This window comes from Lagenorhynchus albirostris, chromosome 5 (genome assembly GCF_949774975.1).
Source record: "Lagenorhynchus albirostris chromosome 5, mLagAlb1.1, whole genome shotgun sequence".
Classification (NCBI taxonomy): domain Eukaryota; kingdom Metazoa; phylum Chordata; class Mammalia; order Artiodactyla; family Delphinidae; genus Lagenorhynchus; species Lagenorhynchus albirostris.
In genome coordinates this window covers 108,166,265-108,238,353 of record NC_083099.1, presented here as the reverse complement: position 1 = coordinate 108,238,353, position 72,089 = coordinate 108,166,265, and the positions used below count along the sequence as shown (strand labels likewise).

The following is a 72,089-nucleotide window of genomic DNA, read 5'->3' as shown; positions in this document are numbered from 1 at the left end:
CTGAAAGTGTTAAAAAATTCATGTACTTTATTAAAAGCATTAGTGTCTTCATTAGAAACTTTTCTGCTGCATAAATTTGGCTAAAGTGTGTGAATTTAATGCTTTTAAATAACCAGTTCACATGTGTTAATGTATTGGTATCTTTTCCCACAATTTTCATTACATTCTCTTTTCTATATTTGTATTTAATTCACCCACTCAGAAAACTGTATGTTACCAACAATTACTCCTTGAGTATCCCAACTGAAACACTATGGATAAGAAATTTTTGAAGATCTAAACTCCCATGCATACTGGTTTAAATATTCAGCAACACAGTTTTACTGAAGAGAATAAACATATAAAAATTAAACATCAATGTCAAATACCTGTGCTTCAAAACAGGTTTCTTTCAACTGTCACACTTAATTAGACAGTGAGTAAGACAGCTTGAATAACCAGGTTGAAACCTTTTAAATAATGTTAACCCCGGAATGCCAGTGAAGACACTGATTGCTGTACATTAATGAAACCTTTGATTCTCCTACCAAATAACAATCTATTTTTCTTTTTCTTCCTAAACTTAATCTTATGGATAGACTGGAAAAGCAGGTGTAAATAGTATACATCTTGTCACGAATGCCTCTCTGTATGAAGGAAAAGTATTAGCCAGCCCATCGATTTCAAAAGTCTTATTTTCTGTTGTGCTGAAGTCTCTTAAAAAAAGAAAAGAAAAAGAAAGAAAGAAAAAAAGAATGAAAAAGAAATTGATGAAGTCCATCAGGAAAATGTATTTTACACTAGAGGATAAGAATAAAACCTTGAAACTAATCACTATGCCTTCTTGTGTGAGCCCAGAGAAAAGAAATACTTGAGGAACAGAATATATAGATTGCTTCCACAAGGAAAAACCTACTGATTTTTTAAAGTACTGATTCAAAAATTGCTGTGATTTTAGCCCAATCTCAATTACACTGCCATAAATTGATGCCCAGCATCATTATGCCATTTTCTTCCTTAAGTCTACTCATAGTAGTAGCAATAGTGAATAGAGGAGAGTTTCAAAAATTACTATTTGCTACACAGTGTATAGCAAATTGTCTTGACTGTAGATTTTATGTCACAGGATAAATAAAATAAAAACTATTATATGTCCTGAAATCTCACACAAAAACAGTAAATACATTTACTTTAATTTCATTCATTGCAATGGTTTTCCCAACAGTTTTGGAAATGTATTGCATATGTGTATATATTTTGTATATACATACATAAACACACGTATTTAATTATATTGCACATTGTATGTTTGACTAGCACTCAAGAACCTTTACTACCAGCCTTTCAGTACATTAAGACATGGAAAGCAACATATTACAGAACTTAGACTTCCTTGAAGCTAGAGTTATAGATTCAATTTAGATTCCACCAATAAGAGGAACTTATTAAAGCTGTGGATGGTGAGTTGAGGCACAGATCATTTTCCTGCTGCAGTTACTGCCAGCCAGGAAGCTCATGGTGATATAAATATTGGGGGCTGCCCACAATGCTCCAAAGTCTAGATTCCACCTTCAAGAGAATCTTGAGGCAGTTGAGGCAGAAGCCATCAGTTTCACAAGTGGGGACAGCTGAGGAGGCAGAAAAAGAAGTAGTATCTTCTCCTCTGGATTAAAATTAAGGCATTAGTAGAGAAATCAGCTGATAGCCTTATGGGGGTTCCCATGTAACTAACTCTTTGTTTTTATCTTGCTCCTTTAGAATCCTGTCTTCATTTTACCTTTTGGCATTTTAATTATAATTTGACAGTCTCTTTGGCAAGTGGTGCTGGGAAAGCTGGACAACCTCATGTAAATCAATGAAGTTAGAACACTCCCTCACATCATCCACAAAAATAAACTCAAAATGGCTTAAAGACTTAAACATAAGACAGGACACCATAAAACTCTTAGAAGAGCACATAGGCAAAACTCTCTGACATAAATCGTACTGTTTTATTAAGTCAGTCTCCCAAGGCAATAGAGATAAAAGCAAAAATAAACAAATGAGACCTAATCAAACATAAGCTTTTGCACAGCAAAGGAAACCATAAAGAAAACAAAAGGACAATGTACGGACTGGGAGAAAATATTTGCAAATTATGCGACGAACAAGGGCTTAATTTCCAAAATATTCAAACAGCTCATACAACTCAATAATAAAAGAAAAGCAAACAACCCAACAACCCAATCAAAAATGGGCGGAAGACCTAAATAGACATTTCTCCAAAGAAGACACAGAGATGGCCAAAGGGCACATGAAAAGATGGTAACACTGCTGATTATCAGTGAAATGCAAATTAAAACTACAATGAGGTATCACCAGATACCAATGAGGTATCTCACAGCAGTCAGATGGCCATCATCAAAAAGTCTACAAATAATAAAAGCTGGAGAGGGCGTGGAGAAAAGGGGAATGCTTCTACACTGTTAGTGGGAATGTAAATTGGTGCAGCCACTATGGAAATCTGAATCACTTTGCTGTACACCAGAAACTAACATAACATTGTAAATCAACTATACTTCAATAAAAATTTAAAACATTTAAAAACAATAGAGAAGTCTAAAAAAATTAAATAAATAAAATTAAGGTATTGGTATGTATTTGAAATCACTAATCCATTGGCAACCATTTGACTTTTTTTTCTCCAGACTTTCCAATAATTTGCAAGCAGGCAATGCGTTACATTAAATCAGTTCCTTCTTTGAAAAAGTAAAATGTTTCCTGTTGCCTGAACCATTATCTTGAATGAAATCACAAATAGGGAATAGTGAAATTCTCCCAAGACCGGCTTTGGAAGACTGTGTGAAATCTTCCATTAACGTCATCTCAATACTACACTACCTTCTTTCCACTGTGTGCTTGAAAAATATCTTTCTTCTACATGGATTATTAAAATAAGAGGAGAAAAAATACTATTCTGAGCATGAAATTGACACACATCAGTAGTAAAAGCTTTGAAACATCAGTGGAACAGGTAGAGTATGGGGAGTGAAGACTTTAAAGTTGAGAGTGTTTCCATTTTGCAGAGACAAAGATTTAATTAATCACTGAATCTCTTGTTCTTTTGTTTTGAAAAATCATGAAATTGGACAGTACTTGGATATTTTGTTTTCCCAGAATCCAATTCTATGGATACTTGTCCTTCCTTGATTTGACAATATTTTAAGCCCATGTGGATAATGTATGCCTGAAGCCCTGATTTCAATGCCTGGGTAATGCATCTTTGACCCTGGCATAAATATTCAGGGAGGAGTTTCATTATCTTGGCCACCAGTATGGTTCAAGTGTCCCTCTAATCAGAGCCCTTCCTTTGATTAGAATCTATAACATCTCTTTACTGGTATCAAAGGCTATAAAACCTAGTAAATTTTGAACTCCCAGGACTACAATGTATCCATGTGGAGAGACTAAGTCTATGAATTAAGCCATGCCAAGATGAGCAAAGCAAAGAGTAAGAGAAAAAGAGACAGTCCTGAAAACATTGTTTGAATCCCTAGATCTAGGTATGCTAAGAGGGAATTTACACTGTATATTTTGTATGTAAACTTTCAATTTGTTTTTAGCTTAGGCTTAAACTAGGACTTGCAATATTGAAACTCGGTTGGTCCTAAAATAGATACATTCATTGGGTAAAAATTCTGAAGCCACTGTAAATAAATGGTTTAGGGTGTAAAACTAAGTGTTCTGTTTAATAATACATATGTCTGAGTTTTTTGCAGAGTTTTATAAACGTTATTGCTTCTCTAGGAAAGGCTTATTTTTTAAAGCTATCAATTTAATCTGGTTTTCCTCTGGAAAATATTGCTTGGGCTTAGAAAGTTTGTGTGTAGTTTTGAGCCAGTTTTGCTCATTGGGAAATTATGAGCAGAGTTCAAAGAACCAGTCAGAATGCAGCCTGTGTTTATTTTTAGTGAGAGGAGTCTGAGAGCAAAAACTGGAACTCCAGGTAGAGAGGACATAATATACAGTGCCACCATTGGCAAAAGCTGGTCTGTTCAAAATGGGGAGAGAGAAATTCATCATGAAGCTATCCAAAGTTATTAATGTTACTCTCAGAACAGTTATATCTAACAGAAATTATATTACACTATACTATCAATCTGTTTTAATTTCTCTAAATGATTTGTAAAGTCTCGTTACATGTTGAGGCTTTGTCTTTCCCATGATTGAAGTAAAATATGAGAGAGTTCTGGGAGGATAAGCAGGAATGCAATGGAACTATAAACATAATGAGAGATACCAAAAATTCCCAGTAACCAAAACCATGTTGAGTGAGCTCACAGGGAGAGTAAAGACATTACACTAGATTCAGAACTCAGCCTGAGACAACAGATAATAATCAGGGTTTGTGGGTAGATTATTTTTTACTCCTCTGAATATCACAGGAATATTTTTGAGGAGAGGAACTTAACAAAATGACTTCCTAAAATAAAAATAGAGGCCACTACACTTTTACAAGACAGGTGAATTTTAAAATTTTGATAAAACCAAATGTTGACAAGGATTCAGAGAAACTGGATCACTCATACATTGCTAGTGAGAGTATATAATTGCACAGTCAGTCTAATACAGTGTGCAGTATCTTATACAACTAAACATGAAACTATCATAGGACTCAGTAATTGCACCCTTGGGCATTATTTTGCAGAGAATTTATGTTCACACAAAAACCTGCGTACAATTATTCATAGTAGCTTTACTTGTAATAGCCTAAAACTGGAATCAGATATATGTCCTTCAATGGGATCATTAAACAAACTATGGTACATACATCCAGTCTATGGAATACTACTCAGCAATAAATAAAACAAACTTTTGATATATTCAAAAAGTTGGATGAATATACAGAGAATTATACTGAATGAAAAATGTCATTCTCAAAAGGTTATATACAGTATGATTCCATTTTATAGCATTTTTGAAACCTCAAATATTAAAAATATAGGCTAGATTAGTGGTTGCCAGGGGTTAGGAACTGAGTGAGGATTAGGGAACTGTACGTTGTCCTTATAGTACCCCCTAAGAGGGTACTAAGGTGTTGGAACTACTCAATATCTTGACTGTGGTGGTGGATATACAACCTACACAGGAAGATAAAACTGTGCAGAACATAGACACCCACACAAAGCATAAAGATAAAACTGGAAAATTTTGAAAAAGATGGAATATATCAATATCAATATTCTCCTTGTGATACTACACTATCATTGTGCAAAATGCTACCATTGGGAAAAACAAAGTGTGTAAGAAATCTTTTGTATTATATCTTACAACTCCATATGAATAAACAGTTATCTCAAAAACAATGTCAACTAAAAAAACAAAAACAAAAAACCTATTTGGATCCTTAAAAAGAAAAACAGGGCTTCCCTGGTGGCACAGTGGTTGAGAGTCCGCCTGCCAATGCAGGGGACACGGGTTCGTGCCCCGGTCCGGGAAGATCCCACATGCCATGGAGCGGCTAGGCCCGTGAGCCATGGCCACTGAGCCTGCGCGTCTGGAGCCTGTGCTCTGCAATGGGAGAGGCCACAACAGTGAGAGGCCCGCGTACCGCAAAAAAAAAGAAATACAGATAGGGGCTTGTGTTTGTCATATATGTAGTGACGGGAATGAAACTTCATTGTAAAATTATACGCAGGTAAAGCTTTAAATACTAGAAATAAATTTGTAAGTCATTTTTAATCCTTTCTGGAACAAAAGAGCCTCTGACTTAAATAGAGCAGCTCATGACTTAAATAAATAAATTTTATTAAATCATACATCTTGTGATGTGTATTTACTTTTTTCCCCTAAGATTCTAAGCTTTTCCACTTCTGTTTTCAGGTAATTTCTTTAAAGAGGCCTATTTCATAACTAATAAATCAGAAGAATAACTTGGATCTTTATATTTCTGGATCAATCACACACTATCAGAAACAGGCTAAATAACTGTTCTCACTTATTTGAAAAAATCCAATTAGCTGTTACTGTAAAAAAAAAAATGTGCTACTAATTCAGCATATTTGTATTAAGAATGTTAAATTACTATGGTAAAATTTGGAGAACTCTCTTTTGAATCTTTTTAATTATCCAAGACTACTTTATAGAATAACAGAACAAAGAATGAAAGAAAACTCATTTTTTTCCTTCTATTCCTTTCTGAGTTCCTTTTAATCTACTCTTTTCTCATTTTTTTCTTATTTTTCTTAAATATCTTTTAAAAATCAAAACTAAATTCAAAATATTCATATCAACTACTGCATTTTATGTTTTCTTAAATAATATCAATTGCACTTTCACCTTCTCCATGAATCCTTCTCTGATCATCTCGGTTAAAAGTAATACTTTCTTGCTTGGAATCTTTATAGTTTATAATGCCAAATATCTTGTTTGGTACTAAAATTAAACATCTTTTATTATTAATCTTATATGTAGTATCTGCCCTTAGGACAGGAATTAGGTCTAATTATTACTTAGTTTCTTTAATTCACCACATTACCCACTGATTTCTATTTAATAGGAGCGCACTAAATAAATGTTGACCGATATTGGACCAAAATTCACATCTAAAAATATATGAAATCAAAACACATACTTTCCTAAATAAAAAGCATATGAATATGTACATCACCTTCACACTGTTCTACACACATATCAGATCTTTATGCTTAATATAAATAATCCATCTCCAGGCCACAAGGGCACAATTAATGAATATGCTCTGTAAACAGCACCCCAACTGGGGATTGAACTTTCCACATGGGCTATCAGAAATCTCTTTTCCTTCTCCAAAACTTCTGGAAGTAGATCGTACACTCTACATTTCAGGAGCATCAAGGATACTTTCTTTTCCTAAAGTATACTCAAAAAGAGAAATATGGAAGAGAAAGGGAAATACTGTTCACAATGCTGTGTCTCAAGCTGAAAGAAATGGGGAATGATTTTGCATAGAGACCAATGTTTAAATTGTGACTAAGCTTTATTTTTTTTTTACTTTTTTATTTTTTTGCGGTACGTGGGGCTCTCACTGTTGTGGCCTCTCGTTGCGGAGCACAGGCTCCGGACGCGCAGGCTCAGCGGCCATGGCTCACGGGCCCAGCCGCTCCGCGGCATGTGGGATCTTCCCAGACCGGGGCACGAACCCGTGTCCCCTGCATCGGCAGACGGACTCCCAACCACTGCGCCACCAGGGAAGCCCGTGACTAAGCTTTAAATGGTAGTGGCATTACAAACTAAAAGGACTTCTTGTGTATGATTCTGAGAAATATGAAGCAATATATATGATTTCCTCAGCAGAATGTCTACTTGATGTGTTTCAAACAACTGCCTTTTATCAGAAATGTTGATGCTCAGAACTTTAGTGAGTTTGGGACTGCCTATATTAAATTCCTAGCAGAGTTTCATAATTAAAGATATGTAGAACTAGACAAAGGCCCGAATAAATTTTAAAATATGACTACATGTTTTTAAAATAGTAATGCCAGCTATACAGTGTTTCAGAAAAGAGCAACACCTACTAAGGAGAGTCTTCATTTTGACTTTCAAGTCTTACAGAGCATGGTAATCACATACTTTACTATCCACTGAAGCTTCAGTGAGGGTCAGTGGGGTAGAATTTTAGTTAAATATTCAGAGAGAGAGAAGAAAAAAAAAACTACCATATGTCTCAGGATTTATATATCTCAAGGGATACCTGGGGTTGAAGTCTAAGACAACATGTTTCACTGGGAATCTGAAAATCTGAAGACATTGGAGAGGGAGAAAAGTAGATAGAGAGAAACTATTCATTCTTTTGGAATTATTAGTGCTTTCTAGAAAGATCTTGATCATTTTTTAACATCTTTATTGGAGTATAATTGCTTTACAATGTTGTGTTATTTTCTGCTGTATAACAAAGTGAATCAGCTATATGTATACATATATCCCCGTATCTCCTCCCTCTTGCATCTCCCTCCCACCCTCCCTATTCCACCCCTCTAGGTTGTCACAAAGCACCGAGCTGATCTCCCTGTGCTATGCGGCTGCTTCCCACTAGCTATCTATTTTACATTTGGTAGTATATGTCTATGCCACTCTCTCACTTCGTCTCAGATTACCCTTCCCCCTCCCTGTCTTGATCATTTCTTAATGTCTCCCTCAGGTATGATTCCATGCAATTCCTCTGACTTCTTAAAGCCTCCTTCTGAACTGTCAGACACATTAATTTCCTCTTTAAAATCTATTTTTAGCATTCACTTTTATTTAGTCATGTCAGTTTTGTCCCTTGAACCCCAAAGTTCTTGGAGGGGGTCTCTAATCCATGACAGTATAAAATGGAGTGAATGCCAGATAAGTCCCTCCTGGGTAAGTCACCTATTTTCACATGTTTATTGCCTTGTATGCTTTATTAGATCAAATCAGTTTATGAAATGTTTCACACTGATGCCCCTCAATAAATGTTTAGTCTGATCATCCCTGGCACCAAAATTAATTAAAGGGGCTTTGTAAGAACTGTTTGCAAAATGTTTTGACATGCTCAGATGATAGTTGTATAAAATGTATCACACTGATTTTTATTACCTGTTTAAAAATTTATATGGTAGCTATCACTTTAGAACTTAGAAACTTTGACAAGGATACTATGTTTAGCAATAGAATAAAATAGACTGGAAGAAAAAGCATTCTATTTCCTAGGTCACCCCATACTCAGGGATAAGAAATTCTATGCAGCTAGGTAAATGTGGATTAAAAGATGACTCGGAATTTATTTTTAATAGTAACACTCTTGTCCCTTATCCTTCTGTTTTTGTTTTCTTTTTTTACTCATCTTTACTCTCTACTTCCCCCCATTTTTTTTTACAATTACACTCAATGTCACCAATTCACTTTGTTCTGACTCATACAACATCTCTGCCACCTCTTCCTTGGTCCATCACTCTGATATTCATGTTCCTCTCTGAATCATGTCAGCTGTCCTCTCTCTTTCTGAAACATACATTCTATTCTCCTGTTATACTTCCACATACCTGCTATTGCTTTTTTCACACATAATTATTGGGTGGGGGATTTATTTCAACTTAGAACATGATGATTTGAAGAATGAGGGTCTGTTCCATTTGATAAGTGTACACATGGGCAGAAATTTCAGTGATCATGGAATATTTTCTGTAGATTTTCTAAAGACTATTCTAAGAAAAGTAATATATTCCAAGAATAGATAAGTACTGTCTTTCTTCCGTAGGAATATAACTCAGAGAAGACAAAAGGGCAAAAGTAAGCATAGCATAGTAATTCTGTTTTACATCAGTAAGCTTACCACAAATAATGAGCTCCATAAAATTTGGTTTTCTTTTCCATACACACTTATTGATTTTTTTTTAATTTTATGGAATACTAAATTATTTTCCTGCGATCAGCACAGCAATCTCAGGGGCTTCTAAGAAAAGTAATTTTTACTATTAGAGCACCTTCAATGACTTGATAAAATGACAAGATGTTCTCAAAGCCTTCTCAGAAACTAAATATTTTGAGATGATTTACATATCCTGTTTAGGCAGCATATGAAAAGCAAGAAATTAAATTGACTCCATTGACTTTATTTTCTAATGGCATGGATTATTCACCCTATAAAGTACTACAAAGCAAAAAGCTTGAATAATATGTGTGTGTGTGTGTGTGTGTGTGTGTGTGTGTGTGTGTGTGTGTGTGTGTGTCTGCCGGAGATATCCTATTTTGACTTGATGATCATCTGTCCATATTCTATAGAGTATCATAAAAAATTTAAAATACTCTGGTGATTTATCCTACGTCAGTGAAACAACATTTATTTAGTTTATTGAAGATGAGTCTGCCCATATCTTAATATGCAACATGTTTCTGTCATATAAAAAAGTCATCAAAATTTATACTTAGGGTGATAAAGCCAGAACACAGAGAAAATTTTCTTTAAAAAGCCTCAACTTGATCCAAAAAGCATCCTGTTTGTATCTCTTCCTAGAAACTTGGAGGGAAGAAAAAGATGTCTGGTGTAACACATTTGCTAATGGTTGAAGAATTAAGCAAAGATTTCAGATACTGATGTAAAAATTATCTCAATAGTTGAATTTGCTTTCTAGTTCATGTTCCATTGAAGACTATCATTTGTCCTTAACATGTTGAAAATTTATATAATTTCTTTCCAAGGTATGATCAGATATGGTCAATTTTGAATTTGTTTCTCCAATGAGATTAGTAATAAACAACACAACCCCTTCAAAGTAAATTTATTTATGAAACATAAGCCAAGCATTTTACACTAATTCTTGTCCACAGTTGTGATAATAACTATTACTGTCTTAGTTTTGATAAAGATTAGGAGTACTGCATGAGTCTATATCAATCTATATTACAGAATAAGTTTAAGGTAATTATGAAACCACTAGGGACAAATTAACTATCAACACCTTAGTTGTGGCTGCAAAGAAAAGAGTAACTTTAGTTCTTTGTTTTAACTCTAGCATATATAGAAATGGATTTATGTTTCACCACTGGAGTTGCTAAAAAAAGCCCATATGAAGAAATTCATTCAGCCCCAGACTAACCCATACTAAAAAGCTGTGATTTATTAACACTTGACTTCAAGGTGAATTTTCACAAACTTTTTAAATAAACTTCTTAAAATATAGTATGTTTGCATTAGAAATTTGAATTAATTTTTATTTCTATTTTAGGAAAATAAAAGTGCTTGAACTTGAACTTTTCATTAATATCAGACACTATTTTATTATCATGAGATAGTTGTTACACAAAATTAAGCAATCAATTCATATGATATGAGTGATAACATCTATCCTGTACTAGATGATAAAAATCATTGAAGAATGAAGTCAATGATTCTTAAAACAGCAATTTACAGGTTTCTAAATTGCTCAGTGTATGGTGCTGTTTTTATTTTAATTTGTTTCTGCATCTCCAAAAGATGTGATAGCAATTAAATTGCACCCACACATAAAATCATGTAAGTAGAGGTTAGAGCTGTATTGTGCACTGAAGGAACTCTGTATTTTTTTACAAACTATTGACAGAGAAATCATATTTGCATGCCATGAATTCTGCATTCCAATCCATTTGTACCCACATATTTTGAAATTTTAGTTCCCCCTGTTCAGTAATACTTTGCTTGAACCCAAGAAGCCAAAGGAGGCAAAATATCCATGTCTTTTAAAAAATTGTAATTGAACAATGATAACACCCTGAGCCTTCTACCAAATTATCAAGAGTTTATCAGCCACACTGTCAATAACTACATTGTGTTCACTTTACCAGTTTCTGCACTTCAGAATGAAAGGCACTTCTTCGTGCTAAAGTGAGTTAGGGATTATATTCTGTAAGAACCACTATGGGTGATGGAAGTCTAAGTGATCTCCTACTGCTGGCCTTGGACCGTGAAGCAGCTGAGAATACTAATAGCAACAAAGCAAGAGCAGTTTTTGCTAGTTTAAGATCATGCCAGTCTCTTCTGATGTAAACAGGAATTTGATGGATGCAATGATCTGTCTGCTCTCTACAAGCAGCACATAAAACTTATTTTAAATTGTTTATACTTTTAGATTTCATCTGAAATGCAGGATGGGCTGTGACTGAATTGAAGATAATATTGGAATATGACTTGGAGGAACACAACTAGCACACAGCTTCTTTTCTCCCTGTGTCTTTTTGCTTTCTATCTGTTACCATCCCCACAGAATTTACTGGAAGCAAAAGAAAATTTTAAAAGAGAAAAATGAAAAGAAAAAAATGATGCTCAGGGACGACCTACTGCTTCAAATCAGGGATGAAGGGAGAATATAGCAGTTTGGGTTGTAGAAGCAGCATTTAGGGCCCCAACACAACTTATTTTCACACCATATTCTATCAGTATGTACATGTCTGGGATGTGCAGTACCTTGCAGCAAGTGACTCTTCCACAGAGAAAAACTGTTTCTGATTCTCTCTTCTGTGGAGGCTCCCTCTCTAGAATTCACAAAATGCATTCTTGTTTCCCAGACTTAGCATTTATTTCTCTTCTGTTTTGCTATTGAATAATAGTTATGTATGGTTTGGCCTAGAAATGGCACCCCTGGAGTGAATTGTTGTATCAGTAACTAATGTGAAAAGCTGATTTGAAGATTTCCCTGTATCAAATGCTCGTTTCATGGCATTATCACAAAGCATTTCTTCCAGCATCAGAAGAACAGATGATTGACATTTCTAGAGACTGAAGTGGTGAAATTGTTGTAAGGAAAGGTAAGAACTGGTCAATAAAACAATAAGTATTTCTCACTAATGCCTTCACATCTGTTTTATTAGCCAACCTGGCACCAGCTGAAAGCATCATGCCCACGTGGCAACTGCCAAATATCAGGGACATAGCTTATCAGGGCCAAAACATGGGGCACAGTAATTTTAACAATCAGATTTGCCTCAGTGATAACCAAACCAATGTATATATGGAACTGCAGCTTTTTCTTTTTCCCTTTACAAAAGTGGAAAATCTCCTTTGAGAAATAACTCCTCCTTACCTCTCTTTTGTATGACCGATCACCCACTCATTGATGTATGGTTACCTCCACTGCTCTAAACCCTATTCTCTCAAACCCAATGCTCTCTCTCCATCTTATGAGCTCTTCCATTCCCAAGCCATGTTCTGGATCTTGACTTGCCAACCTACCCAGTAGAAAAATCTCATTTCCAGTAGTCTTCCATTGGGAATGCTCTGATGGACCATTTAAATTATTAATGACAGATAAGTCTTAATGTGTTGTTCCTTCAAAGAACAAATATCCTATCTCAAAATAATAAAAAGGAAGAAAATAAAGATGCCGTATTTTAAGGCATATATTTTCTTTTATGCCCCTCAAATGTCACCACACCCTAAAGGAAGTGTGTTCTTCTCTCATTTGAAATAGCCCTCCCAAGAGGACTTTCTTAAAAGGAGTCTATGGCAGTAACATGCATCCCAAGGGGATAAGGACAATTCCCCTGGGGGCCTATATTGTATTCTCTTAAGAATTAAGGTATTTCATCTTTGCTTCTGGTAGAAGGAGATACATTATATCAGGATGACAGATATCTGCTTAAATTGAATTCTTTCTCTAGTGTAAGGCTGAATGTCAAAAAAATTGCTTATAAGAGTGAATAGTACTGATTCAAACAAAAGCTGTTGTTTAATTATATGCCTTTTTCCAGAATCCCCATTGGGATCATTTCTAGCAACTGCTATCTTTATGTGGTAGTGCAAAGAGATACCCATAAGATCACAGACTTATAGATAGACCTTTTTTAAAGCCCAGGTATTTCTCAATTAATCCTGATATATTAGCCTAATGTTAGATGATGGTGATGGTGGATGACAGATATCTACAACTTGTGTGTCGCCTCTGCATACCACATCAGAGATACTCCTTAAAACAAATCTCACTGAGATAGAGACTCATCAATACAAAAATCAGTTTAATGCATGCCGTGAAAATGTTGTTCTCCCTCACTCCTAGGCACTGCTAAAAATGATACCAATATAGTTATAACCATAAACATAATATCTTATATTTGCATAGTTTTAGAGTTTTCAAAGAGGTTAAGTATTTATTATCTTATTTGATCCTCACAACTCCATGGCAGTTAAAAAACTGAATATATAAAGGTTAATGGGTTATATAATGGCATAAGTTTTGTAGAGCTAGTAAATTAGAGCATATTCTTAGCCTGAAAAATGTATCTTTGGGTTATAATTTAGCATTTTGTGGCACTTCTTATAGTCTCTTTCTTAGTATATGAAGAGAGATAAAAATATATAAATTTCAGGGCTTCCCTGGCGGCACAGTGGTTGAGAGTCCGCCTGCCGATGCAGGTGACATGGGTTCATGCCCCAGTCCGGGAGGATCCCACATGCCGCGGAGCGGCTGGGCCTGTGAGCCATGGCCGCTGAGCCTGCGCGTCCGGAGCCTGTGCTCCACAATGGGAGAGGCCACAACAGTGAGAGGTCCGCGTACCGCAAAAAAAAAAAAAAAAAAAAAAAAATATATATATATATATATATATATATAAAAATTTCATACTTGGTAAGCAAAACTAGGTCTAGAACCCAGATTTTCTGATTCCTTACTCAAGTACTCATTAGGCTCTCTATGTGCTTCATGCCAAGATACTCCAACTCTTAATTAAAATGAACAGTCCCCAGCATCAATTCGACATACAAAGTTGCCAATATGCCACTCTTTGATATGTGTGCCAAAACGTATCAATGACTGCAGATTTGAACATGTGGCCTCTTGAATTATCATAAAGTATTCATGGAGCTCTCACAAAGTTCAATGGCATTGTCTTAGGCCCTACTGAGGAAAGTGCACTTTTCCCTGCTAGGAATATTTCATAAAAATTGGTGACCATGGTAATACCATTGGTAATAATTACCATTGGTAATAATTACAATATTTCCAGTTTTCATTAACATTGTATCTGTAATGGGAATAGGAGACTGTTAAGGCTAAAATCCGAAGGAGATAGTGAAGAAAACAGTGTATTATTTACTATATTTCTCAAATTAGATTCCTTCTTTATTATAATTTGTACTACATGAAGAATTCTAGCCATTTAGTTTTTTCCCCATAACCTAACACTGCTTTCTAAAACTATTCTCTCTGAAGAAATAAACATAATTTTCTAAATAACATCTATAATTTGTACAGATATTGAATAGTTCCACCCAAATTACTTATATTTATGCTTATGTTTAATATAAAGTTTGATGCTGGAAGTGAGGTATTATTGTAACAATTTTATAGATGAAGACTGAGGAATTAGAGAACTTGACCAACTCCCAAAAGCTAGATAATATAATGACAGAGAAAATCTTGAAAAATCAAGTCAATTCAAAAATTCATGTTTTCAAAAGGGTTTTGGAGGTTTTACAGTATTTGAGCACATCTAGTGCTGACTTGAGATAATCCTTCCACTAGTAGAAAGCTACTATAACTGAGAAATGTAAAACCAAGTGTCAGGCATGTCTAGTAACAAAATTAGAAAAACTACAGACATTGCTTATTGCTTTTTTTTTTTTTTTTCGTCTTACTCCCAAAGAAATGTGCACTGGATGATAATTATGCTTTTGGGCATATCTTCCAAGAAGTAAATTGGCAATCTACTTCATGATGGGTTCTGTTAAAGAAACAAAAACATTGATGGAGACAAAACTTCAGTATGGGTTCATCTAACTTCACTGGATACTTTGCATGTTTTCAGAAGTTCGTGTAACTAAAGGATTTGTTTTTACTTCAACACAGATTTCAAATCAATGGTCAGGTTTGTTTTTATCCCCTAACATGTATTAAGTAAAGTTTTATCATAAATTATTTTTATGAAAACTGAAAGTAGGAGAATAATCCTCTTCCTATTCCTTATCAACTAGAGAACAGTCACATGGCCTATGCTCTGCCAATCATTTAGAGATTATCCATGACAACAGTGGCACTGGGATGGATGATGAGAATTCAGGAACAAACAAATCCAACAACAAGGCAACAAATAACAAATATCTGGTGGGGTTATTGCAATGGCAGAACATTAAGAAACACATTGTTGTAGCAGAATTTGGTTGATTTTTGCTCCTTGGTCCCTGCTAAAGTCTGTTATCACAAACAAATGATTGCTTCTGACATAAATTAATTTTTAGTTCAATGAAGTTACCTTCAGTAATTTGTTTATACTTTGCAATTGAGGTTTCTGAAAAATTAAGGGCCAGATGATAAAAAAAATGGTGTGCATATGCACACATGCTTACTTTTATGTTTTGATATTATTTCACTGTCTAAAGCACACACAATAGGTGGTGAGAAATTTGTTTAGATTCATTCATTGTTCAATTGTAAAATATGTTTCCAGTGTGTCCTTGTTAATGCTGTTTTGGTTGAAAAGAATGGAAAACAATTTGAGTTAGCTGTTTTTGAACAGATCTGCAAAACAAAGGATTATCTTTGGGTAGAAGGAAAGACACTTATTCCACTGAAATAAGAAAATGGGAAGTAAGAGTGGGGATAGACGTATTTATTTTTGAAAGTCAGAGGCAGATACCTAAGGGTGTTGATGATGCTGTGGCCCTTTATCTCATAGGGAATTCTTGATTGATAAGACAGAGCATTTGTGCTCTGGGCCTCTGCTTCTCTGCTTTGAACGTTAGAGACATGATATGTGAAAAATGTCAAAGATCCCTGCTTTTACAGGAATAATGGAAAGTGTGACTTTGCTATTGTAGGGTAACATGACAAGCTTGATTATCTCCCTTTTTCTCTTGAGTCATCAATTTCTCTTCTTTTCCTGAATCATTCTCATCAGGAAAGAAACATGCAATACTATACCCATTTTATTTATTTTTTTTAGAATTGGCAAAAATCTTTTATTTATAAATATTGGTAGCTAGAGGTAAATTTGATGGTCAGGAATAATGGTGTTTTAAAGGGTTTTTTTTTTGTTTGTTTATTTTCACAGCTTTATTGAGGTATAGTTGACATACAATTAACTGCACATATTTAAATGTAGACGCCTCAGAAGGCCTAACTCCTGAAAACAGTGCTTGAGGATTTTGTTTGACCTTAGTGTCATCATCCTGTACTCCAACGGTCAAAACTGAGATCTAATGTAGAAAAGCTAAAGCATATAGAGCTAGATATCACTGAATCCAGTACATCTCCCTAAATTAAATCTCAAAATCCTAATACAAGTGTGTTTTCTTGTTATTTGGTCTCATTCACCATACAAACCCAGGTCAAATGTTCCTTCCATGTAACCCTTTCTTGCTTTCCTCTCCTTGATCCTCTTTTCTATCCTCTATCACAAGACATACCCTACTACACAGTGATATATCAGTTTGCAGGGTTCTCTGGTTTGGCTCTTAAAGATTAGAGACAGTGTCTGTACTTCCAATATGCAGTATAAGATATCATACAGGGTAAGCTTTAAAAAAAAATGTTTATTGAACTAAATTAGTCCTACCAGCTAATTATGGAGCAGCAAAAGAAATTTTCCTTAAGTAAGGGCCCAAGTGAGTTGTATCTGAATCAATGGATCATGGGGACTTTCAGGGCTGAAAGGAGCCCTAAAGGTCATTTGCCCAACAATCTTCCAATGCTTGAACTTCCTTTACAACATCCTATTTGAACAATTAATGATGAGCAGCTTATGACCTCTAGAATTAGTTTACTTCATCACCAGTATGCTCAGAGTCTAAAAGTTCTACCTTCAGGTTAGCAAAACTTATCCTCCTTTAGTTTCCACCCAGAGCAAATCTATTAATACCTTCTTTCATATGACAAGCATTCAAACATTTCAAGACAGTTCATGTTCCCTGCAACATTTCTTCTTCAAGAAAAACATTCCCAGTCTTCCAAATATGGCTCACTAGTGTGGTTCTAACTTCTGTCTCCATTCTTCAGAAGTAGCCTGACCATTGAAGAATCAAGCAGGGCTATCACATCTCCCCTCCGTGTCCTTCATCTTATATTTACACCAGTTCATAAAGCTTATGGCACAGTCACTATGAGATGGCTTCAGCATACTGTGAACAAAATCCCCTAAATCTCCTTTACAGAATCTGCTGCTAGGTTGAGCTCCTCTGCTCCCTACTTAAGGTCATGCAATTTGACTTTTTTTAGACTCAAGAAACCAGTTTACTCCTGTTAGAGTAAACTTGTTAGAGCTCTCCATTGTTCCAACCATGCCAAGACTTCTATGAAACCTAGGTCTGTCATCCATTGTGATTGCTACGCTTCCCTTATTTATTTCATATCCAAACTGAAGGCCTGGTCTTCATCAGCTCATTCCAGAGCAATCATCAGATGGCCTAAGTGAAGTGGCCTTTCTTGAGGGCTGTCTCCTCAATACTCACAAAGTATTATGTACTGAGCCACAGTAAGATGCCTTGACATACTGGGCTTAGGACATGGGGTTCACCACCCTCCTGCACAGCTGGAACAGGGCAAGAGAATTTTGGGGCCAAAGATTCAGCTTTCACTGTAACCACTCCCTGAACTGTGGCCTCCACAATCATCCCCAGAAGCTGCCATCTTGGGGAAGTACACTGTTCCCTCTGGGCTGCCATCTTGAGAAGGCTGGCAGTTAGGATAGCTCATTGATGATGTGGGTGAGAATGGGAAGAATATATCAGCACACTGCTCAAGTTTCTGAGGAAAACAATTTATACAACTTCTTACATAAAATTATTTGGGTCTATTTGCAACTAAGTGGGTATTTCTTAGCAAAACACCCCCAAATGCAAAAATCAGTCCCCTTCCGATGGTATGATTTTTAAAAATTTAAAAATTTTTCCATTTGGGGAAGCAAAATGACTACCTTTCCAAGTCCTCATGTTTATAGATGAGACCTGGAAGGTAAAAATGATTTGTGCCACAGGTATGCCATACCTTATAATATCTCTCACCCCCTCTCATGTGTCCTCCCTACTCACACTACTGAACAAAAAAGACTGAGAGAAAGGGGAGTCTCATGAGAGAAAGACCCTAGATTCTGAGATCACTGCCTAGACAGGGTTGCCCACAATGTACCTGAACAAATTTTGGATTTGTTTATTCCAGCAGGACAATCCTGACTAACACAGCCAGTATATACTTAGCAATGCCAGTCAACACTGTGTATTATGACTGGCGTTATAAATTTTCTCACTTAAATAGTAGATATTGTAAAAGGATGAACATCTTTTTGAATAGCTCTTTTTGTCTTACCTCATCTCTCAAATAATATATCTTCCATTTTCATAAATAGGACATTAAAAAGACTTGTCTCAGTATTGACTTTATTTGTATAATGAGAAGCCACTGAATTAGAGACTATTCTTATAAGAAGCATCCAGAATATTTTTTACACTATTAAGGAAATAGCTATGCACAAAATGCTTTTTAAGTTTTGGTTTCTCTTCCTAAATACTTTATCAAAAACTAAAATTGTGTCCTGCTTTATATGACACAAGTTAAAGAGACAAGTCAGCATACCTAAATTTTAGTAAAAGTATATTCAATAAATGTGATGTCCTAATGAAGTCACATTTTATATTACAGTTTAATAGAATCGAAAAAACTTAAATAAAAGTGAATTAAAGCACATGGGAAAACAATAAGTTTTAACATTTTAGTTACAGAACTACAGTATTTAGCATTTCAACATGAGAATCATGGTATTTATAAATGCAAGGAAATCACAAAAATGCTTTTTGAATACTTTCAAATCTACTGGATTTCTGTAAGAGTATATGACTTATGAGATAAAGATATATAATTAATGGCATAAGAGATTGTAGACATTATGAATAAAAACTGACAAACCAATGAACAAATATCACAGTCCATGATTCCAAAAAATAAAAATACAAAGAAAGATGGGATGAGGGAGAGTGGAGTAAAATCTAAGAGGAGTATGTTAATTAAAATTATGAGTCCCTCCAAGCTAGTAAAGACTTGCAAACTTTGAAAACTTACCCAGATAGTGTCAAAACTTAAATTTACCTTTTCTTCATGAGGGTTATATTGTATATAGAAAATTTTCAGTCAATTTTGAATAATTTAATATCCAATTAATATGTGAATTAGCAAAATGTTACACTGAAAAAACTCTAGCATTTATCATCTTCTAATATCTGTCATCTGATATCAGCATTGATAACAAAAGCAATTAAGAAGAGAAGAAATGAGGTGGTGATAGGAAAGTAAATTGTTTCACAAAAATAAAAGGAAACAGGAAAATTATAAATACTAGTTATATATTATTTACTTTGGGAAATATACTACAATTGAGTCATAATCATATTTTCTACCTGGAGATGGAGTACCAGTGTTAGAGAGATAAGAGATATAGACAAAAGACACCAAAAATCTCTTTGGCAATCATGTACAGAAGAATAAAGTTTGAGAAGTAGCAAAGAGACTAAAAAAATAACACGTGTATTTGAGGTGCCTTTTACTTTCCTCAACAGGAGAAACTTTGACACTACAAATTGTTTGGTTTTCTTGAAGGACAAAAGCACAAATGGGTAGTAAAGGCTGAAGAAATAAGAAATTCTGGGAGATGTGTGGTGCTAATGGTAAAAACTATAACGACTTCACAATTTTACTAATTAACCTAGTTTTACCAATTTTTTAAACCATCAAAACTATATTAATAACATTACCTACATCGGTAAGCAAGTTCTCATTCCCAACATTGACTGGAGACACTAGAAACTAAAGAACACTTCTAGATAAATGCTACATAGCTTTCACTGAAATTTTCCTTGATTTTCCAGCCAGATGAAAAGTAAAAATAATGGTTAGATGGCGAATTGAGCATCGAAGATACAAAAACATCATTAGAATGATTCTGCTAAGTTAGTAGGACTTCTCATATCTCAGTTTATTATACAGTGTGTTGAAAGAAATTTAAACATCAGTCTCAGCATTTCATTGTCGATGTCAAATGGTAAGTTTATATAACCAAACAGCTGTTCCATACGACAGCGACCTGCACCAGAAACACACAGCCGCCAAATTGCATTCTGCAATTTGAGGCTTGAAAAATTGTTAAAATAGGTGTTGACAATTTCATTTTTGCTTATAGTACTTATTGCTGTCTCTCTATTCATCACATTTGCCCTTTTTTAAGGCAATAATAAATTTTATTATGTCAATTTATATGTGATAAAAAAACTTCCAATTATGTACAATGACTTCTATCACCGCCACTTTAATTAAAGGGTTTTTTTGTTTTGATTCTATTTTCATATTTGTGCCTTACAGACATTACACTTTATTGTATTTTATAGGAGGATGCTACCTCCTATATGGTACAACCTCCTATAAAAATATAATACCATAAAGAAGATTTAACAAAATTCATGGTGCAATGTTCTTCTGTGGGTCTTCATCGACATAGTAAATGAATTTGCTGTACACTCTGGAAATTTGGTTCTATTTTTGTCTCTTTTTTTTCCCCTTTCTTTTTTATTTTTGGCTGCATTGGGTCTTCATTGCTGCATGTGGGCTTTCTCTAGTTGTGGTGGGCGGGGGCTACTCTTCATCGTGGTGCATGGGCTTCTCATTGCAGTGGCTTCTCTTGTTGCAGAGCACAGGCTCTAGTTGAGTGGGCTTCAGTAGTTGCAGTACATGGGCTCAGTAGTTGCAGTGTGTGGGCTCAGTAGTTGCAGCACGTGGGCTCTAGGGTGCATGGGCTTCAGTAGTTGTGGAGCATGGGCTCAGTAGTTGTGGCTCACAGGCTCTAGAGTGTAGGCTCAGTGGTTGTGGCTTAGTTGCTCTGCAGCATGTGGGATCTTCCCGAAACAGGGATCAAATGCATATCCCCTGCATTGGCAGGCAGATTCTTAACCACTGCACCACCAGAGAAGACCCTGTAGTTTTGTCTTTTAAGAATTTTGCAGAGAGACATCAACTTGGCCTGGCCTCATTTACGCCAGTTTTCTTTTCTATACTTTCTATTCACAGCTGCAGAATACAGGCAACATATAAATAAGACATATTTAGAAAGTATACTTCAGATTTCTCAGAGACTTTTGGCAACTCATCTAAAATGAATCTTTTCTATATAGATATGGTAGGCCTTGTTTAAGAGTAAATCATAGCACTAAGTAAAGCTCAGAAATAATGCTTCCCATCATCTATCTCCTCAATTTATCTACTGCTTTGGTGACCTAAATTTGTTTACCTATTGCAAAGGACTATGGGAAAGAGGCTGGAGACTTTCTTATCATTGGCCTTAAAACAATAAAGAAGAAAGAAATCTTTACCAAGTTATTTTTCCAACCTGACAAGATTTTAGTTTTCTAAATAGCTACCATAATTGAAGTAAGTACAATATTGTATATACAGAGAAGAAACTGAAACTCAGGCAATGTGTGGACAATGTGAAGAAGGCACTAGGAAGAAGTTGCACTTGAGTCTGGTACAGAATGAGTATGTGTCTACAGAGTGAAAAAAGAGAAAAATAATTCCAGGTAGAGGAGAAAGAGATGAAAGGATATTTTGTGCTAAGAAACAAAAAAAAGTTTTGAAGAACTCAGAAGATTACATTGTAAATATAAATATAGGAGTTGTATGTCATGCTAAGCAGTTCCAGCCTCACTGTATAAGCAGGTTAAAATATAATTACAAAAACTAATAGTGAAATTTCATTGAGCATTTACTATGTGTCAATTATAGGAACAAGTGTTTATTCTATCAAATTCTTCAAACCACCCTATGAGCTAGATACTGTTGTTATGCCCCATTCATTAAAAGGAAAAACTGAGGACTGGTCAACTAATTCATTTGCTTCTGGTGGCAAAGCCCAAATTTGCACTCAGGCAATCAGAATCCAGATTCCGTGTTCTTAAACAGTCTAATACTCTACCATTCTAAGAAATCATATTTTTATATTATGATGTGAAAGTATAAAAAGTATGACACTGCCTCATTAAAATTACTTAGGACTGTTTAATTGTGTAAATCTAAATTTAGTTTGAAATCTAATGAACAGGATAATGGTATCTTGAAAATACTGAAATTGTCTCATTAAATATTCTTTTCTACTACAGTTTCTTAGCTTTCTTGCTGACATTCCATAGCATTTTTCTTTACCTTTTATCATCTCATTTCTTTATAAGTATTTCAGATATAATCATTAGATAGTTTAAGAGTTTCTCTTCTTAGGTTTTCATGCATCAAAACATTCCACAATATATCAATTTTGGTATGGTCGAATCAAATTTATGTCTAGAATAAAATGATAAAGATTTACTTATGCTCTGGCTTTTAAGGTGCTAGAGTCCATAACCTAAAACAAATAAACAGAAGACATTGTAATCTGACTCAGCTGGGTTCAAATCTGAAATCTGCTACTTACTTAATCTTACTATAACTGTGTCTTTGGAAGATTTCTAGATTTATTTCTAAACTGTAAATAATAATACTTAGCTTGTATGTTTCTGGTGAGAATTATAAGATGTAATATTAAAAAGCTAATACATGGCCAGATATAACAGTTTCAATAAATTGGTGCTGCCAATGTTATTCTTATTGTTGTTGTTATCACTAAGAGTCAGCCAGCCCAGTCCTCTCCCAAAGCCAACCATCCTAACTACCTTGGTCACTGATGTTACTTATTGCCAGATTTTCTATGTTAATGTGCAAAATCAGTTGTTGTTGTTGTTTTAAACTCATCCTCTACTTAAGCTCTTGCATCTCTATTACTGGTACAGTGAACCGACCATGGGATATATGTCATTCCCAGATGCCCCCTAGGGGTGATGTTCTTCAGGGCTTGCTCCATATCTACTTTTCCTTAGCATAGTGATGAACCTTAAGTGAAAGGTTCTTGAGATTTAAGGTAGAGAGCTTTCTTTTCAACTATTCTAACATAAGAATAATACATTTAAGAAATGGCATGTTATGCCAGTTGAATCTAATTGGATGTTTTTTTTTTTTGGCTAAGGCTGATATATTCTAGAATACATGATGCTGTACTACATTTTCTCTCAAAAGCTTTTCAGATAAGATTAATATTTCTCAGTAAAATTTAGAAATGGAAGTTTCCCAGAGATCAGATCAGATGTTGCCGACATATAGGGTTGAAAGAAGGGAAGACAAATATTGCCTGCCCTGCTTCCCTACCAAAATTTTGAGTCCTGGGCTTCCCTGGTGGTGCAGTGGTTGAGAGTCCGCCTGCCAATGCAGGGGACACGGGTTTGTGCCCTGGTCCAGGAAGATCCCACATGCCGCGGAGAGGCTAGGTCCGTGAGCCATGGCCGTTGAGCCTGCGCGTCCAGAGCCTGTGCTCCGCAACGGGAGAGGCCACAACACAGAGGCCCGCGTACAGGGGGGGAAAAAAAATTGAGTCCTATGATTTCCCTCAGAATATGGGTTTTAAGTGAAATGGAACAAAAATGTGTAATTATAATTATTACCCATTCCTTTCTGATTCGAACTCTTTTCTTAACAAAAACCTTTTTTACTTGTTGTCATTACTAGCCATACTTAAAAGCATTTTTCTTGAAGGTTTGATTCTTGAGAAAATTTATATATAATTGATATATAAAGGTGTTAAACTTTTTTAGTTTAATAAGTTTTCCCCATAATGTAATACAAAAAGTGTGTTATAAATTTGTACATATGTATACATACACATATATATTTACAAAAAATATACACTTTTTAAAATACAAGGTTATTTTTAATTCCATTTTACCTTATCCCAAATTCCACTTATTTGTTTCACCGTAGTCTCAGTCATGTACCTTCTATCATGTTTCTTGTTAATTATACTTATAGTTACTGCAACTATCTTAAACCTGCAAAATACACCCTGAAAACTGCCCTCATAGATTTTTTAAGAATCAATGAATTCTTCTAAATGTCAGTCATCAGTTTGTGTCTGTATTTAAAATATTTCACCTCACAATCATTGAAATTTCAATTCTTACTTTGGTTCAACTGCATTTAGTTATAATATATAGCATTATTCATAAGTAAAAGGTAATGTTCCACACTTTATATTCAAAGGAGCCAATATATCTCCAAATCAATGGTACCTCCAGAAAGTGAACACCTAAATTTCAAATAAGAATTCAACCAATACAGTAATGCATAGAGGTTATGTTTCCTGTGTTAGACTAACAAAATGGCTAGTCTAGAGGAGGAGCCCTCTGGGATGGTATTAATTACTTTAGCAAATTTGCTCTAGTTAAAGGTCTGCCCCTCAGTACTGTAGATACAGGAACCTGATTTTGTTAGCACATACACAGTGTGTCCATGTCTCAGGACCAGATATTGACCAAGCTCATGAGACTGATGTATAAAAGCAGAAAGTCAACTGTTCTGTGGATAGAATGCAATGGGTTCCTAACCTTACTTTGGGCTATTACTCTTTGTGGTTTGTTTTCCAGTTTCAATTAAATGACCCTTTCCATCTTACTATTATATAAGTGCAATTGTTTTCATATCGCAGTCTGCTGTTATGAAATGGTGAGTGGAATTAGAGCACCCCCCAATTTTATCACCCATCCGCTTTTAGAGTGTTGACAGAGTTTATGAGCAGAAGTTCTCTATAATTTTATTTCATGTGTCCAATTCCTTTCCAACAGAATGGAGACCAACCCTCTAAATTAACAACAACAACAACAACAGGAGGAATAAAACAGACCACTTCTTTAAAGTTCCCCAAACCTTAAAAGTTTAATGACTGTCTAAACCTTTACTGGGTTTACCTTCTTCACTGAACATAAAATCTCTGCTTTCTTGGGTCATTTTTTTTCCCCAGCTACTTTAATTCACTTTAAGTTTTCCTGATTATATTAAAATACAATATAAAATGTGACTTTATTAGAACACCACATATATTGAGTAAGTTTTTTGCTATAATTTAGTTATGTCAATTGTGTCTTCATTAACTTTTTGTGTCTTGTAAAGCAGGACACAATTTTACTTTTTGATAGTGTTTGGGAAAAAAAAACCAAAATGTAGAAAGTATTTTGTGCATATGTTAAAAACTTGTATATTAAACATTCTGATTATTTTAGCAATTTTCATAATAGTATAGATATGCATAGATATTCTGGATGCTCCTTATAAAAAACGCCTCTAAATTGGTGGCTTCTCATTATACAAATAAAGCCAGTACTGAGACAAGACTGTAAATTTTTATTTATTAAAATGGAAGGTATATCATAAAAAATAATAATTTTAATTGCACTTCTGATATATGTATTGCACAATTTGAACAAGGAATTCAAAGACACTTACGTGTTCAGTTACATGCAGGTATTCAAAGCCTAGCACCTAATCTGGGATTTCCACATGGAACACTGTAATATCTATTTGTTATTTCATAAAGAAAATAAAAGTTGTCACAAGACCTAAAATACTCAAGTCCATGTGAATTGTGTATTTTCTGTTTTAGTCAGATCTACAAGGGGAGGCTGGATAAAAATGCCCTTGTTTTGCAAAGAATCAATATAGAAGAGTCAGGTGTATCAAATGCTCAGTGACAGCAAGCTAGGAGAGTCATCATCCATCTCACAGTTAAGACAGCCTCATGAACAGGAGGGTGGGTGGAAGAGGAGCGGGAATAGAGGAGAGGAGAAAGAATATCTGCGTGCAGAGTCTTCATGTTATCGATTAAGATTCCACCCAAGAGACATGGGTGGGTGCTGCCAAAGTTTATCCCAGTTACTCTCCTTTATCTAAGATTTTGTCACTGACCAACTCTCCACAAGAACATCCATTTTTTCCCAGCTATGTTAGCATTTTTACTGACATATTTTTACTAACAATTAAGTCACATAGGCCTGGAAAGTAGGTCAATGATCTGCACATTTCTGCTCTGCTCTACTGTTCATTTCATTGTTAATCTCTCAAAGAGCTATTATTTTGAAATAAAATTATTGAGTGAGACCTAACTATAGTCTCAAGTAGCAATATTTTTGTCAATGTGCTAAACATTTCTCATACAACATAAGTTTTATATATAATCATATACATAATATACAGGATTATAATATTATATATAATTTTATATATATATAGTGATAATATATAGGATCTCTTTAAATCCAGTTATATTGGAAGAAAATCCATTGCTTAAATGATTAATTAGAATAAACTGTGTGTCTCACTTTGGTTCACAGAACAGGTCTGTGAATTCTAGTAAAATGACCAAGTATGTCTTCATTAACTTGACCAATGAACAAATGTAAATTACTATAATCAAATGAAATTTATTAAATATACTGTCTTCTTGTTAAGTATCAGGAAAGAAACTTCTCACCATTTTTATCAAGAATTCTTGTATGAAGAACGCTGGATGTTTTGTCTCTTCATTAGAAAATCAAATGACAAAGCAGAAAATGAAAAAATCCTACATATTAATTACAACTTCATACTTAACACATCTACTAAAATCATCTTCTTTGTATGGTGTAAGAATGATTATGATTGTGATAAACCACAAACATAAAATTCCAAAGCTTGCTCTGTCAAAGCAAATTCCCCATATTCTCTGTCAAGTTTAGTCCTGTTGAGATACTAACTGTTAAACTCTATTTCTAATTTGGCTGGAAGCACTACCGTGACTCTCAATGTTTATGCTTGCTTAAATATGGTTAGTTGAAGTTGAAACCTGTGCCTATGGCTGACAGCAATTTTAACTATAGTAGTCAACTGCCTCCTAAATCCTAAAACCCAGGATCAGATTAACCCTGTATTTTTCAAAACCAAAAACAAATTCACTAAGCAGAGGCAGAGAGAAGTTAGTAATCTCATGTGCATATGTTGCCTATACCTCTTCAGAGGTTACCACATCTAGACCTTTCTGAAAGGCAGTCTAGAAGGGAGGATTTAGAATATATAAACCATATATTAGATCATGCAAAAGAAGTATTTTTCTTGAAATTTTAATCCAAAAAATCAAATATACCTTTCGCATATGGTCTGTGAACTAGATTCTTGCTTGTCAAAGCATGGTACATAGAATATCAGTGGCAGCACCACATGCACGTTCCTTAAAAAGACAGAATCTCAGGTCCTATCCCACACAGACTGAGTTATATTCTGCTTTTATCAAATTCATATATGTACAATGAATTTTGAGAAGCACTGGTCTAGATTAACTTCAACAAAAATATAAACTATATTGTATATGAGTTTCTTAGAAATTTGTGTTAACAGTGCATTTATTTCAACAAATTTAGGAATTATGTTTGCATAGTCTTTCCTAGTTAAAAGCTTGGGTTCAGTTTAATATGCTAATTCGAATGTTTGTACTAAGCAAAACACAACATGCAATCAAGCTAAGCATTATTCACATTAAATTTTAAACACAAATGTATTTCAAAGCAAATTAATCTATACATTTTGAACTAATTTACACATATTTGTTAAAGCACACTTTTGATGTCTATAAATTTTTAAGAGTTTTGTGTGTGGTTCCGTGTGTGTCTTTGTTCACACCAGAAACTTCACAATATTATGTATAGATCCTGAAATTTAAAACTAAAGTTTTAAAGTGTATTTAACTTAGAAAACTATGATTTACAATTCCAGTTAAAATTAACATTACTTAAAATAATTTATTGCACCAAAGCTCCAAGATAAAGAAAAATCCATTTAAAGCAATCAATTTGCTATTTTTAACTCTATGCAGCAAAATATAGTGATAGGCTTTGATTATGCAATTTGAAGTAAAATGTTAAAACTACAGTGACATATGTGGGTGAATGCTTAATTTTCCCTTATATTACTTCTCAAGTAATTTGCAAATATTAAGGCTCATTTTTAATGAGATCTTCTTTATAGGTATGCTGTTTAGATGTAGGCAAAAGATTGATACTAACATCCTAAAAAGAAAAAAAAAAATCTCCAAAAAGTATAATAACTGCCAAATATCTGAGCAAAAAGTAGAGACGAGAAAGGAAGAGACAATTAGTGGGGTGCACAAACTCTGAGAGAAGGCATAAATTATATAAGCAGATCTATCATATTTCCCATAAATGAGTAAGAGAGTTGCATTAGCTTCCTTTGTAAATGAGTCAGGAATTGGCCAGGCACACTACTCATTTGTCTCTCTTTCACTAACATATTTGTTTTCTTTCTCCCTAAATCAAATGAATGATCAATATGATGTAGTTATGGGGATACTGACTTGGTTTTCCTATGGTCTCAGAGAATGAGCCTTACTGATATTTTTGGTCATATAACTCTTACTTAAAATAATACTACTGAAGATGATAATCTATCATACCATTTCAAGTACATGATATTTCTATTAAAAACAGATTTTAATGAGGGTTGCTGCCTCTATGAATTACCAATACACTCTCCAAAGTTATTAAAACTTTACTGTGCAAGAAAACAATGCATTTTCCTATTAAATTCATCACTAAATAACCAGAGAACTCTATTCTTTATGTTATGCTCAAAGTTAAACAGATATGAATTGGGCAAATTATATCCACTGTCTTTTCTGCAAGCACAGCCAACTTTCAGTTCTGTAATGGATATATCTCTTATTGTTTTCATTCCTTCCTTTTCCTTTCCCTCCCTCCCTCCCCTCCCCCCCACCTTTTCTTTCCTTTCTTTTTCACTTAGGGCATAAACTTAGTGTCAAACCCCAGTCAAGGAGTTATCAAGAACAAACAAAGATCCAAATTTTTGAAAACCTGGGATCAAGAATTATGCTTTTGCTTTTTTATCTCTTCAATTTCTAGCACCATGCTTGTGAATGGCAAGGCCTTAATATGCTGACCTGAGCTCATTTTCAGACCAAATAGTTATGCATAGAATTGACAAAAATGTTTTTTGCAAGCTAGAATCTCATTTTTTCTTTAAAGTTCTTTTTTTTTTTTTTCCATAGTAGTCCATATACTTACAGCCTGAATTTCTAATGTCTGACAATGCAACAGAGTGCCCTAATGAGACTTCCCTGTCATATGTGAAGCCTCATCTAGCTCTGGGATCTCTCAAAGAGATAGCTCAAGGCCATGCAGAAGCAGAAGCCAAAATTGGTCTGTAAGAAACTAAATCTTTGGATAGAGCTGCAGTTTCTTAAGGTCAATCCTTACCTTACACCAAGCTGAAGCCTGGGGCCATCAGACTGCATTAAGCTTGGGTAAGGACACAGGTAGTAAGAATACTGACCTTAACAAAGTGTACCCTCTAGGGGAAAGACAGCCCTTGAAATATACAGTTTTTGCATATTCCAGCTTCATACCACCCAGTTACTTCCCAAGTGTAACAAAGGATACTTTACTATCTAATTCTAATTCAGAATCACCAGTTTTTGACCACTATCATTCCCCTGAAATCTATTCAATTTCTGGGAATATGAGATCAAAAGCCAAGCTTTTTAGAATCTTTACATAATTCATATACTCAAGTATTTTACATTGTAGCTCCAAAAAGTCCCTATTAGTCCTGCCTAAGGAACTTGAATATTGGCAACTTGCCTGGTAAAATCTGTGAACATATTAACACCTTGACTGGTCCTGACCTCCTGACCCATTCCTTTAAACTAATTTAGTAATTTCCTACTGAGTACAACTCTGAAATTAGATGTAAATCCTAAAATATCTTAGTCCAGACTACCTTAAAGAAACAAAAGGAGTATTTGATACAGTTAAATTTAACCGTTATTGTTTAGAAATTTTAGTGCATTACATTTTGAAGAAAAATTGTCTCACAAAGGAGCTCGGCTGAGATCTGATGGGATTCTATTCCGATCAAACTACATACATAATTGAAGACAACTGTTACCAAATAAATCCCTAATACAGCTTGAGGAAAGAAGAAATACTTTTAAGGGGTAGTAGAGGGTAGATATGACTGTTTTTTATGAAAACAATTTAAATCACTGGTTGGGTGGGAAACATAGGTTTGAAGGTGACTTACTGTTCACTACATACTCTATTGAAACTTTGATGTTTGTATTATTAAATTAAAAAAAACAAATTAGGCATTAGGACTTTCAAGTGGTCAAAATCAACTTCAGAGAGAGAAATAATACTCTCTTGAAAGATAGAGAACTTACAGAAAAGCAACGCTAAAGAATTTTTCTTGGCTATATTAAGTCACTATTCTCAAACCATTTCAAATAGTGATAGGATATTGGGGACTAAAACAAAAATTACTTATCAAAGGACTCAGCAATTCTTCCTAAGGAAGATAATAGGATGGAGTGAGGAAGAAATAAAAAAAGAAAACAAGATACTGCTTTTTTTTAATCTCAAGAAAAAGCAGTATCATTTCTTTCTCTTCTTCCAAGAAGCACGAAAAAGAAGACTGCAGTGAAAGTGTTTAAGAGGCAAAAGAGGTGCTTTTTTGTGCATAATCCCTTTGCCTTTGCAAAGGCAAAGGGATTAAGTTACCAGTGATGGAAACAAGAAGAAACTATAAAAATACTATAAAAACAGTAACAAGCAGCCACTAAGAATTTTGATGCAAAAAGTCTAAATGTTAAAAACAAAATGAAAATCTTTATTTTAAGTTAAAAGAAAGAAAAAATATGTTTACTTCCATGGCAATAGCCTGTATTTATATCAAACAGAAGACCCAGAGTTTCTGGAGCAGTCTAACTTGTATGGTGTCTTGGAAGTCAGACTGCCTAGTTCTGAATCCAAATATGGGGTCATGTCAGCTAAGCAAACTTGGTTAAGATATATACTCCTTCCCCTTCCTCGCTATCCCTCTTGGGACTTTTTTAAAAGTTGAGTTTATAAGACAAAAGAACAGTCATGCTATTAAAAGAAAAATAACAGAGTTATAGTCATATTCACATTTGTAGCCTTGCATAAACACTCATCAATCTACCAGTTTTTCCTCTTCAGGAATTAATATGCAAAAAGAAAAAGCAAGAAGCTTTGGGATTCCTTGGTTTTAAGATTCACTGCTCCAACTTAGCATTTCAAAGTGAGGCCTATTTAACAAACTTCCAGTTACCTAAACACAATTAAAACTCATAATCACTGATCAAATATTAACATAGTTTGTATGAGAACATCACACAACACATCAGACCTCTCTAGGAGCATCACCCGCAGAGCTGTTAATGAACAGGCATCCGAGAACATGCCTTGACCTTGTTTCTCTAGATAGAGGGGAAAGAGTATAACACAAAGAGGACAGAAGGAAAGTTAACCAAAGCAAGCTGGATTCAGAAAAGTTTTATATGTAAATGCAACTTTCCAACAAAGAATGGATGATGCAATAACCATATAAAGGGAGCCATATTTGTGATTCAAATAGACAGCTAAACAAGTCCTAACTCATGGCAGAAGTACATAGAGGCAATAGCAACCATTCAGGTATGTGTGTCTAGTTCCTTAGACTGTTATGCATTATAGCTGCAGGCAAGGCAGTTTAATGGTCAAGAGCAACAAACATGATACTATGACCTTAGTACCTTGCAAATAACACAGATTTCAGACTGTGTTACTAATATAATACAATCACAAACTCTGACAACTTAAACAGTGTCTATTTTTCTTTATGGAAGAAGAATTTGATACTATTATCCTAATATTTAAATTTAAATAATCTACATTTTGGAATTTATAAGAGGAAAAGCAAGTAAATACTTGAATATAAAAGATAAAAGAAATTAAAAAAAACAATATCATCCACAAACACACATACTAAAAATAAAGCAATTTTTATATAACAATGAATGTATCAATGGACAGACCCAATACTCAGGACATTTCTGTTTAATGGAAAAGTCGTTCTTGGGACACAGAATGTTAAAATATCTTCTCTTTACTATTCCTCATTTGATATAAATTACCACCATCTTAGTTCAGAGAACCATGATTTTGAAGAAACTATGAACTTTTCTCCTTATATTCACTGAATGCCAGTAATAGTAGACAGCAAATGTTATGCCATGTGTTTCTGTTAATTAAGCTCCTTTGCTTGTAAGCCATTTAAAGAATGGAAGAGAAATCTCAATTCAAGAGTCTCTAGATATTAACTCATGGTTAAATCATTTCTATTATGCTCATAAATATGATTTTTAATTTTCAAGAGCTCTTTTATTTAAGCAAAGGTTCATATATAATAGATTCTCCCTTGATATTGATACCCAAATGAGGGCACAGAAAATTTTGCCAAAATTACATATTTTTTTTAGCAAGCTTGGACTAAATGCCATTATCCCAATTCATAAACGGGTGTAAGATTAATTGGCATTATTATTGAATACTTGGGCATGCTGGAATCCAAGTTTTTATAATTCCGAGTTCCACTGATTACCAAGCTTATTACATTTCCCTGGTGAAAAACTGCACTCTTGTACATTTGTATTAAATGAAGAGCCACTCACTCTTGGGTCTCTTTTTCCTTCACCAGGAGGTATAGTAGGGTTCTTGGGGTAACACTGTGGATTTTGGTACATTTAAAACAAACAAGTGCTATCTTCTTTGTGTCCCAGCTTAGTCTGAAGTGACTCAGGAAACTGTGCCTCTGGATGGCCATAGTAAAGTTAAACAAGAGATTAATCTGAAACATAGTCACTGAGACATTTACCCCAAAATATTAACTGGATGCCTTCTGTGGACCTAGCTCTATACTAGGCAAAGTTGTTTGGTCTGAGTACTCTTTTCATAATGTCTACATGACAGAAATTAGTGCCAGATTGTGGATTGCATTAAGACCACATATATCTGAAAAACTAAGAACCCTAGAGTTTCAGTTGAGTTTTAAAAAGACAGCAGAGGCTAATGGAATAAAATTTCTTTTAAAAGAACTAGTATTGGTTAGTAGTTAAACAATCTGTGGATTAGACAGGTTGAATTTGCAACATGACTCTGCCACATATAATCTTGGATAATCTACTCAATCTCTCTATGTATCACTTTCTTGCAAAAAGAATAATAAAGCCAATGTGTATACTAAAGTTAGGAAATAAATTAGATTCTGCATGTGACACACTTCCCACTGGGGTTGGCAAATGATAAGTATTTAATAAATATTAACCACTATGATTCCGTTCTAGGCGATGGGACTTGGAGAATGAGAAGAATTAACACAGACACAGGAGCAAAACAAGTGCAGTCCAAGCAGTGGACAGAGTATGATTAAAGGCTTAGAATAAAGACATTATTTACACAGCCTTCATTCCCTGTATGATCTGGTTTCTACTTACCTCTCTAAACTTTCACACCATCTCAAATACATTCATTGTAATTTAACTACATTGGCATTCATTTTGTTGAACATGCTCAGATTCTCCTCATCTCCAGACTGTCGCACATATTCTCTTCACCTTTCATCTGCCTAAATCTCGCTTACTCTTCAGATTTTAATTTAAGTTCTCTTCTTCATGAAAGCCTTTGCTGAAACATGCATTAGCCCCAATTACAGTAGCTTCTATTCATTTAAAATCTCATTGAATTCTGAAAAACAAAGACACAATAATTTACCTCTGTATTAAAAAATATTTCAGGGGGCTTCCCTGGTGGCACAGTGGTTGAGAGTCCGCCTGCCGATGCAGGGGACGTGGGTTCGTGCCCCAGTCCGGGGGGATCCCGCATGCCGTGGAGCGGCTGGGCCCATGAGCCATGGCCGCTGGGCCTGCGCGTCCGGAGCCTGTGCTCTGCGACGGGAGAGGCCACAGCAGTGAGAGGCCCGCGTACCGCAAAAAAAAAAAAGAAAAGGAAAAAAATTTCAGTTCTCCTGCTGAACTTTGAATCCCACAGGAACAAGAACTGTATCTTTCTTGTGTACCAGTATAGCCCAAGAGCCTAAAATAACACCCAACATAGTAAAGAGTCAGTGTATTTTTCTGGTACATAAATGAGTGAATAAATGAGCATGCAATAAGTTCTACATCTTTTCAGAAGTAGTTTGGAGACTAACTTAGATGAAAGAAAATGTTAACGTTAGCAAATAAGATGATATCAGTTACTTAAGATGAAGTCAGCTGGGGACTTCCCTGGTGGTGCTGTGGTTAAGAATACGCCTGCCAATGCAGAGAACATGGGTTCAATCCCTGGGAAGATCCCACATGCCGTGGAGCAACTAAACCTGTGCACCACAAATAGTGAGCCTGTGGTCTAGAGCCCGCACACCACAGCTACTGAGCCCGCATGCTGCAACTAATGAAGCCCACGCTCCTAGAGCCTGTGCTCCACAACAAGAGAAGCCACCACAATGAGTAGCCCCCGCTTGCGGCAACTAGAGAAAGCCCACACGCAGCAATGAAGACCCAACGCAGCTAAAAATAAATTTTAAAAAAAGATGAAGTCAGTTGATGGAGAGCTTTCATTATCAGTCTAACTTGTTTGCAACCAAAAGGAAGTAAAGATTTTAAGTTTTGTATTTTTTTTATTAGCATTTGATTCATGTTCATTTATGTATATACTTTTATAAAAGTATATGTATATACTTTTCAGGAAAGTTTTGTAGGAAGAGGTAAAGATTGAATACCAAATAGGGTGCTCTTACAAAGAGGCACATGAAGTGATAAATGACCTAAACAAAATAAGTGTGAATTAGAATTTGAATTCTGCAATTTCCAAGAGAGTACATTTTTTAAAATGAGAAAAATCAGAATTTTATTCTATGCCCTTAGACTTATTTCATGGATTGTCTTTTTGTTATTTGTTTTTTTAATTTGGAGTGACATATGGGTTACAGTTGTGGGGACACAGATAAGACTTTAAAGCCTTGCTTCTCAACATGTGGCCCAGTCTCAACAGCACGAACAAACCTACAGGTTTCTTAGAAATGAAGAATTCTAGGACCCACCCAGAACTGTTGAACTAAAATCTACATGTTGCCAAAATTTTCATATCATTTATATGCACAATTAACTATGAGAAGTACTACTTTAAGTGTCTTAGTCTGGCCATAGTTAATGTTATCCTGAGATAGTGAGTGAACACCAAATACTCAAAGAGAAGAATTAATAGATCTTGAAAACTAATTACATTCAGAGATGGAATAAAGGTAACTGTCATTGATTTTAACATTTCAATACTAACAACTGATAAAATGACAGTGTATTTTAACAACAACAAAATAGGGTACACTTTGGATTGCAAAGTACTCATGTGAAGACATACTACAGAAATTTTAAAGCTGTTTCTGCAATGATATCTGGGCTCAAGGTGCAAATTCCAATGTAAAGATGAAGCTTCAGATTGTTTCAGCTGCCAGATCAATTGGTAATTCCTGTTTTATATCTGTAAACAAGGATCTTACCAAATCTTTCCATTCTTGAAAACATTCGGTTATTCTTTAGAAGGTGGAGTCAGTATTTTCAGATTAAATAATTTCCAACCACATGACCCTCTGTGCTGAATTTACAGGTACTAATCTAATCTTATTTTTTTCCCAAACACCAGCTCTCCCTCAGGACCTAGTTCAAAGCTCACATCTCACCTATGAAGGGACTGGGGCTTCTCCAACTGAAGATAACCTAGATATCATTTACGCATTATCAAAGAGAATAAATTTAATGGTTTCAAAACAAAAATCTATGTAAACTATTTTTTTATTTCCTTTCTTAACACACTGTTATATGTTTCCATTTTATAGGCTCTTATTTCCTTATTGGCTCATATTAACTAAACACCTATTTTATCAAATCTTTACTGATTCCATCATTTAGAAACACAAAGTTCACATTAAAGATACAGAGAGGAGAAATCAATAGTATCTGTCTTTTAATATGTTCAGAGGCTTATGACAAAGACATAATAAATCATCAATTTTATTAAAATATGATGGCTGTGAGAAAGTTACACAAGCTACAATTTATGTACATCCAGCATCTCTGGAGAAACAGGAAGAGAACTTAAAATTATTTGGGGAATATAGATCATAGTCCATGCCTTGTGTTTTTTATTTTCCTAAATATTCCTCTCTATCCTCACATACTTTTTTTTTTTTTTTGCTGGAATAGAAATGTAGTAGACACTAATTAAATATTTTTGAGTGACAACCAAATCATATCCATGTGTTCTATTAAGAACACAAAAATAAAATTAGTAAGATTTTCTTTTTGAGAAACATTATTTGTAAAACTAAAAGCATGTTTTACTATTTGCTGTATTACTTATTGCATCAAAAAACAGTGACTCGGGTAGGATAAATTAGTATCTTAATTCTCAGAACCTTGAAATAGATAAACAGTTGCATGAAAATGTGCTACTTTGTTTAAAGCAGATAACTTACCTGAATCTTACTCTATTGGCAGCTATTTCTTTTGTACTTAGTTTTTAGCACTGTATTTTTTTTTTTAAGTAAATGTTTTTCTCTTTAAATTCATCAAGCTGAGTCTCAAATGGTTTAGAATAAAGAGAGGTTGATCACAGACAGGACAGCTAAACAAAAACAGAACCTTCCCCAAATTCTATAATCTTCTCTTGGGCTGAGTAGAGAAGTTAGAATAGCCTCAGGCCAGCCACTCATTCAGAAATTACCCTTCGTAAAGATAAATTCGAACAAGGAATCCTTTACTTCCCTGATATTCCTAGGAATTCTCACCCTCCCCCCCATCCTCCTATCTACAGCAGATCCCAGTAACCACCTCAAATATTTTCCCCAAATCCAAGCCTCATCCAAATCTAGACTTCTTCAGACTACAGTCAATCGGGCATTCCACATCCATAGATTCAACCAACCACAGTTTGAAAACATTAAAAAAAAAAAAATTCCAGAAAGTTCTCAAAAGCAAAACCTGAATTTGCCATGTGCCTGCATTTACAAAGCATCTATATTGTATTTACAACTGTTTACCTAGTATTTACAGTGTATTAGGTAATATAAGTAATCTAGAGATGATTTAATACAGGAGGATGTGTGTAGCTTATATGCAGATACTATGTCATTCTATATAAGGAACTTGAGAATCTGTGGATTTTGGCATCCACAGGGGTCCTGTAAACAATCCCTTGTGGATACTGAGGGACAACTGTATGACTAAAGGAGTAAGGATGAGCTCCTCTAAGGTTGAAATGATGATACTGAAGGATGACTCGAGGCACTAAAGACGTGATCCTTTCTCACCTCATCAACCTCAGCCCTTCCATGCATGGGCTGTTTCCTTGCTTCCTCTTTTGTCATCCTGAGTTTGTTAGTGAAGATGAATGGAAGAGGTGGAACAAAAGGGATATTGCTCAATCATCTGCTTCTCAGGCCCAAAACGTAGAAACATTTTGTAATGTAAGGTTGTGATGGGGTCCCATTTTAAAAGTCTGGTTGTGAGTGCCAAAGACTTCATTTAATTTTAATTTATTTCTGGTTGGTTTGTTCCCAGTGAATTGAATGTTCTTGCCTTGTTGCGAAAGAATTTGGAGACGAAGCAGGGACATTAAGAAAGTAAAGTGAGAATTTATTTAAGTAAGGACATGCTCTCAGTGGGAGAACAGGCAGACAGGTGGGGAGCTACTGCCCTGGGTTTCTTTGGCAAGCTGGTTATGAGGGGCATACAAATGAAGGGGCAGAATATTCACTGGGGAAGGAGGAGTTCGGGGGTCATATTCCCTGATTTTCATCCCAGCTCCATCTTCCCAAGGGGAGGAGGGACTTTTGTTCTTATTTAGCTTAGATCAGAAGTGTCATGGTGTCAGTGCATGATGGGTACTTCTTATCTGTAAGGCTAATTTTATTGTAATGAGAGCACAATGAGCAACAGGTTACATTCGGATGCAGGAGATTCCCATTTTTCCCCACCTTTGTTTGTGTGCTTCCAGGACACTTATCACCCAAAAGGTGTGATTTTCTGTCAGTCTGGAGGTTCCTGCTTTTCTTTGTCTGCCGAGGGACCCCCCCCCCCCCGCCCCAGCTGTTTGCAAGATGCAAGATTTCTGCCACCTGGCTCCTTCCACCATTTCTCTGCTCATATCTAGCTACCTGCCTGCTGTAACAGGTTCAGAATGCCCATGCCCACTCCAGGATATTTTAGGGTAATGGGTACTCTTACCATGCGAAATTAAGCAAAGTGATAGTTCTGATGGTTAAGGTGAGGCATACCTTTTTTTCTTCTATTTTATATTTTACAACTTCTCTAAGAGTAAAGGGATACCTTATTTAAATTTAGTGGGATCCCCAGAGATAAATGAAATTGAAGCTTCAGTTTTTATAAAAAGCAAGAAATGTTTCCAGTTGGTGCACCTGCAAATGCTAACATTAACTCAGAACCTATGTTGCAGATACATAAAATTTAATTGGTACTCCTTTATCTATTTGTTGTAGAAATTCTTTCAGTAAATTTTAGATTTCCAGCAAAGTTTGAACTTCCATTTTGGCACATTTGGCACACTGCAGTTTTTTGTTTGTTTCTTGGTGGTTACTGGATATATTTCGAGGGAGTCCTCTACATCCTGCTCATACTTACAAGTTCAGAGAGTTGCAAATCAGTCTCAGGGTTAGAGGCCTCTCCCATGGCAATAGTAGCTTTACTGGGATTAAGGATCCTCAACTGAAATCAGGTTTGAATATCCCCTCCCCTTAGCTGTGTCACTAGGGTACATGGGCGTTTCTCCCTATATCCTGGAGTATAAGGATATTTTTGCAATATAGGTAAAGGCATTTTTATAAGTTGTAGCGAACTATCTGTTTTAGGAGTGTGGCCCTCAGCATGCTACATAGTGACTACTCTATCCTCCACATGGGAAACCACTGACTGGCTTGCACATTGCACAGGGTACCAGTCTCTCCCTTAAGCACTCTAAAGGGTGGGACACACAATCATGGTCACAGGGTAAGAGTCATTGCTTTGAGCCTAGTGTCAATTATGGCTTATGTTAGAATCAAGACACATGATTCAATCTGAGAGGCACAGATAGTTCCCAGCCCAGACACATGAACTACAGCCATTTGAAGGAGGCCTCCAATTTCATATTACTAAATGCCAGTTATCAACACTTTCAACTTAGATCAGTTAAATCTATAAGAGAAACTTTGAGGGCTCAGTAAATGCAACACAAAGCAACACAGCTCAAAGCACAAACTAGCCAGCAGGCAACCCCTAAAAGTTCACACTTGCCAGCAGGCAACAAATCCAGTCAACAAGCAAAAGCATTAATAGAAAGACCTTCCTGGGCTGGTCATTTTCTGGCCAACCCCCTCCAGTGCCAATCATTTTATTCACCCCACAGCGGTGGAATGGACCCTCCCCCTAAACTTTTGGTTAGGCTATTAAGACGTATTGTGCCACATTCAATTAGGAGGGGTTTTTGTTTATTTGTTTCACAGTCAGTACCATGCCTTTATTCCAATGGCACTAACGCAGCTGGAGGTGCTTACAGTGTCACTGCACAAGATTTCCTACCTTCTAGTTTCTGTCCAAAGAGAATGTCTACCTGCCTGTTCATTCCCTCTTTCTGGGGGAAAATCCCCTATGGTCCCTTTACGCAATTAAACCTCTTGCTGCGCCTATTTTTAAAATCTGCGGGGCACTTGAGTTTCCCTCTGAAGAAATGAAAGTCAAAGTATCGGGTGTCCCATCCCCTCCCTCAGCTCCACAAGCCAAATAAATACCTGCAGCGAGGGCACTTCTCTTGCCTCTGAAATCTTGAACATCAAAAGAAATGGCATCAAGTGTTCCTGTTGAGTGATGGCCCAGAGTACGCTCCAGAAATCTGTCAGACGGAGCATCACTGTGTCTGGACCCTCTCAAGGTGTCGTGAGGAGAACGCGAAGGCTTATTGTTGTGGTAGATATCGCGGCTGGGAGCTCGTGCTGCGCGAGTCCCGCCTACAATTTGTCCAGCAAGTCGGCCTGGGCTGGGATGCCTTCCGTCAGGCCTTTGTGCTCGTCGGTCTCAGCCCCCACCGGGCTGGGGTTGCCGGCTTCTGTCAAAGGGATCTCTGAGCAGGATCTGCCATTGGTCAAACACGCACTGCGGGAAAGCCCGGCTGTCGGCTTGGCTGGGACTTTGCCTTGGCGGTGAAGCCAAGGGATTTCGTTTTCAGGCACGTAGGCCTGCACCACAAACATGGGGCTTCCGGCCACCTGGAAATCCTCAAAGACGTGTCCCTGCTTCCAGTTCAGGACAGGATAGATGCCACCGACCACGTGTTCTATACAGGCGTTCCCACAGGAAGACGAGCTCCAGGAGCTGGGGCTGGGCAGTCAGCAGGCCCCGCAGGCGGAGCGCGGCCGGGCAGTGGGGATGATTCGGCAGCCCCCGCGCTCAGTGAAGTCTGCGCGCAGCCTCATTATCGTGAACATCAGAGCGCATGTCACGCAGGTGTTTCTCCTCACACAGTGGTCTCCTGCTTGGTGGCTCCCTGGAAGCTGCGGCACGCTGTTTTTCATCTCGTTGAGGTACTGCACGCCCTTGGCAGTGTCGGTGAGGACTTGGGGGCAGGTGCCGTGGGGTTCAAAGCACCTCTTCTTGCGGGCCTCGGCCACATCCCGCTCGTACTCCTCCGCCAGGTAGCGAGTTTGCTGCTTGAGCTCCTGGCAAGTGGAAACCTCATCCTGTTAAGTGCCTTTGGCCAGGCCGTCAGGGAAGGGCCACACCGTTATGTACAACCCATTGTGCTTGTTGGGGGACCTGGACAAGCAGAGCACATTCAAGTCTTCGCTTAAGGTCTCACGGCACAAGACAACTGGGTCGTGTTTCTTGATGGGAATCAGACACAGCCCTCCTCCGCATCCTTCAGGTGGATCTCCAGGTGCTGCTCATCAGCCCCGGCAAAGATGTGCTTACCTGATTCCTCTATGATGCACTGCACTGTAGCGTTGGCCTCTTGGCCCCCCAGCTTCAGACCCTCTACCAGCTAGGGCAGGTCAGCCAAGTACTTGGCCTCCAAGGTAATCCTGACAACTGGCACTCACGCTGAACTTCATCACCTGCATGTTGTGGGCATATTCAGAAGTGGTGATGGCGCCTGTATTCACCGGAAACTGGTTGATGCCCAGTAGGCCCATAATGTTCCTCCAAGGCATGGCCTCGTTGTGCTCCACATAACGTCCCATCGTAAGTATTATTCTCTGGATCGGCTTCAGGTACAGGTTTTCCTTCCTCTGGGGCATGAAATTGGGGGCACGTATTGGGGTGATCATTTGCATTGTATACAAATGTCGTATCCTTATGTCGTACACCCAAAACTAATATAATATTATATGTCAGTTATACCTTGAAAAAAATTATTTTTTTACAAAAAAATTAAGAAGGTATGAAAAGGTTTATTACTCACATAATGATACTTTCTTTAGAAAGCAGGGACATCTCCCAAGCAGGTCCAAAAGTGTCAGCTTGAGCAAAAGAAGAGTCTAGTTTGGCTTTTATTGTGATTCAGGGATAGCGTTGGAGTGAGCGTTCCTGTGAGTAGGCTAGGGTTTGCATGGTTTGAATTTCTGGCTGTTGCCAAAGGAGGGAACACCTAGTCTTTCTCATCAGCTTAGTAAGTTGTGTTGCAGAAGGGGGAAGATGTGGTTGAAAGCTGTCAGCAGTTAAACGTCAAAAATGAAGTCGGAGTGTTTCATTAAAATGCCACATGAGTTCTCTATTTCAGGGCTTTTGCAATGACTACTTTATCTTCCATGAGTTATCTTTCTACTGATAAAAAATATAGCAAGATGTTGATGATTTCTTCTGTTGTTCTATAATTGTGGCTTAAGCTGAGAATAAACTACTTTACGTACTTCACACTTTGAATTCAGAGAGCCACCAGAAGTTGGAATTATTGAGAGGTGGAAGTTAGAGAATGCACATGTGTCAACCCTACTCATCCCCACCAATTACTATAGAATGCAGATTGCCAAATAAGAATGTGATTGGTGTCTGGGGAAGATTCTTTTTCATGGAAAGTGAGCCTTTGCCACTTTGAAGACATGGAAGTGAGGTCTATGAGTTTTGCTTCTAAAAATTGGTAAAGCCTTCAATAAGGGGAAACATTTTTCATTCTTTGTGCCTTTGCTTAGGAGGACTTACTGATACGGTCTTGTGCTAACAGAACAGAAGAAAGAAGAATAGGAAGGAGAACAAAAGTGGGAGAGAGAGAGTGAGCGAGAGAGGGTGTGAGAGTGTGTATGTGTAGACTGTAAAACATGGAGCCAGGAACCTCTCTTCTAAGTGCATAGAGGAGCATTCTGCAGGGGTTCAGCAGACCTACAAGGACAGATAAAATTGGAGGATATAGTCTTGTCATTACACCTGATAATTTGGGGAATAAAGGGACAAAAAAGGGACAAGGACGTAGGCATTAGAGGAAAGCAATACGAAGGTCATCAGCTGAAGGCCAGCTAAGAGATAAGGCCAAACCTACAAATGTAAAAATGCCTAGGGGAGCTGCACACAAATGAACACCTTATTATCATGGTGTTTGGAGCTCACAGACAAGGAATAGAATAGTTATATCCAAGCAAGGAAAAGACTGCAGTCCTGCCTATGGAAGTAAGGAAATATTGGGCATTTTACCTTTTCCTTCTCATGACTTAACAAACAAGAGGAACTAGTACCTAAAGAAGTAGGAGAAGGAGGTATATAAAGGACAGACCATAATTTTCTCTTCTTAACTCCATTTTTCTGTAGCCCATAGTAGGTCTAGTCTGTGCTGGATGTGGGAAAGGTAAGGGAGGAAAACTTACTGTTGAGTTTGAAACTGAGCATTAACTTGTAGCATTAACTTGAATCTGGTCTTTTAGTGAACTTTTAGCAGGAAATTTTACCATGGTACCACTTGAGGATAGTTATTAAAAAATAAAACTGAAAAATTTATGTCAGATACATTCACATAACTGGATCCTTACAGGCTTAAGCTGTCAGCTAAGGTGTTACACCCCTATAGAGACACCTCTTACTATCAAATTTGTGTTTTTGTAGCCTCAATTGTGAGAAAATACAGTAGACAAATGGAATCTGAAGCTCACTGGCCTTCTCTGTCTTTCAAATGTGTGCACAAATGCTCAAACACATACAGAATTATCCAAATATACACTTATTATAGGATATATCACCTTCACCTATGGGGTGTTTATACAGCAAGAAAAGTAAGATTCTACAGACTGAACATTGAAAAACATCAATATTTGTTAAAGAATTGCTCACAGAGAAATGAGAGGAAGCAGAGTTAAAAAGTTGTAAGTGGACCAGAATAACATGGGGTTAAACTCGAAGAAGGAAGGGATGAGTGAAGGCAAAAAAATTCCCCTAGGGTAAATACTAAGATGTTCCACTGAGGATAGTATTTTGGAGATCTAAGTATCTTGGCAAAAAGTATTTCTACAACATGTAGAGAGAAGTAGTTTGAATAATGAATGAGAGTGGGGAAAAGTTGTTGAATACCAACCATGAAGCTGTATGGGAGCCCCTACGTGTGGTAAAAAACAAACTGTTTCATAAACATCAACAGAAAATTTAAAAATAAAAAATATTTTACTTACCTACTTTTAAAAACTATCTCAGCTGGGAAAATGTCACTAGAAAAAAATATGGATATCCATTGCATAATTTTCATAAAAGACAGTTCCTACCCTACCTGGTTTGCAATTTATGACATCATCTAATGATGCCAACTGTGTAAGCTATAGTGGAATGCTACCTGAGTCATACACTAGGTTTGGGAACTGGCTAGCTGTACAGCCTTTGGAAGACATTTGTCTTCTCTGTATTTCAGTTTATGAATTTAGTCAATTTTGACTAAACCTCTAGGCTTTACATTTTTATTATAATCACATGTTCACAAATAATTCTCATTCCCACACAATGTAGAAGAACTAGGTCACCTGTGTTTATAATCCTACTCTCCCACTTAAAAGCTATATAAATTTGAGCAGTTAACTTCTGCTATTAGTGTCTCAGTTTCCTCAATAAGTAAATTGGTATAATAATAGTAATCACTTTATAATGCTGTGATGAGGATAAGTGAAACATTATATGCAAAGACCTTCACAGAGTGCCTGGCACAAGGTAGTTGCTTAATAAACATTATTACATTATAATTGCATATAATTACAAAACAGTATACAGTATATCTAAACATATATACGTGTGAGTTCTTATATGTATGTGTGCATACACAGAGATAAGTATATCTCTAGTCCTCTTTAGTGTATGTGAATGTATATTTCTTTAAAAATATTTAACAACTTGGAACTTTGTAAAATCATTTTTCACAAAATCTGTATGTATAGATATGAAGCTCAAAATGTAGAATTTCTAGCTCTCAAGGGTTCCCACAAGAGGGGTGAAAGATTCTTTTTATAACTGGAAAAATTCAAGTACTTTTAGACAAATATGTACCAGAGACTATAATCCCCTTTCCTTTCCTACCATTGCACAGACAGCATTATGAACCGGAAAATTGTTTGATCAGCCACAGATAAGGAATTACAAATCTGGAAGTTCAAGAGTCGCATAAAGCAGATGTAAGGTTAATTTGCATGGTTTAGTTGCCTCCCAGATTTTTTCAATACATTTCAATGGCTTGAAACTCTGAAAACCTGATAGCAAATAAAAAGGTTTTTGTAGGCTGCCTGATTTCTTGCTGACTCAGCTGTCTGAAGGCAAAGCCAATTACTATGGCTTGCATTTCCTTGTACAGAAACCAGAACATATTCATTGTTAAATAGAGCCATTAAATATTTAGGGAAGGGAGAAAAGTTTCGTGAATTGAGATGATAACAGTGAAAAACTACCTATGGATATTTTCCTCTTAAACGACAAGAAAACACTTTTCTAAGAGTAACTTGAAAATCTCAAGCATGAAATATGATTTGATTTAATATCAATTCAGTGGTCTTTTTAATGTTGATTTTTTAGGTTGGCATATAAGAAAAAAAAAAGTCTCTGATATAAAGCTAAATTTTATCCTCAGAGTAATAAAAGAACCAATATGGTCTCCTGAACAAAGAACTAGCTGAAGAATTGGGATTCTATTTTTGGCCTCACCAGTGACTTGCTCAGTGACCTTGGACATATCACTTAAATGGCTTTGTGCCTCAAGGTTCCCAGCTGTAATATAGAGATTATAATGCCAGCCCCTACTGCATGGGCCTGTAGAACTATTTCAGTTTAGTTTGTTTAAAATCCCAAAGGCTTTTGAAACTATTGGAAATAACTGTTAAATTCAAACAAGATTATATTTTATTAATTTCTTTTCACTGTTTGATTTGGTGTTCTTGTGGTCTTTCATAATCCTTTTCCTACTAAAATAAATCACTGGGATAAAATTAATAGGTGGAGATTTTCATTGGATATTAAGGAACACTTCTAATAGAAAAGGAAAATTAAGAATACACTTCTGAGATCAACTGATATAATTTGTACTCCTTGGCATATTTAACTCATGATTCAAAAGAGAATTGGACTATGATCACGTAACTTAGAACTTTTCACTAAATCTGTGATTGGCAATTTTCTTCTTATTCCAGGCCTCCTCACAATTTCTCTCTGTAACTTCTTTCAATCAAGATTTTCTCATGTCTCTACAAGTGCACTCATAATCCATCTCCATCTCTCCAAATCCAGAAAACCCATTAAAGCCCCTCTTAAATGCTGTGTCCTTCTAGATTTGTTCCCTCTGCATAGCAATATTTGCCATCCAATAAGGAGTTCTGAGTAGTTGAAGGACTTAAGTAAAAGGGACACTTCCTTTTTGATCTCTGTGCCCTTTTGTAATTTTTATATTTTTGAACTATATACATTTATTATTTGTTCAAAATTAATTAAATATTATTTTGTCAAAGTTGTTCTTCTCAAATTCCAAACTAGAACTCCCTACTCCAATCACAGAAATACCTTGGTTTGCGCTTCTTTCACAACACTTCTTAGAATTCTTCACCTTTGCATTATGTTACAAAATCTTAAAATCAAAGTACATTAAACAATTCTTACAAGTGAAATAGCCTCAAACCAAAAAAAGCCGAAAAAGCCTCTGTTTATGTGTTTAAAAAGAAACACATAAAACAAGGCTATATATTGATCAGTTAATAAAATGTAATCAGAGATTTTCAAGAATCTAACCTATGTTTCAAACAGTGATTCTCTATTCACTATTTCAGGGTTTGTGGTGTCTTTGTAGAATATAACTATCCACCATTAAAGAATCAACTGTATCTATTTTATTTGTATCCACACACTGCCTTCAGCCATATTTTATAAATCTCCCTTTCAGTTCCACAGTAGCACATTTCTTGGGTACGTTTCTAATTTTCTGGTCATTTCAATTATAGACAAAAATTTGGCCAACTTCAAAGCTTCAGTTTCATATCCATTTTAATGCTCACCTCCTTATTTTCCCCCAAACTAACCAGATGGCTATCCCAAGAGTAGGAGTGAGGCTATAGCTCTTTTACTTTTACTTTTCTTGCTATTCTGGGGTCCCTTCTCCTGTGCTGAAATGGAAAATGACATGTGGTTACTCATTTGGGAGTTGCTGTAGTTCTCTCTTCTTTATCCCTGCTATTCTTCCTAAGACTAACGGACAACTGATGTTCTCTCTGTGGCAGACCATTTCTCCCTTTTTAGAAATAGCTCCTAAATCTGTTGACCTCTTTAGCCTTCAACTTCTCTCTCTGAAAAATCCTTCCTTTTCCATGATTATCCTTGGACACATCTTAAAAGGGCAACAAAAAGCAAGGACCCCAGGTTTATTGTGTACACATGAGTCTAAAACTCTCCATATTTTTTCCAAATACCATTACAGTATGTAATTTCACATGACCTAAACCTTCACCATTACTAGGAGATAGAGGATACATGAACTTACTATCTTAATTTGTGAAATAAACAACGTATTCTAATAGATCTACAACCGAAGCTCCAGCCTCACCTTCAAGCTTATGAACATGAAGAATGAGGGAAGGGAGTTTTATTCATTTCCTAGGGCTGCTGTAGGAAATTACCACAAATTGGTTGGCTTAAAACAACAGATTTATTCTCTCACAATTCACATGGCCTAAAGTCCAAAATCAAGGTATCAACAAGATTGCTTTTGGGCTTCCCTGGTGGCGCAGTGATTGAGAGTCCACCTGCCGATGCAGGGAACACGGGTTCGTGCCCCGGTCTGGGAAGATCCCACGTGCCACAGAGCGGCTGGGCCCGTGAGCCATGGCCGCTGAGCCTGCGCGTCTGGAGCCTGTGCTCTACAATAGGAGAGGCCACAGCAGTGACAGGCCCGTGTACCGCAAAAAAAAAAAAAAAAAAAAAAAAAAAAAAAAAAAAAAAAAAAAACTGTACTGCATTTGAATGAATTAGAAACAACTCAGAACAAAAACAAAAACAAAAACGATTGTTTTCTACTGGAGTCTCTGAGGGAGAATCTTTTCTATGCTTCTCTCCTAGCTTCTGGTGGTTGCCAGCCATTTCTGGCATAACTTGACTTGTAGATTTATCATCCCATTCGCTGCCTCTGTCCTCACACAGTGTTCTACCCTGTTAGTCTGTGTCCAAATCTCCCTCTTCTTATAAGGATACCAGTTGTATAGGGTTTAGGGCCCATCTTAATCCAGTATGTTTTCATCTAAACTTGATTATATGTACAAAGACCCTTCTTAAAATATGGCCACCTTCACCAGTTCTAATTGGATATGTATTTTGGGGGACACTATTCAGCTCAGTAGTGGAGGCTTAAGAGACACCATGAAGAAAGGAGGTGTGTAGAAACTAAGTCAAAGCAGAGACATAAATATTCCCGTAAAGAGCAAGTCCAACATTAAGAACTAAATCAGTAAACAAAAAAGTCTAGAAATCGGTAATACACAACATGTGCTACACGGATGAAACTTGGAAGTTAGTGAGGTTGGAGATGGAAACCCTGGAGAAACATTGCTCTGCAGAAGAAGGATGTTAATAGAGGAGGTAAGTTACCATTTGAAATGAGATAGGAAACAAAAGTGAAAGATATTTTGAAGAAACAAAAGAGAACAAGAACTTTCTTTTTTTAAAAAAAAATTACATATCACTCTGCTGATGAAATATGGTATTTTTAAACTAAGAATCTTACCATGAAATGCCTAGGAATAAAAATTGCAGATAAACTGTTAAAAATTTAACAACAGAGTAGAAGATGAGAAAGCACTCCAATTATAGAAAGTTCATTGCTCCCACTAACACAACACTTATCTACTAATGAAGCTGATTTCAATACACTGATATAAGAGTATAATCTTAAAGTAGGAACCTGTCCATGAAATGTTTAAGAATGGGAAATATCAGACCAACTCCATGTAAAATTACTGTAAAATGAAAACAGATAAGGAGAATAAAAACATTTATGGTAGTGAAATTCTTCCTTCAAAGTATTCACAAAGTAGAATAAAATTATACCATTCACAAATGAAACTACTTTAAATATACTCAAAAAAACATACAGAAAAATGAAAGACTTAGAGATTTAAAATGCAATAACAAAAATGGAGAACAATAATAAAATAAGTGCAAAGATTGTTGACTTAGCTGAGATAAGAAACTGAAGAAAATGACAAAACAATCTCAATGTGAAGAATAAGTCATAATTTGTCCAAGAGAGTAGTGATGTGAATAGAAATGTATTAAGGCAGGACAACACCCTCATATTTCACTGGGTAGAATAATCAGAAGGATCATAACAGAAATAGCCACAAAATAAGTGCTGCTCTTTCTCACATAATAAATCTTAAAAGCAAGGCCTGAAAGGATCAAATACTTTCTAGGTAAATTAACTGGGTCTCAGAAAAAACTCAAGTACAGTTATAACAATGAAAAATATCTATCACTCCATAAAGTAACATTTCAAATGACTACCAATCAATCAAAAGTTATTGGATATGTAAAGAGGCAAAAAAATACAACCCGTAATGAGAAGGAAAACCAATCAATTAAAACTGATCCAGGGACTTCCCTGGTGGTGCAGTGGTTAAGAATCCGCCTGCAGGGCTTCCCTGGTGGCGCAGTGGTTGAGAGTCTGCCTGCCGAAGCAGGGGACATGGGTTTGTACCCCGGTCTGGGAAGATCCCACATGCCGCGGAGCGGCTAGGCCCGTGAGCCATGGCCACTGAGCCTGCACGTCCGGAGCCTGTGCTCCGCAGTGAGAGAGGCCACAACAGTGAGAGGCCCATGTACCACAAAAAAAAAAAAAGAATCCGCCTGCCAATGCAGGGGACATGGGTCAATCCCTGGTCCGGGAAGATCCCATGTGCTGTGGAGCAACTAAGCCCGTGCTCCACAGCTACTGAGCCTGCGGTCTAGAGCCTGCGAGCCATAACTACTGAAGCCTGAGCACCTAGAGTCTGTGCTCCACAACAGGAGAAGCCACCGCAATGAGAAGCCTGTGCAATGCAACAAAGAGTAGCCCCCGCTTGCTGCAACTAGAGAAAGCTGGCATGCAGCAACAAAGACCCAACACAGCCAAAAATAAATAAATAAATAAATTTATTAAAAAGAAAAAAACTGATGCAGAACTGATTAGAATGAGCAGGCAATGACTTTAAAGTAGGTATTGCAACTGTATTTCACATGTTCAAATTAGAGATATTAAAGATATAAAAATGACACAAATTGAACTTATAGATGAAAAGAAATTACAATAGCAGAGGTGAAAATACACTGGATATAATTAATGGCAGATTAGATATTGCAAAAGAAAGTATTCATGAAATTGAAGAAAATGAAATAGAAACTTCAAACAAAATAAAATTGAAAAATGATTTAAAAGAATGAAAAAGTATAAATAAGTTGTATGACATCAGTTGACATACTATATGTATAATTTGAGTTTCTGGAAAAAAGATGAGAGGTGAATAGGCAGAGAAAATATATTTGAAGAAATAATGGTTGAAAATATTCCAAATTTGATGAAAACTATAAAAACTCTACAGATACAGAAAGTCCAGTTAACCCAAGCACAAGAAACATAAAAGTAACTACTCTAAATCTTATCATAATCAAATTGCTTAAAACCAGTGTTAAGCAAAAAATTTTAGAAGCAATCAGAAAAAAATTAAATGTTATGTACCATGGTACAGAGATACAATGACAGCAGATTTCTCATCTCAGATGCTGCCAGCAAAAAGACAGTCAAGCAATACATTCAAAGTACTGAAAGAAAAGAATTACCAACTTAACATTTTATACACCTTTCAAAAATAAAGGCGAAATAAAGTCTTAAACATATTAAAAAAGCTCAAAAACGTTTGTCAACGTTGCAACACAAAATGTTATCAAAGTGCCTACAGAGACAATAAAAATGATAACAAATGGAAATATATATCTACAAAAATAAATGAGCCTCACCAGAAAAAACTACATAGATAAATATACAAGATCTTTTGTTGTTATTTAATTCTCCTTAAAAGATAATTGACTGGTTTAAAAGAGGATTCTGGGAAGATGGCCCATTAAGAGTCACCAGAAATCTGCATCCCCTTGTATAAAACAAGTTTTGCATTTGTAGACTCAGTCTGATGTAACTGTTTTGGAACTCTGGGGTCTATTGTAGGGCAACTTCCAGGGGGAGTCTTCAAAGGTAAACTGTGGTTAACTTCAGTCAATTTCAGCTCTTACTTCAGTAGTGACTACTCATCCATCCCCTTCCAGCTCATGTTGGGCAGTCCCACACATGTTCCTGAAACAGCTTGCATGCAGCTCACAGGAGCTTGAGTGGGCAATAAGGATCCTGTTCTACAGATATTAGGGATCTGTGTTCTCATTGATGATTGCTGCTTCTAATCATGGAGGTGCAGACAAGAGGCAGGCAGCCATTGTTGCATACCCCCTCTCATTGTTCCAAGCTTCTCCCCCTTCAGCTGAAGTGACTTCCAGAGTATATGAGGGGCTCATGTCTTTTTTTTCTCTCATTTTCTGTTTTTTAATCATTTCGAAGCCAGACATTAAAGACTAGGACATTCAACTGCAGCCATATATACAATGAAAATTAGAAAGTCACAACTCATGCCCAGAGGTAGGCTCAGAAATCACTTGATAATACTTTAAGTTTATACCTCATGCTGATCCTTGGAACAGAGACTGCCCATAATGATAAAAAAAACAATAACAACATAAAACAAACAAGCCTTGGGAAAGGGAGAGTCTAATTTCCAGAATTACCACATTAGTAGATTCAAATGGCTATTTTTCAACAACAACAACAAAAATTCACACGGCATACAAAGAAACAAAGAAGTATGGTCTGTTCAAAGGAAAAGTAAACCAGCAGCAACTGTCTGGAAAACAGTTTATAAGACACTGATGAAAGAAATTAAAGATGATACAAATAGATGGATTGGAAGAATCAACATTAGATTGGATTGGATTGGATCAACATTGTGAAAATGACACTACTACCCAAAGCAATCTATAGATTCAATGCAATCCCTATCAAGCTACCACTGTCATTTTTCACAGAACTAGAACAAAAAATTTCGCAATTTGTATGGAAACACAAAAGACCCCAAATAGGCAAAGCAATCTTGAGGACGAAAAAAGGAGCTGGAGGAATCAGGCTCCCTGACTTCAGACTATACTATAAAGCTACAGTAATCAAGACAGTATGGTACTGGCACAAAAACAGAAAGATAGATCAATGGAACAGGATAGAAAGCCCAGAGATAAACCCACGCACATATGGACACCTTATCTTTGATAAAGGTGGCAGGAATGTACAGTGGAGAAAGGACAGCCTCTTCAATAATTGGTGCTGGGAAAACTGGACAGGTGCATGTAAAAGTATGAGATTAGATCACTCTCTAACACCATACACAAAAATAAACTCAAAATGGATTAACCACCTAAATGTAAGGCCAGAAACTATCAAACTCGTAGAGGAAAACATAGGCAGAACACTCTATGACATAAATCACAGCAAGATCCTTTCTGACCCACCTCCTAGAGTAATGGAAATAAAAACAAAAATAAATGGGACCTAGTGAAACTTCAAAGCTTTTGCACAGCAAAGGAAACCATAAACAAGACCAAAAGACAACGCTCAGAATGGGAGAAAATATTTGCAAATGAAGCAACTGACAAAGGATTAATCTCCAAAATTTACAAGCAGCTCATGCAGCTCAATAACAAAAAAACAAACAACCCAATTCAAAAATGGGCAGAAGACCTAAATAGACATTTCTCCAAAGAAGATATACAGACTGCCAACAAACACATGAAGGAATGCTCAACATCATTAATCATTAGAGAAATGCAAATAAAAACTACAATGAGATATCATCTCACACCATTCAGAATGGCCATCATCAAAAAATCTAGAAACAATAAATGCTGGAGAGGGTGTGGAGAAAAGGGAACACTCTTGCACTGCTGGTGGGAATGTGAATTGGTTCAGCCACTATGGAGAACAGTATGGAGGTTCCTTAAAAAACTACAAATAGAACTACCATATGACCCAGCAATCCCACTACTGGGCATATACCCTGAGAAAACCAAAATCCAAAAAGAGTCATGTACCAAAATGTTCATTGCAGCTCTATTTACAATAGCCCAGAGATGGAAACAACCTAAGTGCCCATCATCAGATGAATGGATAAAGAAGATGTGGCACATACATACAATGGAATATTACTCAGCCATAAAAAGAAACGAAATTGAGCTATTTGTAATGAGGTGGATAGACCTAGAGTCTGTCATACAGAGTGAAGTAAGTCAGAAAGAAAAAGACAAATACCGTATGCTAACACACATATATGGAATTTAAGGGAAAAAATGTCATGAAGAACCTAGGGGTAAGACAGGAATAAAGATGCAGACCTACTGGAGAACAGACTTGAGGATATGGGGAGGGGGAAGGGTGAGCTGTGTCAGGGCGAGAGAGAGTCATGGACATATACACACTAACAAACGTAAGGTAGATAGCTAGTGGGAAGCAGCCACATGGCACAGGGATATTGGCTCGGTGTTTTGTGACAGCCTGGAGGGGTGGGATAGGGAGGGTGGGAGGGAGGGAGACGCAAGAGGGAAGACATGGGAACATATGTATATGTATAACTGATTCACTTTGTTATAAAGCAGAAATAAACACACCATTGTAAAGCAATTATACCCCAATAAAGATGTTAAAAAAAAAAAAAGAACTGATACCTGCTTTTAGATAAAGCTTTTTTGTTTGTTTTGTTTTTTGTTGTTTGTTTGTTTGTTTTTTTGGCAGTACACAGGCCTCTCACTGTTGTGGCCTCTCCTGTTGTGGAGCACAGTCTCCAGACACGCAGGTTCAGTGACCATGGCTCATAGGGCCAGCCGCTCTGTGGCATGTGGAATCTTCCTGGACCGGGGCATGAACCCATGTCCCCTGCATCGGCAGGTGGACTCTCAACCACTGGGCCACCAGGGAAGCCCTAGATAAAGCTTTTAAACAACTGCCTTTAAACATGTTCAAAGAAGTAAAGGAATATATGGAGTAAGTCAAAAAATAATGAATGTATGAACAAAATAGAAATATTAATAAAGAGATAAAATGTCTAAAGAGAAACCAAAAAGAAATTCTAGAGCTGAAAAGTATAGTTACCGAAATGAAAAGTGTACTAGATGGATTCAAATGCAGATTTGAGCAAGGAGAAAAAAGAATCAGTGAACTTGAAGAAAAGACAAAAGAAATGATCAAGTCTGAGGAATAGAAAGAAAAAAGATTAAAGTAAAGTGAACAGGGCCATGAGACATTGTGAAGTGGACCAACATGGGAGTCCCAGAAGGAGAGAGATAAAAGGGAAGAGAGAACATTTGGTGAAATAATGGCCAAAACTGCCAAAAATTTGATGAAAGACATGGATATAAACATCCAAAAACTCAACCCAAACTATGTATAATAGGATGAAACTGGTGACCACATCAAGACACATTGTAATCAAATTTCCAAAGGAAAGACACAAAGAGAGAATCTTGAAATTAGCAAGAGAAAAACAACTCATCACATACAAGGGATCCTTAATAATATTAGCAGTCGATTTCTCATCAGAAACTTTGGAGGCCAGAATAAAGTGAGCTGATATAGTCAAAGTTCTAAAGGAAAAAAATATATGTACCAACCAAGAATCCTATATTCAGCAAAACTGTACTTCAAAGTAAGAAATTAAGACATTCTCAGATAAACAAAATCTGAGGGAGTGTTATCACTACACCTGCTTTGCAAGAAGTGCTAAAGAAAGTCCTTTAGGTGTTTTTTGTTAGTTTGTTTGTTTTTGGCCACACTATGTAGCATGTGGGATCTTAATTCCCTGACCAGAGATTGAACCCATGCCCCCTGCAATAGTTCCCTGACCAGGGGTCGAACCTGCACCCTCTGCACTGGAAGCACGGAGTCTTAACCATTGGATTGCCAGAGAAGTCCTTGAAAGTCCTTTAGGTTTAAATGAAAGGATGGTAGACAGCAACTCAAAGATGTTTGAAGAAATAAAGATCTCAGTAAACATAAATATATTGCCAATTATAAAACCTAGTATTTTTGTAATGATGGTTGGTAACTACACTTTTTGTTTTCTATGCATGATTTGAGAAACTAATACATTTTTACAAAAATACAACTATTAGTCTACAAGTTAGTATCTTTGTAACTTTGGTTTGTAACTCTCTTTTTTGTTTTCTACGTAATTTAAAAGACTAATGCATTAAAAATATTAATGTATTAACTCTATATTGACTATAATATATAAAAATATCAAGCCACTATGTTTTAGATCTAAAACTAATAGAATATTGTAAGTCAACTATACTTCAATTAAAAAAAAAAAAACCTTAAAGGATAGGAATAGAGCTGTAAAGGAGTAGAGCTTTCATATGTTACTGAAATTAAGCTGATATAAATTCAAATTAAAGAGTTATAATTTTAGAATATTAAATATAATCCCCATAGTAACCACAAAGAAAACACTGATAGAATATACACAAAAGGAAATGAGAAAGTAATGCAAATGTTTCACTACAGATAATCAACTAAACACAACTGAAGATGGCAATTCAGGAAATGAGGGACAAAAAGGCTATAAGGCACATATAAAACAAATATCAAAATGACAGAATAACTCCCTCCATATAACCAGCAAAAACCTACTGTATAGCACAAGGAACTATACTCAATATTTTGTAATAACCTATAAGGGAAAAGAATCTGAAAAAGAATATATATGTATATATGTGTATATATATATATTTATGTATCTGAATCACTTTTCTGTATACCTGAAACTCACACAACATTGTAAATCAACTATACTTCAATTAAAAAAATAAAATAAATGTAAATGGATTAAATAATCCAATCAAAACACAGAGATTAACAGAATGGATTTTAAAAAACATGACTCAACTAAATGATCTCTACAAGAGACTCACTTTGGATCCAAAAATATAAATGGGTTGAAAGTGAAAGGATGGAAAAGATAATTCCTTGCAAATAGTAACCAAAAGAGAATAGGGGTAGCTATACTAATATCAGACAAAATAGACTCTAAATGAAAAAAAAATGTAAATAAAGTCCAAGAAGGACATTTTATATTTAAAAAGTTTCAATACAGCAAGAGACAAAAATTATAAACATTTATGCACATAATAACAAACTAAGATATGTGAAGAAATCCTAGGCAGAAACCTTGGAGAAATGCAGTCTCCCATAATAGCTGGAGACTTTAATACTCTCATAATGACAAAAACAACCAGATAATAGATAAGAAAACTATTTAGATCTAACAGACATGTACAGAATACTCTACCCGACACCAACAGAATACACATTCTTCTCAACTGCACATGAGATATTTTCCAGGAAATTGGAACCCTTGTGCCCTGTTGGTCAGAATGCAAAATTGTACAACCACTCTGGAAAACAGTAGGTGTTTCCTCAAAAAATTAAAAATAGAATTATATGATTCAGCAATACCACTTCTGGGGATATACCTAAAATAATTGAAAGTGGGGTCTCAAAATTATATTTGTACAGCCATGTCCATAAGAGTATAATTCACTGTAGCTAAAATGTGGAAGCAAAACAAGTGTGTGCTTATAGATGAATGGATAAGCAAAATGTGGTATATGCTTACAATTGAATATTATTTAGCCTTAAAAAGAAAGGAAAATTTGACACATGGTGCATCATGGATGAAGCTTGAAGACATTATGCTAAGTGAAATGGCACACAAAAAGAGAAATTCTGTTATGAGGTAATTAAAGTGGTCAAAATCATAGGAATAGACAGAAAGTAGAGTTGTGATTGGTAAAGGCTAAGGGAAGGGATATGGGTTATTTTTGTTTAGTGTGTATAGAGTTTCATTTTTGAAGTGTGGAAGAGTTCTGAAGTTGCATGGTAGTGATGGTTGCACAACAATATGAATGTATTTAATACCACTGAACTGTGTACTTAAAAATGGTTAAGATGCTAAATTTATATGTATTTTACCACAATTTTAAAAATTGGAAAAAAATATAATTTACTGTTTTAATAAAAATAATAACAGTGCAGTTTGGAGCTTATAACATGTGAGGAAATAACTGTATAATAACAATAACAAAATGGCCAGGAGGGGAGAAATGGAAGTATTCTGTTATAAGACTTTTATACTATAAATGAAGTGGTATAGTATCACTTGGAGCTTTGAAAATGTAAGGTATGTACTGTAAACCTGCAACCACTAAAATAAGCAAACTAATATTTATAGCTGATCAGTCAACAAAGATAATATATGGAAGCATAAATAATATTCAATTAATATCAAGTAAGGCAGAGGGAAGAAAAGGGCAACAGAGTACACATGGAAAAAATAGAAACAAATAAATAGATTTAAACTTTAACGGGTTAAACATATACTGCCATATGATCTGACTAAAGTATTTGTCTAAGAGGGAAAAAAGCAAATACCTATGCAAAGACTTGTACACAAATTTTCATTGCACTTTATTCATAATATTCTAAACTAGAAACAACCAAAATATGGACAAACAAGTGAGTGGGTGAACAAATAGTATTATATTCTAACTATGGACTACTACTTGGCTAAGGAAGACAGGAGGGAGGGAGGGAGGGAGGGAGGGAGGGGGAGAAGGGGAGGGAAAGAAGAACTATTAATACATGCAACAACATAGATACATGTCAAAGTAAGTATGCTGTAATGAAAGAAGCCACACAAAAAGGAGTACGAACTATATGAACTAATGTATACAAACTATAGGATATTCAAATAAACCAATGATGACAGAAATAAGATCAGCTGTTACCTGGGAAAGGCAGGGTGTAGGCAAGTAGGAGAGTGTGATTACCAAGGGGGCACAAAGAAACTCCTGCGTTATGGAGGTGGGTTCAATATCTTGATTGTGTTCATAATTACATAGGTGTATACATTGAAGAACTTATTGAATTGTACACTATAAATATGCAGACTTTATTTTAGTTAATTACATCTCACAAAATATAAAAATAGTATAAAAATTAATGTAAATGGAGACATTAAAATTCCATTTTAAATTATAAATATAGAGAACAAAAATTATCTTTTAAAATAAGACATCTTTTTTTATGCCTTCTCTAATTAGAATTTATATATGCAAAATGCTAGAGAAACTGAGTATCGATAAACATTATGTTAAAAAGTCAGATTTAGGGCTTCTCTGGTGGCTCAGTGGTTAAGAATCCGCCTGCCAGTGCAGGGTTCGAGCCCTAGTCTGGGAAGATCCCGCATGCCACGGAGCAACTAAGCCCGTGTGCCACAGGTGCTAAGCCTGTGCTCTAGAGTCCATGCTCTGCAACAAGAGAAGCCACCTCAGTGAGAAGCCTGCACACCACAACGAAGAGTAGCCCCCACTCACCACAACTAGAAAAAGCCTGTGTGCAGCAACAAAGACCCAACACAGTCAAAAATAAATAAATAAAATAAATAAATTTATTTAAAAAAAAAAGAAGTGAGATTTAAAAAAAATTATCTGTACTTATTGTGTAGACAGCTTTTTGTTAGATAATTTGAAGGGTTATCATGGAAGCAACAAATACATGTTCAACAAAAGTGTACCACATATTGTAGGAAAAGATACATGCCATTATACACTACTACTAAGTCATGGAGAAACTATAAGAAATATCAACACGCCAAGTCAATCATACTTGTGGAACAAGTGACATTATTTGATTCTTTTTGAAAATTAAGAATTCCTTGGGTATAAAATCCTTAGAGTAGAGCAGTGTTTCTCAATTATTTTCTTACTCGTGATCCCTTTTGAAAATGCAAATATCTTACACACTTTCAAATTTTCTGAACTTCAACTCCTGCTCCATTGAAATACACAAATATCTTAATCTTTAATTAATAACTCACCACAGGCCAAAATTTAATGCACTTCAGTTTTTATGGTTTGATTTATAGAAACAATATTCCACTTATTTTATAGTCAAATATATTTTATCAGTTGATATGCTATTAAAACTACTTCTCTCAGAATGCACAGTTTGGAAAAATAGTGAAAGTGTTTCCCAGCTGGGAATTACCCCATTGTCACATGTCCGAAAGTAATTGTAATTAATAAATATATTTACTTCCACCATTATATCTTTGTTCATACCTGCATAAATCCCTACATTGCAGATTTCTATCTTAGTCTAAATCTTTAATCTTTGTACCTACATATAACAAAGTACACTGAAAATCTGAGACAATAGACTAGCTTAAAATGGATGAATAGATATTTTAGTCTGTATGAAATTTAATCTATATGAAATTTAAATTGAGGCAATATGTAGGTCATATTCATGTGTGCATGAGGGGGTGTGGGTAAAGAAAATGTGAATTATTGCCTCAAACTCTTAACTAACTCTATATATACTTGGATTTTTCATTTTAAGTGTTAATTGTTTAAACATGTTACGTTTATTTTTATCTGAGAAATTGAACAATCACAGAGGCACTAAGACGGTGGTGATCCCATTCTAAGTAGAGTGTGGATATAAAATCTTTTCCTTATGCTGCCAGTATGTAGAGCTTATTTCCATGCCCTGTTACTCACTAATCTAGCTAGTGACAATTGCACTACATGAAATGTTCCGTCCTAATTATGATATTAGAAGATGATATGTTGTGAAAACTATTAGCTTGATTAGTCAAAATTTATAAAATGTGGATTCTTGTTGCATGAGCCACGTATTTTTGAAAAACTACAGTGTTTTTAGCATTGGATTAAAAGCTTGGATATTGGGCTTCCCTGGTGGTACAGTGGTTGGGAGTCCGCCTGCCGATGTAGGGTACACGGGTTCGTGCCCCGGTCCAGGGGTATCCCACGTGCCACGGAGCGGCTGGGCCCATGGGCCATGGCCGCTGGGCCTGCGCGTCCGGAGCCTGTGCTCCGCGGCAGGAGAGGCTGCAGCAGTGAGAGGCCCGCGTACCAAAAAAAAAAAAAAAAAAAAAAAAAGTTTGGATATTATTTTCTACCCCAAACAGATCAAGTAATAACTGTAGTATATGAATTGCCTTCTTGGATATTCCACCTCTGATAGCTTATACTTATTTTGCCCTAGGACAGGAAAAATACTTTTTTATACATTTGAAGTTAGTTTTAAAATAGTCCCTCCTTTTATCCAATTGAAAGCAAACTTTTTTTTTTTTTCTAACTTCAAACTTGTATTTTGACTTTGCTCTAGAGAGACATTATTCAGGCCTTCAGCAAAGCACTGGCTACTAGTAGACTTAGAAATTACCCCACCAAGTGGGCAAAACATGATAAGCTCTTTATTCTTCTAGAATGATTTTCAAGCATTAGAAACAAATTGCAGTGCAGAATGGTCTTTTGGTCATCATTAGTTTTCTGATATTTGTGGATACTTTTCCCCTTTATTGGTTGCTTCATTTAGAGCTCTCCATGGATTTTGCTTTATTCACATTACTATACTCTCCCATGTATACACAGTACCATGATAATAAACAAACACGTTAGAAAATAATAGGTATTTGAAAAAAAACACATATCTTTCTAGCTACTAAAAATCTGATATTACGTGTGATTATCAAGTTTATAATCGATATGCATTTGACAAATAGAACTGACTTTTAAAAAAAATTTCTACCATCTCTGATCATAACACACACTAGTTGTGTTATCTGAGCAATCCTCCTGAAGAAAGGATTTAAGTGCAAGTAGTTTATTTGGGAAGTTATTTCAGGAAGCATTAGTGGGGGGAAGAGGCTGTGAGACAGGAAAGGGAAGGAAGTGAATAGAGGGTACAGATATGAGCAGGTCACTGCTGTGGGCAACTGGAAGTCAATTCCAATATGATTTCTAGGAGACAGTGCATAATAGAGATCAGCAGACTACAGCCCTTGAGTCAAACCTGGCATACCACCTGTTTTTATACCCCCTGCAGTCAGGGGCACAACTCCAGCAGTCTAGCACTGTGAGCCATGGAGGTCAAGTCTAGATGTTCCCTTTTTCCCATATTTCTCCTGTACTCTAGCACCTGCCTCCTCAGCCAGTGGCTGCACCTTATTGCAGCACAGGACCTGTGCCAGTTGCCACCTTCACACTGGGCACTCCTCTGTTGGCAACTTTTGGGCACCAAGCATTGGAGTCTTAGTCTGTGTGTCAGAGACTCAAAAAAGTCATCTCATTTCTATCCAGCTGCCCAAATTGAGTTTTTAAAACTCCATCAGGTGAGAAGGGATTATTCCTAAGAATTCTTGGGGTAGAGAATAAAACTAAAAAGAGTGTAGCCAACACTTCCCGCTACCATGCACCCCTCTTGAGCCAGGTGTTCTTCCTCTGGAGAATTTCTCCAGCTGAGCCAAAGTAGGCTCACCATCTGGGTTGGATGGCCCATACCAGGAAAATAAGGGAAGGCAGTTTTCTTTTGTTGTATAGGTACCTACATAATATCCCCAATTTTGCCTCTTGGCAGACAGTACTTACAATATTTATTATCTGACTTATGGAAAGCTGAATAATGCCCCCTTCAGAGACATCCATGTCCTAATCCCCAGACACTGTGGATATGTTACCTTACCTAGCAAAAGGGACCGTACAATGTGATTAATTTAGGGATCTTGAGATGTGGAGATTATCCTCATTATCCTGTGTGTTCAATGTAATCACAAGGGTTCTTAATGAGAGGGATGCAGGAAAGTCAGACAGAAGAAGGTGATGTGACCACAGAAATAGTCAGTGAAGCAGATATAGCAATACTACACTGCTGGTTTTGAAGATAAATGGACCACAAGTCAGGGAAAACACATAGCCTCTGAAGCTGGCAAAGGCAAAGAAACAGCTTCTCCTCTAGAGCCTCCAAAGAGAACCAGCCCTACTGACATCTTGACTTTAGCCTGGTGAGACTGATGTTGGACTTCTGACCTCCAGAACTGTAAGATAATGAAAGTGTGTTGTTTTAAGCCACTTAAGTTTGTGGTAATTTGCTATGGCAGCAATAAGAAACTAACATAAGACCCTTTAAAGAAAACGTTTTCTGACACCTGGTGTAAAATAACTTTTCAAAATTTAGCAAATGTAAGGACTACTTGAAGATCTAGTTAAAGCAGATTCTGAAGCTTGTTCCCCAGAGATTCTGACTCATTAAGTCTTGGATGGGCCCCTGGAATTTCTAACCAGCCCTCAGCTAATACTGATGCTGCCAGTGTGCAAACCTGGCAGAGAATGTATGTACATATATTTTGTCCCAACCATGAGGTAAGGAAGTTGCTGTTATTCTTCTGGTCTGTCAATGGATGAGGGATGCTCCCTGGGCATTCACTTGCATTTCTAGCCTGCTGTCAAACTAAATGCTTGTTAGAAAGTCATCAGTTGGATATTTGCAGGTGCATGTAGTAACAAGACTTCTGAATGCCTGGAATGGCGAGTGCCAAGGTGATATGGAATGGGACACTTGTAACATCTGCCATTCACCTTAGAACTGTCTTTTATCACTTGCTACATTACACATAAATGGTATAGAATGGTAGATTTTTCCTTATCTGAAGCATGCTGTTTTATCAAATAATTTTTTTTAATCCATACATTTTGGGATGACAGAAAGTCTATAGTCCTATTTCATAAAGCTTTTATTAACTGGACCTCATACCACTGGGTGTATAGCTTTTCTGATATAGTTCTGTGTTTTAATACTTCTCCTACTAGATGACTGGAAAGGCCAATTTTTTTGTGTCTTTTATAAAATACTTTTTATGGGCTTCCCTGGTGGCACAGTGGTTAAGAATCCTCCTGCCATTGCAAGGGACATGGGTTTGATCCCTGGCCCAGGAAGCTCCCACATGCCATGGAGCAACTAAGCCCGTGCACCACAACTACTGAGCCTGCGCTGTAGAGCCTGCGAGCCACAACTACTGAGCCTGCATGCCACAACTACTGAAGCCTGCACATCTAGAGCCTGTGCTTCTCAACAAGAGAAGCCATGACAATGAGAAGCCCATTCACCACAACAAAGAGTAGCCCCCACTCACCACAACTAGAGAGAGCCCATGTGTAGCAACAGAGACCCAACACAGCCAAAAATTAAAAATTAATTAATTAAAAACTTTTTATATGTTGATTTCCCTAATGCTATAACTCTACACTGACTAAATTTGTTTTCCAATAGCTTTTGCTACTTAATTTACTATTTCAAACATATTCCTAAAAAACTTACTTCCCTTTTCTCTTTCTCTCTCTATATATTTAAAGGCTAAATTATATTTTGAAAATGAGAGAATATCTTTAAATGTTTCTTACCATAAGACCAGCTATGATCTTCCCAAAGGGGAAAAAGAGCTTATGCCAATAAACAAAAACAAAAAGTTGCAAGAAAGTACAGACATTGGGCATTAGAGAGCATGATGGACAGGGATTGAACCTTGCAGCTGAATGAGCAGGATAAACGATAACAAGCTTTAGTAATAGCAAGGCTAAACAACAGCCTCCACTAAGGAAAAATGGAATCTGAACATTGTATGTCAGCAATACACAAAGCCTCAGAACAGATTATCCAATAATATAACAAAGATGAAATTAGCATTAGTATCTCCAGAGCTTACAAACAGCATCATAAAACCAAGGTAAGGTATTTTGGTATGCATATAAACAAGCAATGCTAAAACACTCCTTTCTTAATTTAGAAATTGAGATTTAGTTTTAAATGCTGTATGGATTAAATAAAGATAGAATTCTTTATTCTAATATGCCACATAGAAAATCATGAACATATTGCATGCAAAATAGAAATGAATTTGTTTGTGAAAAGGTGAGGACTAAATCCAAAAGTATCTCTAGATTTAAAAAATCAGTTTTTATAAGTAAGAAAGCTGTAATTATACATTTATGTGATTAGTGTCTTTAGTCTGATATGTGTTTGAAGTTTTTATAAAATCATGTGCCAGTATAAGAAATAAAGCCTCTTTGGTTTTTAAATTTCAACCTTACAGATCACACTCAGTTCCATAGCATACTAAGGTGTAGAATTATTAACAATATGTTAATAGTTTATCATCTTATGATCACTGACTGTAAGCTTATAGATTTAGTTACTTAAAGTCAATCAGTATACACAAAATTAATTTTGTTTTGGGTTTCCATTTTGTCAAATTTAAAATTGTAAATCTATTCTATCAAAGACAAAGGAAAATGAACATCTAGCACAAAAATGGAAAACATTTATATATTTTAAATACGATAGAAACATTTTTGTTATAAGAATATATATATATATGCTTGTTTATATAATTTTATTAATAAAAAGGGACCCAAGCTAAAATTCTGATGTCTCATGAAATCAACTTAGCTAAAACTAATGTATCCCCATGAGTAACCATTAAGCACTTGATTAATCTAATATTATTTTGACAGTATGTGTATGTATCTTCTGTAAATACTTTACTGAAGTATAACTGTAATGGATTGAATAGTTTCCCCCCAAAATGTATTTATACTCAGAACATCAGAATGTGACCTTATTTGGAAATAGGGTCTTTGCTGATATAATTAATGTAAGGATCAAGATGATTTCATACTGGAGTTATGGCGGCCTCTGATTCAATAAGTGTACTTAAAAATTAGAAAAGGACACACAGAGACATAGAGAAGAAGGCTATGTGAAGATAGAGCCAAAGATTGGAGTGATATATCTACAAGGAATGCCAAATGTTAATAGCAGCCACTAGAAGCCAGGAGAGAGGTATGGAACAGACTCTTCTTCGAGTCTTCAAATGGAACCAATCCTGCCAACACCATGATTTTGGAATTCTAGTTTCTGAATTGTGACAGAATAAATTTCTGTTGCGTTAAGCTTCCCAATTTATGGTAACTTGTTACAGCAACCCTAGGAAACTAACGTATAGATTATATATTTTTTTATATAATCATATATAAAGGAGAATACAGAGACTCTGACTTTTATAATTTGATGAATTTTTACTAAATAACCAGTACCAGTATTAAGAATTAAAATATTACCAGAATTTCCAGTGATACCACCTTGTAAAGTTAATCACCTTTATCTTGGTATCTGTTAGTTTTGTCTAATAAATTAGTTTTGTGTGGTTTGAAGTTAAACATTATATGTGTGGTGTTTTTTTCCATATATGGATTTTTTACTCAGCATTATGCTTGCAAGATTTATTCATGTTATATCTAGAAACACTTTGTTCTTTCTTATTATTGTTTATTCTTTTATTGTATGATTACATCAATATGTATTTATTTTTTATAGTTGATGAGTGTTGGATTGTTTCCAGTTATTTGGCCAAGAATAGTGCTGCTAAATATATCCTGTTTGGGCACACTTATATGTACATTTATGTTTTGCACATATATGAACACACACATAAAATCTTCATAGACTAATGTGTGTTCATCTTTGTAAACTCAGTTTCCCAAAGTAATTGGAGTAAATTACACGCCCATTAATACACCACAATACCAATATGCAAGTTACATTGTTTATGTCTTCGCCAACACTTGATTTTTTTTTCCAGTTTTTATAATAGGCATTCTAATGGGGACAGTGAATTCTAATTTTAAATTTTTTTTTTTTTTTTTTGCGGTCCGTGGGCCTCTCACTGTTGTGGCCTCTCCCGTTGCAGAGCACAGGCTCCGGACGCGCAGGCTCAGCGGCCATGGCTCACGGGCCCAGCCACTCCGCGGCACGTGGGATCTTCCCAGACCGGGGCACGAACCCGTGTCCCCTGCATCGGCAGGCGGACTCTCAACCACTGTGCCACCAGGGAAGCCCTGTGATTTTAATTTTTATTTCCATGGTTACTAATGAAGTTGAGCACCTTGTTATAAGTTTATTGATAATAAGGATTACTGCTTTTAAAAAGTGCCTGTTCAACGATTTTGCTCTTTTTCTTTTGGGTGTCTCTCTTTTGTCATACTGAATTTTACAATTTCTTTGGATATTTCATATGGGAACACTTTGTCAGATTAATATATTACAAAAAATCTTTTACCATTCTTGCTTGAATTTTCACTCTCATTTTGATGCCTCTTAATGAATAGATATCCCTAATTTTAATGAAGTCAAGTTTATCAGTATTTCCCATGTTTAATTCCTAATGTGTCTTGTTTAAAACAATCTTTACCTACTCCGATGTCATGAATACTTGCTCACACTTACATCTAGGGTTTACTATTTTACCTTTGACATGTGGATATACAATCTATCTGGAATTAATTTTTGTGTATGATGGACAGACAAAAAGGACATTTTTTTCCACTATGGTTATTCAGTTGACCCAACACAATTTTGAAAAGTCCATCACTTTCTTTCTGCACTAAAGGGTCATAAATCAAGTTATTATATAAGCGTGAGTGTTTCTCAAATTGTCTTTCCATGCACAAATATCACATGGTCTTAAATACTGTCACTTGATAATGTCTTGATAGTTTAGGCCTACATTTTGTTGTTCTTTCTTAAAATTATCTTGGCTACACTTGCCCCTCTGATTTTCTTTAAAACTGAGAACCAGCCTATCAATTCCCCTGGGAAAAAAAAAGAAAGAAAAAAAATCTTATCTTTTAACAAGAATTGCATTGGGTTAAATAGATGTATATAGACAGTACTGGCATCTTTTGAAAATTAAATCTTCCAATCAATAAATGTAATAAATCTTTCCATTTATTTAGATCTTCTTTGATGTTTTTCAGTAATATTATGTATGTTTCCTGACATGTAGAATTTTTGAGTGTTGTTCACTAGATTATGTCATAGTTAACTGAAAATCTTGCTGTTATTGAGGATGTTATCTTTTAAATTTTTGTCTATTTACAGTATATAAAATATGATTGGATATTTATATAGACTTTGAATCTATCGATTTTATAAAGTTGCTTTTAAACTCTGATAATTAGCCTATAGATTATTTTGGATTTTCTGGGATTTTCTCATGTCATCTGAGAATAGAAGCAATTATATTTCATCATCACTTTTGCTTTTTCTTGCTGTATTACCCCAAATATATGCTAAGTAGAAGTGGTAATTGAGGGTACCCTTGTCTTCTTGCCAATCTCAAAGAGAAAGTTTCCAGTATTTCATCACAAAATATCATATGTGCTGTATAATTATTTAAGGTACTCTATCAGAGTAAAAAGTTCCTAAATATTACATACTGAATAAGCATTTCTAGTATAATTTTTTTTGAGTTTTATGAAATATTTTATGCATATATGATTTTTCTATTTATTCTATTAGTTTGGTGAATTAATTAATTAGTTTGTTAATTTCCAAATATTATACTATCCTTGCATTATTAGAATAAAGTCAGTTCAGGAACTATACAGTATTCTCTTCTAATACCTCTAGATTCCACTTATTAATATTTTGTTTAGGTTTATATTTTATCTATAATTATGATACAAGTTGTATAGTTTTCTTCTGATATTAGTAAGGTTCTAGTAGAAAAGTTATGTTGGCTTTCTATAATGATTTTGGAAGAAAACACTTTTGAATAATAGCTATAATTCTTTCAAACATTACAATAATTCAACTAAAGGGAAATTTACTAGCTCTATACTATTTACTGACTCTATATACTATGACATATTTAATTGTTACATTGTAATTTTACTCATGTTATTCTGGGGAGTGAGGAAGGACCAAATAAAAATAAAACCTCTTATCACTCTGGCATAAAGGAAGGTTTTAATTACACATTGCTCCAGACTAATATTCATTTAAATTAAGGCTCATTAAGACCACTATAACAAATATAACAAATAATAAATTTATGTTCATATATATATATATATATTTTTTTTTTTTTTTTTTTTGCGGTACACGGGCCTCTCACTGCTGCAGCCCCTCCCGCTGAGCACAGGCTCAGCAGCCATGGCTCACGGGCCCAGCCGCTCCGCGGCATGTGGGATCTTCCCAGACCAGGACACGAACCCGTGTCCCCTGCATCGGCAGGCGGACTCTCAACCACTGCGCCGCCAGGGAAGCCCTCTCATATATTTTATAACTTTTTCTCCCATTTGGAGAAAAGAAAAATAATTGTCAAAAAATTACAGTTTTTTTTACATTCCACTAGCATTAGATTATTAACCTCATAAAAACATTTATGTGCTGTAATTTATTCATCCATCTATGTATTTTTCAATCATTCATTCTTATCTATTGTGCCAGAATACATTGAAAATTTGAAATTCTCAATAAACTTCATGGTGACTTATCAATAACATAAAGTAGGCATACATATAATATATCTAACTGAGGTACCAACAAAATCAGTCATAACCTATTTTAAAATCCAACCACATGTGAAAGGATAATTCAAAATTAGTAAAGGATTTCAGAGAAAGAAAGTCGTATCTAAACCATAAGAAAAGTAACAAGTGGTACAAAATAGCAATTACTGCAATAATTTTTTAAATAAGCAGAGTAGATGTACATTTTTAAAATGTCAGTCACCTTAACTAGCACTATTTTCTCATGAATACTGTTTATTACTGATTTGTTTATTATCCAAAGTGGACTTTTTTTTCATTTTAACTCATTAGAGAAATTAAATATATAATCAAAAACCAGAGGATAATATTTGAAATAATAAATGATGTTCCATTTAAGACTTGAAGTACAAAAACATAGAGAAAACTCAAATTGGAAAATAAAGGTCTTTGAGTTTTTTGCTCCACACTCTCATCTTTCATATTTTAAGATATTTTCCATTGTACAAGTGTGGCTCTGAAAAACAATATTGTGGCTTATGTTTCTGCCCATTCTTTTCAAAACCTGTCACCATCCTGGGCTCTGTTTTTCAATTTAATGGGTAGCTTGGTGCCTATTTTTAAAAAGATCCACCCCATCTCTGGTTTCCGCCGTCCCAGCTGGTCGATCTGCTGCTCTTCACTTTGCAAGCAGTCAGAATATCTACTACACTGCCTCTGGTTCTTTCTTGTTGAGATTTTTGTACAGTTGCTTTTGTTGTGGTCTGATGACTTCAGCTACCTGCAGAAGCATTTACGTCCTTTAGGACCATTGCCCTTTGTCACCTTCAACCCTTGTCTCCGGGTATTATCCTATTGTGATTTTCACTCACCTTCTGTTTATCTAAATATTACTTATTTCCCAAGATCCAGAATAAATCCAGTCTACTTCATTGTAGCCTTCTTTTGATTTCTCTAGCTGACACTGACCTTTCCTTTCTTTTTCTTCTATTGTATATGTAATTCAATTTCACAGTTTATCTTATGAATATTCCCAAATTATTTCATATGTTTTCTATTACTACAGATGTGCATCATTAGCCTGTTGAAGGAAAGGGGCATGCTCTATATGTCATATATATATATATATATATATATATATATATATATACACACAATAGTAACATACTAAGCTGAGAATACACACAGTGTGCAGAGTAATGAAAAAAAATGTTGATTTACTGTTTGCTTATATTTCACCACTAAAACTCTTCAAACTTAGTTTTGCAGCAATTTTGAATATAAAGTGCTGTGTAAATGTCATTGTATTAGAATTGTAATATTAATTAACTGAACATATGCTAGAGTTCTTTTATTTTTTTCTGTTTTTGTATAGCCCACAAACTGGGAATGATAACATCATACTTTAGAGCATTCTGAATCTCAAACAATTCTAGTATCTTAATGGTTATCAATCAAAGGTCCTTTACTGTGCAATGTAACATCTAAGTAATATGTCATAGAAAGCTCATAAAAACAACTATTAACTCTTCTGAAGGTAATTTTATTTGTCTCAGGTGCAATTTGATTGAGCTCCACTCCCAACACTATGAAATTTGGGAGATGGTCAACCTGCTGCTTTCTCACATCTTCAGTCCCAATACCTTATTTATGACCAACATGTTAGTGAAGACCAGATTTTTTATTCCTCCATGGCAGTCTTATCTCTCATATGGCCTTTTCTTCTACATGCCCCCCGTACAAATTCCCTGACGTCTTTATGTATAAAATCTTTTAACTTTGTGTCCCTTTTCAACTATAAATTTATTATGCCCACTCCCAATATGTTTCCTTTTTTTCAGTCTAAGAGTATGTAGTGCTGTCTTATCATTTCATGACCAAGTAAACCCTCCAGAACTTTACATAATCTTGTAAACCTTTCTTGTTTCAACATCTATGGACAAAAATTTAAATACCTCTTCATCTTAGCATATAAATCTGTTCAGATTCTGTAATGTACCCTCCCCAAATATCCTCAATTCAGCTTGTGTTATTCTTTCTTTAAGACTCTCAAAAGCAGAGAATAGTTTTAGTCTCTTCACTATTTCTCATTTAATTCCCAACCCACTAAAATCAGGGCATATTAAAAACATAATATCTACAGGGATGACATGGATTTGATTCCTAGCTTCAACACTTATTAAGCAAGGAAATTTAAACTCACCTGCCCTTTGTTGTCTAACGTTTAGAATTGAGGTGTAAATAATAACAACCTTATAGTGTTATCTTGATGATTAAATGAGAGGATACATGAAAAGTAATTAACACAGTACCTGAAACACAGTAAACACTGAATTTCTTCCAATTATTATTACTATTAGTCCACCTGCAATTCTCTTAATTAGGTATCTAATAATCTCCCATTTTTCAAATCCAGTGGAAATTTTTTCTTCCCTATCTTCCTCTCCCTCTCTACTATAATTCTATTCTTTAATTCAATAAATATTTACTGAGGAAATACTACTATGTGTCAAGAACTGAGCTAAATTTATGTTATATAGTGATTAATAGAATAAAGAACACTTCTTTCTCCATGACTCTTTAGTCTAGAGGGAATAATGGTAAACAAATAGACAATAATGAACAAATAAATAAGTAAATATATGTATAGGGGGATCATTGTGATAGGAAAACGTACTTACATAAAAGAACCAGTTATTATAAAAAGGGTAATAGTGGGGACTTACTTTAGACAGAGCAGTCTTGGAAGGTCTCTCTGAGATTATGCTTAAGCATCAACTTGAAGGATAATCAGGGGATGGGCTGAGTGGAGGAGGTAAACACACATTCCAAGCAGAAGAGACCACTGGTATAAAACCCTTCTGTCAGAAAATGTTCACTGGAGATTGGTTCAAGATGGTGGAGTAGAAGAACATGTGCTCACTCCCTCCTGCAAGAGCACCAGAATCACAACTAACTGCTGAACAGTCATTGACAAGAAGACACTGGAACTCACCAAAAAAGATACCCCACATCCAAAGACAGAGGAGAAGCCACAATGACACATTAGGAGGGGCACAATCACATAAAAACAAAATCACATAATCACTGGGTGGGTGACTCACAAACTGGAGAACAATTATACTACAGAAGTCCACTCACTGGAGTAAAGGTTCTGAGCCCCACGTCAGGCATCCCAACCTGGGGTTCCAGCAACAAGAGGGGGAATTCCCAGAGAATAAGACTTTGAAGGCTAGTGGGATTTGATTGCAGAACTTCAATAGGACTGGGGGAAACAGACACTCCACTCTTGGAGGGCACACACAAAGTAGTGTGTGCATCAGGACCCAGGGGGAAGGAGCAGTGACCCCATAGGAAACTGAACCAAACCTACCTGCTGGTGTTGAAGGGTCTCCTGCAGAGGTGGGGGGCAGCTGTGACTCACTGCAAGGACAAGGGCACTGGCGGCAGAAGTTGTGGGAAGTACTCCTTAGCATGAACCCTCCTGGAGTCTGCCATTAGCCCCACCAAAGAGCCTGTAGCTTCCAGTGCTGTGTTGCCTCAGGCCAAACAACCAACAGGGAGGGAACTCAGTCCCACCCATCGGCAGACAAGTGGATTAAAGTTTTACTGAGCTATGCCCAACAGCACAACACCCAGCTCTATCCACCACCGGTCCCTCCCATCAGGAAGCTTGCACAAGCCCCTTAAATAGCCTCATCCACCAGAGGTCAGAGAGCAGAAGCAGGAGGAACTAGAATCATGCAGTCTGTGGAACAATAACCACATTCAAAGAAAGATAGACAAAATGAAAAGGCAGAGGACTATGTATCAGATGAAGGAACAAGATAAAACCCCAGGAAAAAAACCTAAATGAAGTGGAGATAGGGAACCTTCCAGAAAAAGAATTCAAAATAATGATAGTGAAGATGATCCAGCACCTCAGAAAAAGAATGGAGGCAAAGATCGAGAAGATGCAAGAAATGTATAACAAAGACCTAGAAGAATTAAAGAACAAACAGAGATAAACAATACAATAACTGAAATGAAAAATACGTGAGAAGGAATCAATAGCAGAGTAACTTAGGCAGAAGAACGGGTAAGTGACC

At 35.9% G+C, this 72,089-nt stretch overlaps 1 pseudogene; it reads right to left on the bottom strand.

Moving 5' to 3' along the window:
* Nucleotides 1-40,211: 40,211 nt before the first annotated feature.
* Nucleotides 40,212-41,534, bottom strand: LOC132520287 (elongation factor 2-like; annotated as a pseudogene).
* Between the last annotated feature and the right edge of the window lie 30,555 nt (nt 41,535-72,089).